We start from the raw sequence: 72,089 nt of genomic DNA on the forward strand, positions 1-72,089 counted from the left end.
TGCTATCTCATATCAGCCATCTGCCCGCAATCATCGGATCTTTTTGCCTGATGTGGATATGTCTATTGAAGCCATATATCCTGAGCCTGCCAAGGAACCTCTGAGTCTTCAGAATGCAGAGCATCAAAGTTTTTCTCAGAACGTTGAAGGCGTTGAAGCAGTAACTCGTGTGTATCCTTTGGCTGGCATTACACGTGCACCGCATCCTGCTCTCACTAAAGCCACTGATAGCACCATTGCTCAACGACCCAAGAAGCGCACACGTGTCCTCAATGATCGAGAGCTTCTGGTGGCCCTTCATCAGAAGCATGATAGGCATCATGACTGGCTAAAGAGTCAAATGCAAAGCCTCTTGGTGGATGTTAATCGCATTCGCAATCTTGCCACCAAGAACGCCTTTGTTGCTCATGAAACATCTCGACGCACATGGAAAGGGCTGACGCTGCTGTGTTTTGAAGATGATCTTCAAGAGGACGGCTTCACTGAGCGCTTCAAGTTTGACTCCACACCTCCTTGAAGGGCTGTGCTGCGACGAACTCCATCACTTGAAGACTCTAAGTTCTCTTCCTCTGCTGCAACCGTGAATGCCAGAGTGATCGAGGATGAAGACGATGCTACTTCTTCGCCGCCTCCTTCAGCACACGTCGACACTGCTCCAAGTTCGTCTGCACCGCCAAACACCATCAACGACCCTGCTGCTTCACCTACTCCTCATAGGAACGAGTAGAGGCTCTATGTCTTCAAACCTTTTTGGTCCTTACTGACAAAAGGGGGAGAAGCATATGAGTTTGATAGTCTTCAAGCGGGTCCATATGGGCAGGTGTTTTATATTTTGCTTCGTGCTTACAACTCTCGTTTTGAAACATTTGGGTCTTTGAGTTGTAACACTTAAACTTGATGGTCGTCTGCTACCTATTTTCTACCTTGTGTTGCGATGATAAATTCCGCATGTGCGACGATAAATTCCGCACTTAGATCATTTTGCAGACATCCATTTTACATTATGCATGTCATTATCTTCACATACTTTCACATGCATAGTGGATTGTCATCATAAGTTGAAGTGGATCTCCACAAGCACAACCTGCCATGTGCATTTGCATTCCAAAAGAAAATTACTTATATGCACATCTTCAGGGGGAGCCCTTGCAACTTCTGAAGACAATTCCTTATCCTTTACAATTTCACATATTATATTCCCCGTTGAAAACTTCAACTAGTTTGTCATCAATCACCAAAAAGGGGGAGATTGTAAGTGCATCTAGTGCCACCCCTAGTTGGTTTTGGAGTATTGACGACAAACCTAGTTGAGGGACTAATGTGTTTGTGAGAATTGCAGGATAACACAGGTAGAAGTCCCTCATTGATTCGGTTTTTCCACCAGAGATGACCCCTAAAAATGTATGAAGACATTGATGTCAAAGGTGGTACATGAAGATATTCACATTGAAGACTATGACAAGAGAAGACACCGCATGAAGCCTATGGAGCTCGAAGACTTAGATCTTTCGTAGTGCTTTTTCTTCTGTGTTGAGTCATAGGAACCACCATACTGTTAAGTGGGGTCCAAGAGAACCAGTCAGAATGACTGAAGTGATGCTTAAACAAAAACCTATGTCTTCGAGTGAAGACTATGAGAGCAAATCTTGTCCAGAGTCGGACAAGTCAGCTTTGCTTGTAGCCCAAGTAAAGTTGCCGTGTGAGTTTGAAATCTGACCGTTGGAACATGTGTCAGTTCCTTAGTGACCTAGGGTCATTTCGGACAAATCAGGTCGGGTTGCTTAGTGGCTATAAATAGCCCACCCCCTACAACCATAAACGGTTGGCTGCTCAGATTCAGAGTACGGCTTTTGTCGTTTGAGAGCAACCCACCTCGAAGCCTTTGAGAGAGAATCCTTGCGAGGATAAAGCCCTAACCACCCAGAGCCAAAAAGAATTAGGCATCACTTAAGTCTTCTTGTCTGAGTGATCTGAAGACTTATTACACTTGAGGACTGTGCATCCTCCAGCCGGTTAGGCGTCGCGTTCTGAGCATCCAAGAGACATTGTGGATTACCGGTGAATGAAGTCTGTGAAGGTTTGGGAGTCTACCTTGAAGACTTACCAGAGTGATTGGGCGAGGTCTGTGTGACCTTAGCTCAAGGGGAATACGGTGAGGACTGGGTGTCCTGAGCTGCGTGTTCAGGACTGGGTGTCCGGGACTGTGTGTCCTTTGGTTTAAATACCTAGCCGCCCTAACCAGACGTACAGTTGTCACAGCAACTGGAACTGGTCAAACAAATCTTTGTCTTCAACGAGTCACTGGTTTCATCCTTCCCTTCTCTTTACTTACTGTTACTCTGTGTGAAGTCATTGTATGTTTGCACTATCTTTTGTCTTCACTGAGTGATTGTGTGATCTGTTTGGCTTCTTAATATCTTCCTGCCTGATCCTTACTACCTAGCTGCTATTAGTCATTGTCCTTTCACTTCATTGAATACATGACTATGGTTTATCTAGTGTAGTCTAACTTCCGCTGCATGGTAATAGGTCTATTTCTATCGTTTGTCTTCGAAACTTTCATGTTTTGAAGACTTTCATAAAAATCGCCTATTCACCCCCCCCTCTAGTCGATATAACGCACTTTCACCGGCACTAAAGTGTGGGCACTAAAGGCCTCCCCCCTTTAGTACCGGTTCAGCATGAACCGGTGCTAAAGGGCAACCACGTGGCATGAGCCAGCTCCGGCGGCAGGGAGCCCTTTAGTACCGGTTGGTGACACCAACCGGTATTAAAAGGTTGGGGGGTTTTGAGTTTATGATTTCTTTTTCATTTAATTTTATGTTTTCCATTTAATTCTTTTTCGTTTGCTGGTATTTTACGATACTACATATTGTACATGCTATGCATATATATAAATAGAATTTCTAATAGAACCGATCATATATATATATATAGAGAGAGAGAGGATGGATTTGCTATCCACCCTAGCTCGGATGGTTGTTATCAGAACCGTTCATTTGCTTTGAGATCCGCACCTTTGACTGGATAAGGTTTCAATTTTACCAATTTAGGAATTTCGCCATTAGACTAGTCACAATGGGGAGTAACTTAGACTAGTAACATCACATTTTACTAGGCTATGTTACTACCTCCACAATGGGTAGTAACATATGTGTGTTGTCATGTTATGGTTCATTTATTAGCCTATAGACTCATATTGTCTTGGTATGTGTGATGTTACAGTAACTAGCTAAGGCTGGTCGTAATGGCAAGTATCATATACTAGTATCATGCATATGATACTAGTGTATGATACTACATCCGTAATGCATAGTATCATATGTTAGTATCATAGATGACTTCATTTATTAGCGTGCATGACACATAGTAGCACAACATTTAATATGATACGGTATCATTATATGATACTCAACCCTCTTTTTTTTCATTTAATTCTATGCCAACTCATCAAATTTGCCTAGTTGGCATGCATGATACTACCTATGATACTCTCATTACAACCAGCCTAAGTTACCACCATCACCTCTCTCATTATTAAATATGTGCCACATAAGCAAAATTATCTTGAAAAGTGTGATGTTACTAGTGATGTTACTCCCACTGTGGCCAGTCTTATAGATGAGGAATGCTAGGCCGGACCTTTTTGGAGTAGTATCCCCGGAATGGCAACCTACTGTCTGAGATTTCAGTCGTCGCCAGAATAAAAAGTTGTTGTACGGCAGGGATGCACAGGAGCTACTTCGGGCAACGTATTGAATTGGCTGATGGTGGTAATTTATTAAAAGTTCTGAGCTGCCGTGTGCTGGACGGGCATGTAAGAGCTGCCTTTTTTGTATAGCCAACTGAACAAAGTTCTGGACTGCGACGTACTAGTCCGGACATGTAAATCCTTCCGTTTTCGTCTAGATAATGAAGACGGTGCTGCACCGTTTGGACTAGTAAATGAATTACAGACGAAAAGCCCCGTGGCATGTATCCGAAAGAGTGTATGTAGTAAATGTCGTTCCGTTGTATCGGCCGCTCAAACAACAGTACGAACGTGCAATTACTACCGCCACCGGCCAGCTTTATTTTGCATATATCAAGTATCGTCCTCACCTTTGGCCTGCACTATACTATCCCCTAGTATCGCCTGATCGAAAAATGGAGGGTTTGGGAGATGGTAGCGCGAGCAACGGAAGCCGGAGTTCCACTGTCAGCAATGCTGGGATTGAAGACGCGTTTGCGGGAGCCATTCTCCCTGCCGGCGAGGAAGTCCACCCCGGCAGTGTTTCAACAATCCACAACAATGGCCGGCAGGTACGTATTAAGTGGTTTCAGCAGCTTTCATTATGAACGGGAGTTTTTTTGCTGAATGTTACTTTTTTTTCCAGTACATTGATCCGCCGAACAACTTATTAGTCCCTCTGATTGTGAAGCAAGTTTCAATGGTAGCTCCATGTGCTTCGTATGGCTGGGCGCTGTCGATACATGGAATGCCTGACAACACGGTATGGAAGAACGAGTATATGGGCGTTTCTGTTTATAGGTGGTTTTCATACTAACAGAATATAAAACAATCATGCGGCCATGTTGTTTGTAGGCGCCGCTGCTTGGTAGAATTTGGAACCGTGAGTGTCGGTGTCAAAACCGGCGGATCTCGGGTAGGGGGTCCCGAACTATGCGTCTAGGCCGGATGGTAACAGGAGGCAAGGGACACGAAGTTTTACCCAGGTTCGGGCCCTCACGATGGAGGTAAAACCCTACGTCCTGCTTGATTAATATTGATGATATGGGTAGTACAAGAGTAGATCTACCACGAGATCGGAGAGGCTAAACCCTAGAAGCTAGCCTATGGTATGATTGTTGATGGGTCTGTTGTCCTACGGACTAAAAACCCTCTGGTTTATATAGACACCGGAGAGGGTTAGGGTTACACAAAGTCGGTTACAATGGTAGGAGATCTGTATATCCGTATCACTAAGCTTGCCTTTCACGCCAAGGAAAGTCCTATCCGGACACGGGACGAAGTCTTCAATCTTGTATCTTCATAGTCCGGGAGTCCGGCCGAAGGTATAGTCCGGCCATCCGGACACCCCCGAATCCAGGACCCCTAAACCAGGCTTCAATGACGACGAGTCCGGTGCGCAGTTTGTCTTCGGCATTGCAAGGCGGGTTCCTCCTCCAATCACTTCATAGAAGATTTTGAACACAAAGATAGTGTCCGGCTCCGCAAAATAAGTTTCCACATAGTGCCATAGAGAGAACAATGTTTACACAAATCTAATTTGCTGACGTATTCCGTAGCGTGACACACCACGGCCAAGCCATTATCCGAGTCATTTTATTACCTCACCTCATCGTGTTACGCGGGGTGGTTTTCATTGGCACGTCTCGTTTAAAGCAGAGATCGTGTCCCCTTATTCCGGGATTCTCATCAATACGGGCGTGGTAACCCAACCGCTTCTGGGACTCCTAGATTATAGGCAAGTCCAAGCGGATACAGAGAGGACGCTTAATATTCACCCTTTTTATAAAGGGACAAGGCTTTCTACTTTCCCCTCCCGTGTTCAATTGAATCCTTCCCCCGCCTCAAGCTCAAACGCCCAAGGTCCAGGTCAGGTGCTCCGAACCTTCAGTCATGTCCGGATCTAGCCTTCAAGGTCGATGGGTGCCTTCCTCCGTCACGGAAGAAGACATCAAAAAGTTGAGGGAGGCCAGATATCTGACCGCTGAGATTTTGCATCGGCTGCCTCCCCGGGGGCAGGCTGTCCCTTCTCCCGAACCCAATGAGAGCGTCGTGTTCGTCTCCCACTTCCTCCGAGGTCTAGGCCTTGCTTTGGATCCTTTCGTCAGGGGCTTGATGTTTTACTACGGGCTAGATTTCCATGATCTAGCTCCGGACTCCTTTCTTCATATCGCGACATTTATCGTCGTGTGCGAGGCCTTCCTCCTGGTTACCCCCCACTTTGGCCTATGGCTCAAGACCTTTGAAGTAAAGTCGAAGATGATCGAGGGGCAACATGCGGCGTGTGGAGGTGCCTCAATACGCAAGATGAAGGGAGCTCCATGGCCCAAAGGTTCCATCCCAGAGGTATCTGAATTGTGGCAACAGGAGTGGTTCTACATCACGGCTCCTAGAAGCGCCAAGTGGGCGGCCGCCCCCGTTTTCCGCTCGGGCCCTCCACCACAACTGATGTCATGGATTAGCAGAGGACTGGGCTGGGGTCCAGCCAAGGACGTGCCTATGCTGCAAAGCCGCATTCGAGATCTCTTTAACGGAGATCTCAGTTTGATTGCGGTGATACAAGTCATGCTGGTCCGTCAAGTCCAGCCTTGCAAACGCCGGCCCCTTCGCTTGTGGGAGTTCAATCCCGAGGGACCGCGTGTCATTCACAATTTCCTCGGCCTGACGCACGAGGAGATGTACAAGTCGTTCTTTGGACCTCAAGTGGAGTGTGCGTAAATCACCGAGGATGTGGGCCTGAGCAGTATCCGTGCTGCCGAATAGGTAGGGAATCTTCCGGACGGATATACTATCTCTCACTTGTTACGAAGTTATCTCTGAAAGTTCGCTCTTTGACCAGGACTGGCTAACAAGGGCGAAGCTGATCCGGTGTTCGGCCCCCCTTCCTGAGAGTTTGGAAAATCCGGTACTGGAAAAGATGCTCCAGGTCGCACCCGGCCCGGAGCCCTTGAAGGAAGATACCGGGGAGGATAATACGGGCGGACGCGGGCCCCCAACGCCGCCCATTCTAACCGAGGGAGCGAGCGTCTTCATGAAGGAAGACGACCGGGGGAGGAAAAGGACCGCGCCCGGGATTTCAGAAGTCGAAGCCTCCAAACGGGAGAAGAAGTCTCCCACAAAGGGTCTTACCCTGGGGGGCGCTGTTGCCGCACAAAGTCCGCGGGGGGATCAATTCTCCCACAAGTCGTAAGTGACCCGAAATACTTTAATAGTACAGATACGCCACCTTTTTCTTCTGAGAAAGTAACCACCGCATATATCTTTGCAGTTCGGGCCTTAGCCCCTCTCAAATGAGCTCGTCTTCGGGGGATCTCCTTCCAGAGATGATGGAGAGTGAAACGCCTCCTCCAGACTCCTCCGCCCCGGAAGCGGGTGACCCTGAAGTGTCGTCGCGGAGGGCTTCTCCGAGTCCGGTGAGGCCAGAAAATAATCCCGTTGACCCCCGAAGCTCCCAGTGTCCGGTTCCTGAAGAGAGCAGACAAAAAAGTCTGGCGCCGTCTAGTGTGTGATCGGATGTTCTGAGGGAGTTGGTGGGGCGAGCGGCCATCTCAGACGAACACCGTGTGCTGATGAATACGGTGATGGAGAGGATAGCGTCCGCCTAAAGCGGATTGCATGAAGCTTTTATGAGTCTACTGACAGGCTTTGAGGTATGTAAAAGAATGCATGATAGTCCTGCACATGCTAGGTGTACCCTGTGTAGATAGTAGCCCCTGAGACTCTGGTTGTCGTCGGAAATGACGGCGAACAGAGGATCATATTCCCAGGTAATAACCATACTGCCTCTATGTGTAGGTGATGGAAGCGCCGGTGGCTAGCCGGACTAGCGAATTTTCTCATTTAGAACGGCAGTTGGATGCGGCAGACGCCGACATCGAGCTTGTTAACAAAAGGCTTGACGAGGCACAGGGTAAGTGTCATTATTTGGTAAAGGCCACATAGGAAGAGCAGCATGATGCCAGTATCTTTAATATGCTGTGATTGCATATGGAGCTGCCACCGTTGAAGCCTTGCGGGCGAAACTTGCCCGAGCCAAGGAACAAGCGAGGTTGGGTAATGCGGCTGCTTTGAAGGCGGCCGAAGAGTTGCGAGCCGAGAAGGTCACACATGGCGAGAGCCGAGATAAGATGGCCAAAATGGCCATAGAATTAAAGGCCGCCACCGACCGTTGCCGGGTTCTCGAAAAGGAAAACCAAGCGAAGGCATCGGACCTTGAGAAGGCTGCTGCGACGAGGAAGGACCTCCACTCTACGATGAGGGCAAAGAAGGAGGAGCTGCGGGAAGCCGGAGATATTGTAGCCGGGAAATCCTTTATGTTGCGGAGGAAGTTCGGAGATCCACGATATGCCCCTCTGGATCGGCTGTGGAGTTCGGAGGATGTATACATGGATTTGGCGGCGAGCGTTGCCGATGCGGCCAAGTATTTCCAGGGCCAGATAGACCGTGAGGTAGACCGGTTGTTTTGGAGACAATTCCATTCTCCCGAGCGTCCACTTTCATTGAGTGACCAATTGGCCGAATGGGCCGAACTAAATAGGTTGTCCGGACTCTCCATGAGGTATGTTGTGGATTAGCTATGGCCGGAAAGGTCAAAACCGGACTCTTATTTCGTCTTGGTGTAGCAGTTCCTTGACGTGGTGCCACGCATTGATGCGATGAAGAGGTCGGCGTGCATAGAGGGCGCGCGGATGGCCTTTGCCCGTGTTAAAGCATACTGGGCGGAGATGGATGCTACCACCGTTGCAGCGCGGGATTCGGCCATAGGTTGAAGGGCTGCTGAGCACTACTTTGAAGAAGTTCTTGAGGGTGCTCGTTTGATAGAGACCCAGTGCTCAAAAAATATTATGTTTGAGTGATATGTAATCTCATTGTAAGAAAAATGCTTTTATAAATTTTTGTAAGGCTATTTTTATACTTTTGCCTGAAAGTAATGTAATGCCTCCTGGGCGGCCGTTTATGTATACATGTGTATAACCTGAAAGATTGCAGTCGTCGGCTTCAACCCTTACGCATATAATGCGGAGGTGCTCGCACAAACACGCGTTCACACTTAACCCAACATCTTGGTCCTATTAAGGAGGTGATAGCGGAGCGAGCGAGGCAACCGGACTATAATGCTTTAGCACTTTCACTTAGCCATATGAGTTTGACAGTGGGGCTACTAGATAGCCCCTGGTGGCTCCGCACTCTCCCGATCCCGGGGTGCGTACATGCCTGGCCGGAAAACGACCCTTCGTTAAGGCGGGGGAATTCTAACATTCCGACAGGTCATCGAGTGGTTGACCAGTCTCACGCTATATCATGACAGTCAGTTTTCGACTTTTTCTACTGAGGTGCTCGTCCGGATGAACAAGGGCACAATCGCAGTAGTTCTCCTGGTGCTACCTTAGCCGGTAAAGCGGAACGTAAGGCACCAAAACACAGGAGCCGGGCAAACCCAACATTTGACCGAAGACAATGATTCGGAGCTGATGCATATAAGGCCAAACTCGCGAGGCCGGACACTCCCTAAGGTATTCGGTCTTAGTGGTATAAACCGGGCCTAAATAGTGGCCTTTGTAAGAAGCCCCTTCTGTCCAGGTACAGGCATTGTTCTGGCGTGGCCACATGCCAAGATGTCAGCATCCTTTGGTGGATATGTATCAACAAGAGACAATAAAAAAGGTTTACGCAAGGTCTTAATCTAAAAAGAATCCTTGGAACGGGTCCCTGCTGCACGTCTGCGCCTGTGTCTCCGTTGTGCCGTTTCCTGGACGGGTGTAGCACGATGATCGTCTGTAAAAGAGAGGAATTTAGGTGAAAAAGTTGTCGTGCAGAAAGATAGTTTTTTAAAGAAACCATGCAGAAATCAAGATGAAAAGAAATTGCCACTTGTCTGCGCGCGTTGAGCCCCTTGTATTGACAAATGGAGGTGTGACTGTTTATTCGGTATAAATAGCTGCACCGGACTCGACTAGTTGTGTCTGAGGTCTTGGAGACCTATTGGGTGCTTTCGCTGGTCCGGGCGCCTTTAGTGTGCGGCTGCCAAGGCAGCCTCACTCTCTTCGGCGCGCAGAGATCGCTTGATATTTCCGTGCACTGCAATGATGCCACGTGGACCGGGCATCTTGAGTGTGAGGGAGGCGTAGTGTGGTATTGCATTAAAGCGAGCGAACGCTTCGCGTCCGAGCAGTGCTTGATAGCCACTTTGAAACGGAGCGATGTGGAAAGTTAGATGCTCGCGACGGAAGTTATCGGGGGAGCTGAATATAACTTGTAGTAGGAGGGAGCCCGTACAACGAGCCCCTGGGCCTGGCGTTACTCCTTTAAAGGTTGTATTGCTATGGCGAATTTGTGTTGGGTCTAACCCCATCCCGCGGATTGTATCCTGATATATTAGGTTTAGGCTACTGCCGCCATCCATCAAGACTCGTGTGAAGTGATGTCCGCCAATTACTGGGTCTAATACCAGGGCAGCCCATCCTGCGTGCCGGACACTTGATGAGTAATCGCGATGGTCGAAAGTGATCGGTTGAGACAACCAGTGGCAGGACTTCGCGGTTACAGGCATTTTGGTATATTTTTCCAGGGGTGCCACATTGTTTTTTCCCTTGATCACGTGTAACACGTTTACTGTTTTGACTTCTGGTGGAAATTTCTTTTGTTCCCCCGTGTCTTGCTTGGGATGTTCGTCCTCGCCTTCAGTTGACGTATCCTCCTTGTGTACGGCGTTGAGCTTGCCGGACTGCTTGAAGATCCAACATTCTCTGTGAGTATGATTAGCGGGTTTACCAGGGGTACTATGGATCTGACATATGTGGTCTAGAATTTTGTTGAGGCTGGACAGTTCATCCCTGGTGCCTTTAGGGGGGCGGGTTTTGACCTGACCGAGAGGTTTTGAATCCGGCATTTACTGTCGTGCCCTTCGTGCGGTCTTCTTTATTCCGGTGTTTGTTATTACTGTTGCGCCGTGATTTCCCGTTTCCATCTCTAACTTCGGATGTACTGGGGTGGCTGGTGCTGCATCTGGCTAGCCAGCTGTCCTCACCCACGCAAAAGCGGGTCATGAGGTTTGTTAATGCGGCCATCGTTCTCGGCTTATTTTGGCCGAGGTGTTTGGCGAGCCATTCGTCACGGACGCTATGCTTGAAAGCCGCTAAGGCTTCGGTGTCCGGACAGTCGCCAATCTGGTTCTTTTTAGTAAGAAACCTATTCCAAAGCTTTCGGGCTGACTCTCCGGGCTGTTGAGTTATATGACTCAGATCGTCCGCATCCGGAGGTCGGACATAAGTCCCTTGAAAATTTGCCCGAAAGGCGTCTTCGAGCTCTTCCCAACTTCCAATGGAGCTTTCGGGGAGGCCCTTCACTACAAGAAATATGTCAACTTATGACCACCACTATTGGTCACTGAATGGTCACAAATTTCAATTTATGACCTTTTGTGACCAAAAACACGAGGTCAAAAGCTGGGCGTCGTAAACTGACTATAGCGACCTTTCTTATGGAATGGTCGTAAACGTTTATGACCAAAAAAAAGGTCGTAGATTTAACGACCAACTGTTTTGGTCACTAGCAATCCGACCACACCACGTCAGATCCACCGTGGCAAGCTGACGTGGCAGACTTACGACCAAATGAAAAGGTCGTAAAATAGAATCAGCCCGGTCCATTTCAGCCGTCTTGATGGGGCAAGCCCAATAATTCAGCCCATTTAATATTTTTTTCTCTTTATTTTGCTTATCTGCATGGGCCTGGCCCAATAATTTGGCCTTTTATTTTCTGGGAATAGAGCCTTTTTCTGATGATTTTTTTATATTCCACTATTGTTTTGGGCCACAGCCTTTTTAGTCTAGTTCGAATTTGGGCCTTGGCCTTTTTATTTTCTGTTATACCAATACAGAAAACTGACACAATACTTCAAGTAACAGCAAGAAGCAATCTGCTATATCATATAACATACGTACAATGTGATCATCATCAAGTTTACAATTGGATAACAGCTCTACAAGTGTACAGTTTACCACATGATTATCACATGAGCCCTACAAGTGTGGGGTCTACCACATGAGTCTACCACATGAGTCTACAAGTGTAGAGTCCACATCATATAACACACATACAAATAGGATCAGCCTAAAGGGCTTCATTACTCCCAGAACTAGCTCCAATGAGCTAGAACTATGCTTCTTCCAACTTTGTCCTGATGCTCGTGAAGAAACATGAAAGGCCAGCATCTGCACGTTATAGAACAAAATGATTAGGAACAAAATAAAAGTAAATCTGACAGCATATTTACTTTGCAAGGAACCACAACATATTTCTACAGGAAAAGAACATGTATGCAAACCAAGCACCAAACAAATAACGAGCTGGTTCATCTTATACTAGAATAAAAAGAACACCGACAAGGAATAGAAGCATTCCTTGGTTTTCAAGCACACCAATTCATAGACATGATTTACTCATAGCATTACTCTTGCTCATAGCATTTTACTCATACAAGAGAAGTCTAACAAAGACTACAGCAGTACCTAACTAATGTTGCAAATTATATTAGCTAACTAATACAACAGTACCTAACTAATTATATTAGCTAACTCTTGCAAAAATGGAGCTGGTTCTCTCTAGGATTACTAGTCAGCTCACACTTTAAACATAACGTTTGTTCATCTAATATAACAAAAGAACTTAGAAATGTCGATCTACTGCTCCAGAAATGCAATATGTAAAGTTGTAAACCCAGCTGGAATTGATAACTACAAGCTACAGCTGCTCAAAGTGGCAGTAGCTAAAACACAAGCATTGTTCAAAGACAAACAACAAGAATCCTAGTAATGGATTGAACTCAATGCTCTATCCTCATATTAGCTAACTGAACATTTGCAAGAAAGAACATGCTTCCACCATGTTTCAACAGAACTTTATATGCGATAGGGCAGGTAATTTATGCATGCCTGACTCGAAAGGTTAAAAGCATGCCTTCACAAAACAAATGATCATGCATATGAACTAGATAGAAGAACAATCTTCATCCTAAGCAATTGTTTGCAGCGAACAGAAGGTTCAGAAAACTTATCCAGAAAGTGACAGGTGAATAACTGAATATGAGGTTACAAATGTCAAATAGAGTCGATGCAACATTCTTGGGATATATGTGATAGGGCAGTCGGAACTCCAGTATGTCAAATATGCAGTTGGGGTGGAAAATTAAATCCACAATCAAGTTATTAGCTAGGGAATCATCGGTATCACTAAAATGTTGGACGAGTCATGGCTGGCTCGCTAACAAGGAGACCATAGTCTTCATGGCCATCACTCTTCTTGTGCTTCCATACACCTGCATGACAGATTTATATCAAAACTTGATACAAGAAGTGTTGTGCAAAAACTATTGGTGGAACAACAAATTTTGACAGGAAATGGAGTCAGACAGATAACTAGCTACCTGGGAAACAATGGAGATAAACAAAGAACAACAGGCCTAGGTTTAACACAGAAATCCTACCATCAGTACAGAAATAACAGGGCGCAAACATCAATGAAAAATATGGCAAATGTTAGAAATTACATGATTTTACAGTTGCAATTTATAAGGTAGTAGCTACTAGGTAGCAACTAGCAGCAAGCACAAGCAGCATTAGCTAGCAGTAGCAGCTAGCAGCAAGCAGCAACACCAAGCAAACGACAGCACCTAGCAAAACCAGTAAGCCGGGAACCAAAGCAAGCAGCTAAAGCAGCAGCTAGCAACCAAACCACCACCAGCACCAGCCAGCAAGCAAACTAAGTAATACTAGTCTACTTCACTTACAGTCAACTACTCAAGCAGGTACAGAGCAGAGCAGCAGAGCATGCCCAACTTTGAGCATGCCAGAGAAGAAGAGAAGAAGAGGACGGGGCTCACCTGCCTGAAGAGAAGAAGAGCTCGGGGCGGACGAGGTCGTAGAACAACAGCCAGCGGTGCGGCGGAGAGCCCGAGAGGAAGATCCGGCGGCACGGGGAGGAGGAGAGGAAGATCCGGCGGCGCGGGGAGGGGGGCGTGCGGCTGCCGGCGGCATGAGATCCAGACCTGGGCGTGAGATCTGCGCTGTTCCCCGGCTTACCTGGGCGAGAAAAGCACCAAATCAGCGTCAGATCTGGCGAAAGAGGAAAACAAACTGGATCCGGAACTAGGAGAGCGGGCGAGAGCATCCTTACCATTGACGCATGCCGCCATATAGATCCGACGGGTTGCGGCACAGGTTGAGGTACGATGGGAAGGGAGGTGGCTTGGGGTGGCGATGCTGCTTGTGGTGGGGAAGGGAGGGGTCTGAGTGGCGATGTGGTGAGGGAAGGGAGGGGTCTGGGTGGCGATGCGGTGAGGAAGGGCGCAGGGAGGCCATGGATGCGGTGAGGAAGGACTCGTCGGTGGAGCTGATGGGAGGGAGGGAGTTCCTGCCGGATCTGGCCACGACATGAGTAGCCCGAGTGGATCTAGGAGGAGAGGGGAGGGGCTGCCGGCGATGAGGTTGGATGACGACGGCCTGGAGCGGAGCTGAGCGGAGGTCGGGGCGGTGGGTGAGGAGGAAGGGTGCGGTGGGCAGGGAGAGGAGTCGATCGAGAGGGGGGGCGGCGGCGGCGAGGAGATGGGGGGAAGAGTGCGATCTGAGCTAGGGTTTGGGCTGCGGGTGGGGGGTATCTCTTTTTCTTTTCTTTTGTTCTTTTTTCTGTATATAGATGGATGGATGGATGTGGGATGTAGAGATGGATGGATTGATGGATGGATGCCATGTCATCGATCCGTGGGAAGAGTTCTCATTGGTTCAGAAAATCAGTGATTTAAAATAGTTTTGAAGTACTAAAAATAGAGAGATTTTGTGAAGTAGCTATCAATTTTTTTTTTGCAAAAGGGCACCACACAAATTTCTACTAGAGTTATACTAAATTTTATGGATAAGGACCAATTTGTATGCATTTCTGATCTTTCTACCAATTTTTAATCATTTTCAGAGTGCCCAAAATGAGTTTTTTTGTGAAGGACCTAACAAATAATTGTTGTATGATTGTACCAAATCAATTTTCTAAAATACTAGGACATATTTAATGCATAATTGACCAAATGGTTGGGTGTAACAAGTTTTTATGCACCTCTGGTGAAAAAGACAAATTTCGGTCGATTCAGTTGGAAGCGGGTCAAATTTAAACTGCAGCTGCCTCATAGTTTGCTCTTTATTTTTTCCAAAAATCATTTCTAGGTACATAAGTATCTATTTAATCATAGAAACACACAAAGTTTTCCAAGATTCAACCACTAGCTAGGAGCGGTCATGCCCGCCGTTTTGACCACATTTTTAAACGGGCATAAAAAATTAAAAAAAATTGAAAAATTGAAAAACCTTCGCATTGTGTCATTATATATGACCAAGTTAGCAGCAAAAATTATAAACTTGTAATACGGTGATTATTTTGAAAACGTGTTCTCACAACGAGCTATCAAGTGTGAAGATGCATGGCTTTCAACCCAAATGTTCAATCTTATGGCCACATTCATGGCATAGTTTCTTCAAATGATCTCATATTGTGCACAAGGGTGCATATTGGAATGACAAACAATCTTGCCTAAGCGAGTTTTCATTTTCTTTACACGGAAAATTCATTTTCCATTTTCTGAGTGCCCGAAATGAGTTTTTTTTGTGAAGGACCTACCACATATTTGTTGCAAAATTGGACCTAATGAATTTTCTAAAATACTAGTCCATATTTAATGCACAATTAACAAAATTATTGGGTGTAAAATGTTTTGATCCACCTCTGGTGAAAAAGACAAATTTCTGCCGATTCAACTGGAAGCGGGTCAAATTTGAACTGCAGCTGCCTTATAGTTTGCTCTTTATTTTTTCCAAAAATCATTTCTAGGTACATAAGTATCTATTTAATCAGAGAAATATCAAAAAATTTCTGAGATTCAACCACTAGCTAGGAACGTCAAGCCCGCCGTTTTGACCGCATTTTGAAACGGCATAAAAAATTCAAAAAAAATCAAAAAATTGGAAAACCTCCGCATTGTGTCATTATATGTGACCAAGTTACCAGGAAAAATAATAAACTTGTAATACGGCAATTATTTTAAAAAAATGTTCTCAGAAATGAGCTATCATGCGTGAAGATTCATGGCTTTCAAGCCAAATGATCAATCTTATGGCCACATTCATGGCATAGTTTGTTCAAATGATCTCATATTGTGCACAAGGGTGCATATTGGAATGGCAAACAATGTTTCCTAAGGAAGTTTTCATTTTCGTTGGACGAAAAAACCATTTTCCATTTTTCGAGTGCCCGAAAGGAGGTTTTTTTGTGAAGGAACTACCAAATAATTGTTGCAAAATTGGACCAAATCATTTTTATAAAATACTAGGCCATATTTAATGCACAATTGACAAAATGGTTGGGTGTAAAAAAATTTTATCCACCTCTGGTGAAAAAGACAAATTCCCGCCGATTCAGTAGGAAGCGGGTAAAATTTGAACTGCAGCTGCCTCATAGTTTGCTCTTTATTTTTTCCAAAAATCATTTCTAGGTACATAATTATCTATTTAATCAGAGAAATACCAAAAGTTCTCCAAGATTCAACCACTAGCTAGGAACGGTCATTCCCGCCGTTTTGACCGCATTTTGAAACGGGCATAAAAAATTCAAAAAAAACCAAAAAAATGGGAAACCTTCGCATTGTGTCATCATATGTGACCAAGTTTCCAGGAAAAATAACAAACTTGTAATACGGCAATTATTTTAAAAAAGTGTTCTCAGAAACGAACTATCATGTGTGGAGATCAATGGCTTTCAAGCCAAATGATCAATCTTATGGCCACATTCATGGTATAATTTGTTCAAATGATCTCATATTGTGCACAAGGGTGCATATTGGAATGGCAAACAATGTTTCCTAAGGAACTTTTCATTTTCGTTGGACGAAAAAACCATTTTCCATTTTTCGAGTGCCCGAAAGGAGGTTTTTTGTGAAGGAACTACCAAATAATTGTTGCAAAATTGGACCAAATCATTTTTATAAAATACTAGGCCATATTTAATGCACAATTGACAAAATGGTTGGGTGTAAAAATTTTTGATCCACCTCCCGTGAAAAAGACAAATTTCCGCCGATTCAGTTGGAAGCGTGTCAAATTTGAACTGCAGCTGCCTCATAGTTTGCTATTTATTTTTTCCAAAAATCATTTCTAGTTACATAAGGACCTATTTAATCATAAATACATGGTTTGGTGGCGATACGTCGAGGTTTGGACGGTGGCCGAGGGCCCCAACTCTAGAGCGCGTAAACTCGCATGCCCGTCGCGTGGTCACCGCGTGACCGTAATGTTGCCATGTGTTCTGGGCGGCCTAGGCATGTCTAGTGGGTTGGGCACTCCCCAGGTTGGTGCTAGGAAGAAAATTACAACATAAGATTCTCACGAGGAGACCGATCGATGCTCAAACATGAATTAGCAGCCAAGTGTTTGATTAGCGATACGGGAAATGCACATGGCCAATGGGCGTGAGTTTTGGCTGAGGATGATCATCTACTAAGGAGAATGTCTTCACAAATTTTTAGCTCAAAAGGAGGATCCTAGGTGGTACTTGCTTTGCAAAGTACCACGCTGGACAAAAATATGAATGTTGAAGCTGGGCTCAAAATAATGAATGGAGTGAGCTGAAATTTTGTGAAGGATGGTTATTTGGGCATAGGAAAGCATTGTAGAAAATTGATACCATTTGGACATGCCAAAGTAGTACTTCCTTCACAATGCTCTTCTATGGACAGAAACTTGGGAAAACTAGTGAGAGAGATTGGATGAATGAAATGAGCTCAAAATTGGTGTAGGTAAGTTACTTAGGTATGGTCATGCGCTGGTAAATTTTCAGATCATTTGGGTAAGCCTAGCTAGTACTTACTTCACAAAGCTTCTCTCAAGGTAGAAACTTTGGAAATTTCCCGAGAAAGATTTACTAGGAAAATTGAGCTGAATATTATCATGTGGCAATGATTTGGGTATGGAAGAGTGCCCGAAAAGTTTGAGGGTAATAGGAGGGGTCTATATAACACTTGCTTTGCAACGTGCCAATTTGGCCATAAAATATAAATTAAACCTGGGCTCACATAGATGATTTGACTGAGCTGCAATTTGGAGGAGGGTGATAATTTGGGCATATGAAGGAACTGTATAAATTTCATGTCATTTAGAGATATAAAAAAGGTACTTCCTTCACAATGCTTCTAGGTGGACAAAAACTTTGGAAATTTGCCGAGGAAGATTTGCTAGGCAAATGGAGCTGAATTTTGTCATGCGGTAATGATTTGGATAGGAAAGAGTGCCCTAAATTCCGAGGGCAATCAAGAATATATAAATAGCACTTCCTTCATAAAGTGTTATTGTGAACAGAATAGGAAAATGAATATTCTTGAATTAGTTTTGAACTAGGCAAGGCAGGATTTTTACATATTTGATGAATATATGCCCCAAAGAATTTATGAGATTTTTTTGGGAATTTTGGGAATGATAGAAATATAGGTTGCTTCACAACCTAGGGAAAAAACTGCCACATGGACATGACACATAGGCAAAACTGATGAGATGGCGCCTAGTCATCACAACCCACCACAATCTACAAGGCTATGACCATCTATATTGGTCATTAACAACTAGAAATAAGGCAGCGGACTAGCACTGTTTGCTTTGTGACCATTTCGTGTAAGGAAATTATGACCTTTCTGACCAAAATGGTCGCAATGGTTTAGGGTTTGGAGCCCCCTGAACAGCTTTTGACCAATTGGTCTAAAATGGTCATAAATTTATGACCAATTCTTCGAGGGTCACTAACAGAAGGTCATAAGTTGACATATTTCTTGTAGTGCTTGAGCCAGCGACGAGCTGGCCCTTTGAGCTTGAGGGGTAAGTACTTGATGGCGTGGAGATCATCTCCTCGAGCCATATGGATATGAAGGATGTAGTACTCGATCCAGACCCCAGGGTCTGTTGTTCCGTCGTATGCCTCTATGTTTACGGGCTTGAATCCCTCTAGAAATTCATGGTCCAGCACCTCATCGGTGAAACATAGGGGGAGTGCGGCACCCCTGTAGCTGGGTGTGCCGCGTTGTTTGGATGTTTATTGTGTTGCATTGTATGCTGGGGCGCGCTTGCGTGGTCCATAGATGGATCTTGTTGCATCGTCCTTTGGGTGCGAGCCCTCGCATGGATCGCGTGTTGTATTGTGAGCGCCGTTGAATGCCGTTCTGTGTTGGTAGAGGGGTCGTCTATCCGACCAGGTGGCTGCTTTGATATTTGGTTGTGGGGGGTCTGAGGCCTCCTCATCGAATTCGGGTAGCAGTTTCCTCTTTGGGTAGCTCTTGGAGGGGCGACTGTCGTCGTACCTTGTTGTAGTGTTGAGTATTTTGCTCCATCTGAATTGGAGTGTATTTTGCGCGGCCTTGAGCCTTCGCTTCTGCTTTTTAAGGCTCCTGGCGGTGGCAGCGAGCCTTTTACGGGCATTCTGCTGCTCCAGGTGCCTGTCCGGCGTTATGTCGTCCGGACCGTTATCCTTGATAGGATTTGTTTGTTCGGTTTGATTATCCGGATTACCGTTGTCCGGCAGCGGTTCGCCCTGCTCCAGCGCTGGGTCTGTGTGCTCGCTATTTCTGTCGAGGCGGGATTTTGGGCGGTGCTTACGTCGCCGCTTTGACTGCTTTTCGAGGGAACAATCCTTCGGTGCGTCCTTCTGCTCCTCGTCGTCATCTTTTGGTGCGTCCACCATGTATACGTCGTATGACGAGGTGGCGTTCCAGGGCTCAATAGGCACTGGTTCTTCATTGTCTCCTTCATCGGTGTCCATACCGTCAATGTCGTCGGAGTCAAAGTCGAGCATGTCGGTTAAATCGTCGACAGTGGCTACCAAGTGGGTGGTGGGTGGGCTTTGAATTTCTTCATCGCCCGAATCCCAACCTTGCTGACCGTAGTCCGGCCAGGGCTCTCCTGATAAAGAGAGAGACTTCAGTGTCTTTAGAATATCGCCGAAAGGCGAGTGCTGAAAGATGTCCGCGGCAGTAAACTCCATGATCGGCGCCCAATCGGATTCGATCGGCAGGGGCGCGGAGGGTTCGGAGTCCGGAGAGGGGTCCGGCTCCTCGGAGTCACGAGTCTCGCAGAGTGCGGGGCTGGTATTCGGCTCAACCACCGTTGGGATTGCAGCCCCGAGGCGGCGTCCAACCGCTCATCCTCGATCGGCGCAGTTGGCTCCGAATTAAGGATCGAAGCCAATGCGGGTGTGGCCTCCAGGGAACTGTTCGGCGGCAGAGCTAGATCATGCTCGTCGTGACAGTGCGGCGCGCTCGGCAGTGGCTCCAGTCCGTCGAAGATCAAGTCCCCGCGAACGTCAGCCGTATAGTTTAAACTTCCAAATCTGACCTGACGGCCAGGGGTGTAGCTTTCGATCTGCTCCAGATAGCTAAGTGAATTGGCCCGCAGTGCGAAGCCGCCGAAGACGAAGATCTGTCCAGGGAGGAAGGTCTCACCCTGGATTGCATCGCTATTGATGATCGTAGGAGCCATCGAGCCTAACGGCGACGACACAGAGGAACTCTCAATGAAAGCACCAATGTCGGTGTCAAAACCGGCGGATCTCGGGTAGGGGGTCCCGAACTGTGCGTCTAGGCCGGATGGTAACAGGAGTCAAGGGACACGAAGTTTTACCCAGGTTCGGGCCCTCACGATGGAGGTAAAACCCTATTTCCTGCTTGATTAATATTGATGATGTGGATAGTACAAGAGTAGATCTACCACGAGATCGGAGAGGCTAAACCCTAGAAGCTAGCCTATGGTATGATTGTTGATGGGTCTGTTGTCCTACGGACTAAAAACCCTCCGGTTTATATAGACACCAGAGAGGGTTAGGGTTACACAAAGTCGGTTACAATGGTAGGAGATTTGTATATCCGTATCGCCAAGCTTGCCTTCCACGCCAAGGAAAGTCCTATCCGGACACGGGACGAAGTCTTCAATCTTGTATCTTCATAGTCCGGGAGTCCGGCCGAAGGTATAGTCCGGCCATCCGGACACCCCCGAATCCAGGACTCCCTCAGTGAGCATCTGACAGACGAGATTAACTTGATTCACCAGAACGGCATTGGCGCAATTGAGGCCAGAATATGGTTTTTTTAACACCGCCCATCGCAGAAAATGTTTTTCCTTAACAAGGCAAAAGATTTGCCATTTCATTGATTAAGGAAGAAGGTTTAGACAATGCCACAAAGTGGCAAGAAAATAAAGGCCTACTCTCGCGCCATTACAATACTCAAGTGCTTGGCGCCCGCCGAAGCCCAAAGAGACAACTCCTCTTTAATCTTGCTAACGAGGACCACTGAAGGAGCGGCCATGTTGCGGAAAATTCTAACATTGCACTCCGACCAAATCTCCCAGGAGATGAGCATCATCAGTGAAGCAAGCGCCTTGGGGGATTCAGTGCGGATATGAATGTTTCCTGTCCACCATTCCCTCACAGAGACCCTCGTCGTCCAAGCAGCGGTATTGATGTGTTGCAAGCCGAGCCACTGGAGAATATCATTCCACACACGAACGGTGAAACAACATTGGAACAGTAGGTGGGCCGCCGATTCCTGACTTTGCTTGCAAAAGGGGGCAAAGACCGCAGTTGGGCCATCCACGACGAATAAGGTGATCTGATGTCCGAATCCTGTTTTGAAGGGCAAGCCAAGCAAAAAATTTGCACCGCGGAGGAGCCCACACCTTCCACACCGAGTGAACCATGTCTGACGTAGTAAGGCCCTCAAATTGTGCCTTATAAGCCGATGAGACAGAGTACAAACCGTCCTTGGTGAACTTCCAAATAATGGAATCCTCCATATCCTCAGCAAGTGTGACCTGAGCAACCTTTTCCCAAAGGTTGGCAAACTGTTGAACATGGTCGATGGTTAGGCCATTGGAGATGTCGATGTGAGAGATCCAAGTGTTGTTTGTTAAAGCTTGTTGGACCGAGCAATTTTTCTTTTTGGATAGCTCAAAGATGTGAGGTGCAATATCACGCGGGTGCAGCCCATTCAGCTAAGAGGAGTTCCAGAATCTGGCTGTACGCCCATTGCCAACCATGACTGTAGTGGCAGCCGCAAACAAATCTTTGTAGAAAATGTAAGTATAATGCCTTCCAAATACTGTGTGCATTTGGCCAGCTAGTCATGCATTTATAAAACAAATGAAGCAATGGTGACTACATATAATAGTAATGGCTCTACAAGGAGGCGGTATTCCCTCATGCACGTACGGGTCTACTCCTGAAGCTGCGTGACAGACAAAGATGTTTGTGCATTTGCTCAGATTTTGGGTGATTGTTGTGTGTCTAACTCTGAATACACCATGTCTTGATTTTCAGTGTTGTGATATACTACAGTGACATCACTCACCACTTCCTCCATTGCATATATGTTTACTTGGACCTTCAGAAAAAGGGAAGGTTCGACCCCCTTTGACGCGTTCTTGTAAGTAACCATGCGCCGTATTTGTATTTGTTAACCCAGCTACTCTTTTATACTACAACTAGTCGAATGCCCGTGCGTTGCCACGGGATAAAAAAATGTTTGTAGAAAAAATGCTTTAACAAGAAAAAAAATAATGTTAACCCATCCCTATTTACAAGAAGATACTTATTCTCCTATATCTTTACAAGAAGGCATAGTTTCACACATGCCATTGTAGATGGCATGATTCTTGTAAGTTAAAAACTCCCAGAAAAAATCCCGCGAGAAAAGAAACAAGTTAAAATGTCCTTTTACAGTTCAATTCCCTTCATAATCTCACAATCAATGCGAGAACATATGTGCAAGTCCTTAATGTTCTTTTACCGGTTAGAGATCCATAATTTTGATCGGAGCCCTTGCTCTTTTCTTTTTGAGTTGGGGCCCTTGCTTTTAGTAGCCAAGCCTCATGGCTGAGATTGCTTGGGGTAAAGACATATAGCTTACTTTGCATTTCTGAATGTTGGGGCAATTAATCATTGTTTATTATTTGAGATTAACAAGTCATCTATTAAGAGTTTTGCAATCGTGAATGATGGGCATTGTTACCACCTAGCATATTCTTCCACCTAAATTGTTGTCCTCCAGAAATTATTATGAACAAATCATAAAAGAATATATCTGCAGACAGACAGTAATGCAAGTACCATCAAAATGGAACAATTAAGGATATGAACAAATGCCTTGTGTTAACTATTCAAAAATCGCAAAGGATTATATACAATTCGCAAATAGTAGTTATTCTGAAAATTAAGTCGACTGAATTTTATTTCTCTATAGGAAAGACATTTAAACATATACAGATGAAAATGCCGCCGAAGACTGCCATCACCTCACAAGCTATATGGATTTGAATCATCCACCGGGTCAAAGAAACCGCCATCGGCAAATACAAAAATTCACAGAACTACCTACTTGATAACAATACAAAAATAATATTGGAACACTTTAACACAAAGCCACACAGATCATAAGTGCATTCACATCAGTAATAAAAATTACTTAAAGCATGATCATAGTTACACCATGAACAAGAAATGTTGTCGTATCAATTAGAAGAAGAGTCGTTACACGACCAAGAGCCATGTGTGTAACACTTCAAATAAATATAGTACATGTATATGAAATCCAATCCATATTACAATACATCATAGCATCTATACACAAGCAAGGAAGTGAAAGAGAAGTCCATACTTGTCAGGAACAGAGAAGCGACGAACGGTAAAGGCAGAGATGCAGAGGTTATGAGGGTTTATGTGACGCCAAGGTGCATGAGAGGAATACCATGATATTTTCTTTAACTTGCAGATCTCCCATCCACTTTTGTGTACGACAGCCAAGGCATCAAGAACGAAAAACATGCATTCCCGGCGTCTCACATCTGGTCGCTGCACTGTCGTTCACCTTGCTCCAGTAAATCTCTCCTCCCATGGCTCACATTTTCTTCAGCCCGTCCTCAATCTATGTAGTACCAGATCAATGGCTTCCCAAAGAGTATACAACAAAACCATCAGTTAACTACTTTACATTGGTAAAGAAATATAACCATTGGAAACTCAATGTATTGGCGGCGTACCTTCATGAGGTAGGCACATGAGAGGCCTGATATGACGAAGAACCTGTGCCATTGACACCTTTGACACAACCATCTCCGTCCAAAAGGGGGCAAGATCGACATGGAAATCCGTGAAGTAGCATTAAGAAGCTAGCATTCTTCGCTCCGGCCTTTTGTCAAACATTTAAATTATGAACAATGACAATTTCATCTCATAGTCAATATCTGCAGTTTTAAAATGTGGAAAAGAAAGAAAAAGAGAGAGAATCACTTACATAACATCATGCAAACATGGGTAAATAATAATTAGCTAGAAAATTTTGATCATTGACAAAACTGTGAAGCTTCCTTTAACACTTTCTCTCTAGCCTTTCAGAGAAAAAGAAGGATAATGAAAAGCCAATATGAGCCTTGAAATCACACATCAATTTCTAACTAAGACATGAAATGCTAAGCATTTAAATCCTCTGGTATATGTAACTAATTATTTATTATTAAGTAACATCACACTGTAAAGATGGTTCTAGGGTTATTCTTGCAGTTCTGCATTATAGAAACTTATCTCACAAATACAGAACTTCCCTTGTACAGCAGTCAGTTTATATGTTGGGTAGATATCCAAACCCAAAAATTGAAGCCAAACACAAGGATTTACTCCAACTTCCTCCCGTAATCCTGAAGCAGTCACTGAACAATGCAACATGAGCATCCCACGAAGGACAATCAAATTCTAATTTTTTTCAAAAATTAAAACATGGTAAAACCACACAAAATATTAGTTCTAGTTATGTTCCACCAGCAAGAAAAGTACATATAGAAGTAAGTCATATCTGTGGATCAAGAACATATGGAAGCATTACACTGAACCCAAATATTCAATGATGCATCAAATTCTAAATTTTTTTCAACAATTAAAACATGGTAAAACCACACAAAATATTAGTTCTAGTTATGTTCCACCAGCAAGAAAAGTACATATAGAAGTAAGTCATATCTGGGGATCAAGAACATATGGAAGCATTGTGACTGAACCCAAATATGCAATGATGTCTTTTTTCTTCCTATTCTACTTCAACCTCAGTGACTCCATTGGAGTAAAGACCTGGCAAAAAAATGGTGCGGTCGCTAATTTGACACCAACACAACTACCAAATCAAATAAGTCCAAGTTCTTCCGAAGCAAAGAATGTGCATGACGGTGGATGACCTGTTCAACAAGTAGACTCTGCTCATCAGCCACCACAGTCATTGACCCGGAGCTCCTCGCCGGCCGAGTGCGTCACCTCCACAACATCTGGCGTGACCCTCCTTTGATAGGTGATGGCCACCGACATCCATACAACAATTAGTACACAAGGTCAATTCTATATTTCTTCTGCCCATACAAGAATATGCAAACAAGTCAAGTTCATTCCAAAATCGGCAGCTCACTTCTGTTATTACAACAACAGCAGGTCACTTCATTCAGACAACAATAGCAACATAGATCAATATTGTGACAAGGATGTAAAAATAAAATAAGAGAGTTAAAGAGAGAGGGGGGTGACAACCTTGCTGACGCCGGCGTTCGTCTTTCCCTTTGTCTAAGAAAAGTGAGGAGTGTGGTGTCGGCACCAACACAGAGAGCGGCAGTAGGAGGGTGCCGACCAAAGACTCATATGAGCTAGCGATGAGCTTGCACTGTTGTTGTCCGACACGGCGTCCGCACCAATGACATACTCGCCCGAGATGAGTCGGATGACCGAGATCGAGTAACTGACCACCTAGAGACGGGCGGGGCCGCTGACGCCGGCGAGGGCGAGGGCCAGGTTTGGCTCGGCAGACCGCTCGACCAAAATGAGGTGACTTACGCATTGTCTTCACGTGGGTGGCCTCGGCTCTTGCAGCAGCGCGGGATGGTTCGGGCTAGAAGGCGGAGGGAAGAGCGGCGGGGCCGCCGGTGATGGCGGTGAGGGCGAGCGCGAGGATTGGCGCAAGGGACCCCTCGACCTCGATAAGACGATAACATGGCTTATGCCATTGCCTTCACGTGGGCGGCCTGGGCTCCTGCACCGGCGCTACGGTTTGGGCTAAACGGCGGAGGGAAGAGGGGCGGGGTCGACGGCGATGGCGAGGGCGAGGATTGGATCGAGGGACTCCTCGGTGTGGGCTCCTTCACCGGCGCGGCAGTTCGGGCTGGACGGCCGAGGGATTTTTCTCGGTAGACAGATGGGATCGGGAGATGGGGTGAGGGACGTGGGTGCCTGATCGTGGTTGTTTTTTGTACGTGGTTTTTTTTCTTTTAATCGTGGGGGAAGTGGGAATCGTTTTATCGTGCCGGGTAAGTGAGAATTGTACGAGGGATGTGGAAGGTCGAACCATCACGACGTTCGATTCTTTTTTAATAGTAGAGATACAAAAAGGAAGGCAACAACCCCTCCTGCAGGGAAACCAATTCCCTCTTGATCTTCCGAATTCGTATGATAGGTCGTCAATCCGTCAGGGCGCTCGGGCTCGAAGGCGGGATTCTGTACGCATCCATTCTGCGACGATGGCAAGGGAAAGATGGTCAGTTTTTTCGACGTCTGACACTCAGCATTGAAGGGATCATGATGCGTTTCGAACACTTCTTTTGGAGGTGTATTGGGCGAAAACAATATTTTTAAGATTTGGATTTCAACGTATGAAAAACGCACAAAACGATTGGTGAGCACGAGAAAGCGGATGCACATAGTAGCGATGGAGAACTGAGGGACAATGATATCGATAAAGACGACACTGCAGAGATCGATCGCTCCCGTAGTGCGGTGTACAAAACTCATCGTGTCTTCAAATCGCATTAGATGGGGGACGGGGATACCTTAGATTGCCGTGTGCCGCCGCCCTATGAACAAACGCAGTTCCTCAATCTTCAGCTGCGCGCTTCAACCTCTGGTGTTTGGGGAGCGGACACCGAATACTCTTCTAGGCTTTCACAGGAGCAGAACTGTAGAAGCACCCGGCTATAACCGCCGCGTGAGTGCGATCACGGGCCGCACTTGACTGTCTGTGCAATAACTTTCAAAAGGAGCGGACAAAAAAGATGACAGACAAACTCTGAACCCGGGATTCCATGAGCCACCGGCCGGGCGTTTTGTTTCGAGGGTGAGCATTGACTTTTGTTCCAGTAAAATAGTAAATCCTCCTCGTGACTATGCGAGAATTTCTTTCTTGTACTTTCGGTCATGAAGGACGCCTCTCGAATATGGAGCCCATAGTTTAGCTAAACATCCCTTGCACTTAGGAGAGGGCCGCCGTTTGTGGCTGTTACAACCCTTTGATATTTCTCGTATTCTTGTATTTCGTCACATAGATCAATAAAGTGAAGCATGTTTTCTTTAGAAAAAAACTAAATCCCATGTCTTGGGACAACTCCAACGCGCCGACGCAAACCGACACAGATTTCGTCCGCCATTTCGTTTGGCTCTGCCAGTGAAACACGGTCGATGCATTATCCGCGTGCTTATTAAGAAAACTAAAATACCCATAAAATTTGAAGCATGTAAATAAGTTAAACATAATTAAACAATAAAACAGGCGGTCAAACGCCGGCCTCCACTTAAGCATAATTACACATATTTTTTTCTTGAAAGACGCAAAGATTGTGTATGATTTCATTGATAGAAAAAGACAGAATGAATACATGAGGTGGTACAACACATGACACGAACGCAAGGGGCGTGAACAAGGGGACCGGAGCAGCAGGGACACCCGCGTGCCCAAGGAGTCGAAAGGGGACGCAGCTCCCGAAGCGTGCCGGAGGCGAAGATGCGCCAGGATGGACGCCAACCAAGGTACTGGCATGTAGTGGTGAAGCGGAGATGCCGAGGAGCCAGCGAGCCAAGGGAGCCGGAAACCGCAGCTCCCAGGGCACGCTGGGTCTGAAGCCGCGCCGGCGGCCAGGAGCACTTGAGGAGGCGCAGGTCCATGGCCACAGGGCTGAAGCCGCTACTGCCGGCTGGAAGATGAGGAGGACTTGTGCACAACCAAAATCCGGACAAAGCGCAACAAAAAGCCGCCACCGCCGGCGTAGCCAGATGCCTCCAAGACCGCCTCCCAAGGAGGGCTGCCCCGAGCTCGAAGGGCGTGTCCGAACATCACGGGCACGGCCGAAGAACACCACATCCAGCCGGAGTGAACCCCCAGATTGCATCCGGGGCCGGACGGGGCTGTCGCAGGAAGTCCCAGACGTGGGGGCACCACGCCGCCAGTGAGCCAGAGTCGCCCGGGAGAACGCATGCACCGCCAGTGGAGGCCACCACTACCGCAAGCACCAGATCTTGGGGGAGGGGCGGAGGAGAGGGTTGGTGTTGAGGAAAGGCCTCGCCGCCGCCATCCAGGGACTGGCGACGGCGACGCGGGGATGCGATGGCTAGGGTTTCCCCCGAGACGTCGCCCAGCACGGTGACCCGGGGGTGGGGGGTAGGTCGGACCTCGTATCAGAGTTGATGTGGTCAACGAAGTCTGGCGGTAGTGCAACCCACAAGAAGGCCTGCTGCCACACTGCCCGCACCGCCTCCTCCGTTGATGATTCTGGTGGGCGGCTCGCACGCTCCTCCTGCCGCCGCTTCCGGCGCTCATCCTCTTCCACCCGTGATCGGCGGGCACGCCGCTCCTCCTCCTCGTGATCGACCTGCATTTGCCGCTCCTCTACCAGAACGCGATGCTTCCTGTGCTCAAGCTACGCCGCCCCTGCTCCAGCGTTGCGCCCATCGAGATGGGTGGCACGCTCACCCACCCGCGTAGGACGATAATCCACGCTTATGTCTCTATGAGACCGAGTGGTTCCAGTGCAGTCATGGGTGATCTCGACCATGTAACAATGGTGGTCCCCTCGCGAGTTGCCCCTTTGTAGGGTTACAATTGGGTGCAACGTCTACCCTATGGGCAAACCTGTTGCGCGCCAAAACAAAGATGTTGTTAGTTAGGGTATGCATGGTTCTGGTAATGTGAGATGAATATTTGGTTCTTACCATGTAAAACAGAGATTATGTGTAATTTGATGATGCAATGACAAGTTGTTAATGGGTTATGCAACCAATTAGGAAACTAATATAAAAAGTGAACCATTCAATTTAGCGTGTGCACACATACGGTTGTGCAAGGTTCGGGCAATGTGAAATAAAGGTTCCTGTGTCAGCACATTGATAGAAGGATAGCCGACCACATGGATGGTATACCTTGCATGCATTGACAATTGTCAGTCCATAATTGTTGTTTCCTCTTTTTTTGAGAGAGAGAAATTGTTGTTTCCTCTTATGCCAACTCGGTAGACATATATTTCGAGTGAGCTCCACCATGTCTCTTGTTGACACCTAGATTAATCTCAATCCACTAGAACAACACACACACATAAGAGAGAGAGAGAGAGGGAGTGAGAAAGAGAGAGAGAGGGGGAGAAGAGAGGGGGTAAGGAGAAAGAAAGATGCGAGGTCCTGACTATATGGATGGCTGAGGGCGGTAGTGGATCATCTGAGTAGTTGTCTAAGGAGGCTAGTGGGCAAAGGAGGGAACAAGCATGATATAAGAAGTGCACCGTCCAATTTAAAGAGTGCCACATACAGTTGTGCAAGGTTCGGGAAATGTAAAATAAAGGTTCCCGTATAGTATGTCAATACTAGGATACTAGACCACCGTGGGGGTATAACTTTCATGCACTGATAATTTTCATTCCATAATTGTTGTTTCTCTTATGCCACCTCTATAGACATATATTTCGAGTGGGCTTGACCACATCTCTTGTTGCCACCTAGATTAAATCCCCACTTGAGGAACCACGCACAGAGACGTAAGAGATAGAGAGAGAGAAAGGAGAGAGAAAGGTGTGATAGAGATGTGGAAAGAGAGCGAGGTCACGACTTTATGGATGGCCGAGGGCGGTAATGGACCGTGTGAGGCAGTTGTCTGACGAGGCTGGTGGGCAAAGGGTGGAATGGGCATGATATAAAAAGTTCATCGTCCAATTTAAACAGTGCACACATACAGTTGTGCAAGGTTCGGGCAATGTAAAATAAAGGTTCTTGTGTCAGTATGTCGATACTAGGATAGTAGACCACCGTGGGGGTATAACTTGCATGCACCCACAAATTGTCATTCCATAATTGTTGTTTTCTCTTATGCCACATCTATAGACATATTTTTCAAATCAGCCTAACCACATCTCTTGTTGCCACTCCTATTAAATCCCAAATCCACTTGAGGAACACACACACACACAAACACACACACACACAAAAAGATAAAATATAGGGAGATAGATAGGTGGTAGACATGTGGAAAGAGAGCAAGGTCACGACTATATGGATGGCCGAGGGCGGCAGTGGATCATCTGAGGGAGTTGCTCGACCAGGCATGTGCATAGTCCAATTTAAAGAGTGCACACATACAGTTGTGCAAGGTTCAGGCAATGTAAAATAAAGGTTCTTGTTTCAGCACATTGATACAAGTATAGACCACTGTGAGGGGTATACCTTGCATGCACTGACAATTGTGAGTCTATAATTGTTGTTCCTCTTATGCCAACTCGATAGACATATATTTTGAGTGAGCTTCGCCACATCTCTTTTTGGCACCTAGATGAAATCCCAATCCACTAGAAACACACACACACACACGAGAGAGAGAGAGAGGGGATATGTGATAGATATGTGGAAAGAGAGCGAGGTCACAACTATATGGATGGTCGAGGGTGGCATTGGATCATCTGAGGGAGCTGCTCGACCAGGCTAGTAGACCGAGGGTGCAAAAGACATGATATAAAAAGTGCACGGTCTAGTTTAGAGGGTGCACACATACGGTTGTAAAAGGTTCGGCCAATGTAAACTAAAGGTTCTTGTGTCAGCACATCAACACACGGATTCCATCGACTAGTAAGCACCCTCCGCAAGGTGCAGTTGGTTGCTTTGATGATGGGCTTCTTCGACTGTGAGCTGGCTAAGTGGTGATGGCAGGTGGGTGTCGTTGTGAGATAATGTGTGGTTGAGGTGGTGTCGGATGCTTAGGTGAAAACCGTTGTCTTGGTTGTGGCCACGACCCGCGATGGCGGCGGGTGTGGCCGTCGCTTACCTTCTTGAAGGCATCGTTGTATTGATTCCATACCCTCCTCACGCAGATCGTTATAGTTCCGAGAGAAACCATTGATCTTGTTTGATTGAATGATGGCAACTCCTTGGTGGCGTATTCCCTCCCGGGGCCTTCGTCTTTGGAGCTAGGTATTGGCGAGCAGGGCTAGTGCAATATGGCGGTCTTTGGAGTTAGAGCATCTCCATGCACCACCTGTCGGTGTCAAAACCGGCGGATCTCGGGTAGGGGGTCCCGAATTGTGCGTCTAGGCGGATGGTAATAGGAGACAAGGGACACGATGTTTTTACCCAGGTTCGGGCCCTCTCGATGGAGGTAAAACCCTACGTCCTGCTTGATTAATATTGATGATATGGGTAGTACAAGAGTAGATCTACCACGAGATCAAGGAGGCTAAACCCTAGAAGCTAGCCTATAGTATGATTGTTGTTACTACGGACTAAAACCCTCTTGTTTATATAGACACCGGAGAGGGCTAGGGTTACACAGAGTCGGTTACAATGGTAGGAGATCTACATATCCGTATCGCCAAGCTTGCCTTCCATGCCAAGGAAAGTCTCTTCCGGACACGGGACGAAGTATTCAATCTCGTATCTTCATAGTCCAGGAGTCCGGCCAAAGGTATAGTCCGGCTATCCGGACACCCCCCGAACCAGGCTTCAATGACGACGAGTCCGGCGCGCAGATTGTCTTCGGCATTGCAAGGCGGGTTATCCTCCAAATTCCGTGTACCTGTTGAATAATGTCCGGTTTCTTGTAAATGTAGCACTACTTGGCTTCTACGCCCAATAATGGTCGTCTTCCATGTGTCAAACGAACACGAAAAGTTAGGGTGTTTTTACATTTACACCCCTAACTGCGTGAATGAGCCGCCTATTTAAGGGAACGAGGATTTAAATCCAAACCACACCTTCTCCCCTCCGCAAGTATTCATCGAGCATATCCGACAGAGATCCATTCTATCATGGCCGGCCGCCGCAGCTCCTCCTCTCGCCCTTCCAGCCCTCAGCCTGGAGATTGGGAGAGATGCTCCATCCCGCACAACGAGCTAGTGACGCTCCAGACCAAGGGATTTCTCCCCCGGCCTATATGGTCCCGGTTCAAGCCGGACTTGCCACCTATAATGGCGGAGAGCAAGCGGAGAGCGCCCCCAATCCCCCCAAAGGAGAGCGGGTATGCCTTGTCCCTTACTTAGTAAGAGGGCTCGGATTTCCAATTCATCCGTTTCTCCGGGGGCTCCTGGAGTTCTATGGCCTCCAACTGCACAACCTCACGCCTGCCTCCATATTGCATATCGCGGGCTTCGTAGCCCTTTGCGAGCTGTTTTTGGGCTGCGAGGCTCATTTCGCGCTGTGGAAAAGGCTATTCTGCCTTGTGCCCCATTCTCAGAAGGGGTCAATATATCAAGTGGGCGGAGCCGAAGTGTGGCGCATTGCCGGGACCAGATATCTATCCGGAACCCCAAAGAAGGCGTCCGAGGAATGGCCTTCGGAATGGTTTTATATAAAGGACGTCCCGCTGCCGGATCCTGTCCGGATCGGCCTCCCTGAGTTCGACAGTGCTACCCTAAAGAAGCGTCTAAGCTGGCGTCCACGGAGCCCTCAGAGGGAAAGAGACAAGGACGTTCTTTACCTGATGGGCCGGATAAGATTGTTAGCTCATTCCGGACTGACCATGATCGGGGTCATGGCCGCATGCATCATGCGAGGGGTGCGGCCGCTCCAGTATAGAGGCCACCCCATGTGGGACTTCAACGGGGAGGACGACGCCACCCGCCACGGCCGTAAGGGGCCGGATTCGGCTGCCGCTCTAATAAAGATCTTGTCTGCTTTGTACAAGGGAGAAGAGGAGGAATTTCTCCGCGTCAACCCACAGGGTGGATTTTCTATGTATAATTCCCCCAGTTGGGTAAGTGGACACTTTTACTTGCCCATCCGTTTTATATTCCCATCCTTAAATATTCAGTCTAATGACTTCAACGCAGGAACTGCGCCAGGCTGTTAAAGAAATAAACAGCCCTCCTCCACAACCCGAGGATCCGGGATGGTCCCTCGACCCGGCCTCTCAAGAGGATCCGGACTTATCTGTGGAGCTGATTGATGGGGTGTTTCATCAATTGAGCAAGGAAAACGCCTTGGTGGCCATTACGGCCGATTACCCAGGGCTATTCCCAGCCTCACAGGTAACTGAGACCGAAGTCCCAGCACTTTGAAAAGGGATCTATCCTCGCGTGTTTTTGATTGCCGTATGACAACCGTGTTTTGCAGGGGAGATCCTTGAGATGGGAGGCCGAGCCTGCGGCAACTAGACAACGAGGGGCGGCAAGGCCCCGTGGGCTAAAAAGAAGTGCGGTCTGGACTGAGACGCCGGCGCAAAGGTAGAGCGCGCCATCTTATTCCCAGGTGTTATTCCTTCAAGGCATATTAACGCTCGTGCTCTCTTCAGGACGAAGAGACCTCGCCGGACTATATCCGAAGAGGTTGCCAATCGTGCCTCCACCAGCCAGGCTCCAAAGCCTGGTCCGGAAGCGGAGGCGAACACAAGGCGCGCACCGGACGCTCCTCCGACAAAGGATGCCGACAAGCTGTCTGCCACCAATTCCGAGGTGGAGAGTGCCATGAACCACAGGCGTCGCCGGACAGTTCTTCGCGACGCTTGTTTCTCCCAAGAGGCATTGGATGCCTTCAATTCGGGAGATGCGTACCTCCGTGCCGCTTATAATGGTCTAGCCAGAGCCACGGAGCAATATGTAAAAGACATACGGGTAAGAAAATTTTGGTAATTATATATATACCAGTAGCCCCCGAGACTTGAAATAGTTAGAATAGCTGATTTAAGGATCATTTGTTATGCAGGTTCTTACAGAAAAGAATACCCTACTGTCCTAGGAGCTGCAAGAGTGCAAATCCCAACTTGAGGCCGCACTAGCCGCGGCAGGGGAGCCCAAGGAGACCCCCTCTGGTAATATACGCTTCGAAAGATAAGTATTTTGCGAAGTGCGGCGTGGGTGCAAATCTGACAAATGAAATTGCAGATGGCGCCGGATTAAATCCGAAAAAGCAACAACTCCTACGCCAGCTGAAGGCTGGTGAGAGTATGCTGACAAAGGTGAGGCGGGAGAAGAACGATCTCCAAGATGCCAACACCAAGCTGGGCGTTGAACTGAAGGATGTTCGTGCCCAGCTGTTGGACTCCGTTAAGGAGAATCAGCGGACGGCATATTTAGTAAGTGCTTAAACGAACTTTGAAAAAAGAGTTCGGCGAGGAAGTCGACTAACAGAGTAATGTCTGTAGGTATGCTGACAGGCCGTTCTGCAGAGGAAATGCCCGGTTCTACGGGTGACCTTCTTCCCGAGCTCTCACAACTGCACGAGCGAGCTCGGCAGGTGATGCAAGGCGTCGCCCAGGCCTTGTGGCCATGCGTCTCCATGCCCGAAGGCCTTGGAGAGCTTGTAGAGAAGCTGAAGGGAGCGCGGCGGCGCTTCCGATTATGGAAGATGTCGGCCTGCCGTCAAGGCGCCAGGGAGGCCTGGGCCATGGTGAAGACGCGGTACACGAAGGCTGACCCAAACCACATGGCCGAGGTCGGACCCGTGGGGCCCGATGGGAAGGAGATCCCTGTGAGCTTAGTATACGGCCAAGTAGAATTGGCCGCAAAGTATTCCCAACAGGACTGTAAGCTAGACAGCCTGATAGATGGTATTGAAGAGGAATACAATCAGTCAGATTGATTATGTAATTTTAATTGACATGTGTAATGCCTTCTAGCCGGATTGTAGATCGTTTGTCATGGCCGACCTTTTCGCTTCAACCTCGGGACCTGACGGTCCGGAGTGTGTCCGAATACCCTCGCGGTTATATAAGAACCGGGGTATGCATGAAGACCAGGCGTAGGGGTCATTAGTGCTTGAACAGACAAGTGCCCAACTAGTTATGTTATATTACATGGTTAGTAAGAAACATCTTCCAGAGAGAATAGTTCCGTTAGGGGTTCCTTTCCCTGGGAGGCATGCCCTAAAGTGCATGTCCATTCTGCAAAAAGAGACGCAGGGAAAACATCTGGGGGCGTATAGATAAATAAGTGAAAAAGAAGATCATCTTTAGTTCATCGACCGAATATTCCCTTAAGAACGCTAGCTTTCGGCTTCACCCAGTCTGAGGTACACATCCGGCTGACCCGGCAGTAACAATCGCAGATGTGCTCCCTTTACCACCTAGCCGAACAATCGGGAACGTAGGGGTAAGCACAGGAGCCAGGCAACCCAGCTTGGCCAAAACTTAAGTCATATCGATGCATATAATGGTGAATAAAAGGTACATGCGGAAGTGTGACACATGTGTTGGGCATGAAGCCCGTATAAATAAGCTTCTGTTTAAAGAAGCCCCCAGGTTTAATGAGCGCGGATAGCGCGTCACTTTATGAGCCTTTAAAGGCTACAAGAGAGAGAGAGAGGAGAAGGAGAGAAATGTAAGACAAAAAGTATATAGAAAATGGACAGAGGAAGGAGACGAACACAGAGTCCGGCACTAGGCATAGAATCTTCGGAGACGGGCTGCATTCCATGGGTTCAGCTCGAGTCGGTTATCCGATGCATCTCGCAGGCGGTACGCTCCACCAGTCAGGACTTGGTCAATTATGAAGGGACCTTCCCACTTGGGCTTGAGTTTGTTCTTTTTCTTATCCGGCAGGCGTAGAACTAATTCGCCAATGTTGTAATTTTTGGCCCGTACTTCTCTGCTTTGGTATCTTCGAGCCTGCTGTTGATAGAATGCGGAACGGGCTTTTGCCACATCACGCTCTTCCTCCAAGGCATCCAAATTGTCCTACCGATCGAGCTCGGCTTCTCTTTCTTCGTACATGCGCACTCGAGGTGAGTCATGAATTATGTCGCAGGGCAAAACTGCCTCTGCGCCGTACACCATGAAGAATGGTGTGTATCCGGTGGTGCGATTCGGCATGGTCCGCAGCCCCCAGAGTACAGAGTCGAGCTCCTCTACCCAGTGCGTACTAGATTCCTTAAGGGACCGCACTAATCTGGGTTTGATGCCGCTCATGATAAGACCATTTGCACGTTCGACCTGGCGTTAGTTTCTGGGTGATAGACGGAAGCATAATCGAGATTGATGCCCATGTTTTTGCACCAGAGTTTTACCTCGTCGGCCGTAAAGTTCGTGCCATTATCAGTGATGATGCTACGGGGGACGCCATAACGGTGTACAACCCCGGATATAAAGTCTATCACCGGTCTGGATTCGGCCGTCTTAACAGGCTTGGCTTCTATCCATTTGGTGAACTTATCCACCATGACCAGTAAGTATTTTTTCTTGTGGGTTCCGCCTTTAAGGGGTCGAACCATGTCAAGCCCCCAGACCGCGAAGGGCCAAGTAATGGGGATAGTTTGGAGGGCGTGGGTGGCATAAGGCTTTGGTTTGCAAAAAGCTGGCAACCGACGCATCGTTGGACTAAGTCTTGGGCGACTGCCCGGGCCGTCGGCCAATAAAAGCCTGTACGGAAGGCCTTGCTTACAAGGGACCAAGTTGCATCGTGATGACCGCCGAGTCCGGCATGAATTTCAGCTAGGAGGTTTCGCCCTTCCTCTTTGGAGATGCATCTTTGAAGGACTCCGGTAGTGCTTTTCTTATAAAGCTCTCCCTCATGGACTTTATAGGCTTTAGATCGCCGCACTACGCAGCGTGCCTCATTTTGGTTCTCGGGGAGTTCCTGCCTAGTAAGGTAGGCGAGGAATGGTTGTATCCACGGGGCGATGCCGGCCATTATTACGTGGGCTAAAGGTGTTATTTCATTGGCAGAGCCTCCGATTGTGTCAGAGTGTTCGGTGTCGGGCAGTGCGGTTGGGTCCGGGCTGTTATTGCCGGGTTCCCCTTCCCATACTACGGATGGCTTGAACAGCCTTTCCAAGAAGATGTTGGGGGGGACTACATCGCGTTTTGCGCCGATGCGTGCCAGGACATCTGCCGCCTGATTATTTTCCCGGGCTATATGGTGAAATTCGAGCCCTTCGAACCGAGCTGACATTTTTAGGACGGCGTTGCGATAAGCTGCCATTTTTGGATCCTTGGCATCAAAGTCTCCATTTATTTGGGATATTGCGAGGTTCGAGTCCCCGCGCACCTCTAGGCGTTGAATGCCCATGGATACTGCCATCCGGAGACCATGTAAAAGGGCCTCATATTCGGCTGCATTGTTGGAGTCTGTGTACATTATCTGAAGTACGTATTGAACTATGCCTCCTATGGGGGACGTCAAAACAACGCTAGCCCCTAGACCGGCCAACATTTTGGAGCCGTCGAAGTGCATGACCCAGTTTGAATATGTGCCGTACTCTTTAGGGAGTTCGGCCTCCGTCCATTCTGCGACGAAGTCAGCCAAAACTTGCGACTTGATAGCTCGCCATGGCTTGTAAGTTATGTCGAACGGGAGGAGCTCAATGGCCCATTTTGCAATCCGACCCGTCGCATCGCGGTTGTTTATAATATCGTTAAGTGGCACTTCCGAGGCTACTGTTATTGAACACTCTTGAAAGTAGTGTCGCAGCTTCCGGGATGCCATAAATACTGCGTACGCAATCTTTTGATAATGCGGGTACCGTGACTTGCACGGAGTAAGGACAGTGGACACATAGTAGACCAGCTTTTGAAGGGGGGATTTGTGTCCGTCTGTTTCTCGTTCGACGACGAGAACTGCGCTTACGACCTGATGGGTTGCTGCAATGTATAATAGCATTGGTTCGCCAATGTTTGGCGCGGCCAGGACTGGGTTTGTTGCCAAGATGGCTTTTATTTTGTCGAGTCCGGCCGTGGCTGCATCCATCCACTCGAAGTGTTCGGTGCGCCGAAGGAGGCGGTAAAGGGGTAGGGCCTTTTCTCCCAAGCGGGAGATAAAGCGGCTTAGAGCCGCCACGCATCCGGTTAATTTTTGTATTTGTTTGAGGTCCTTCGGGATATCCCATTGTGACAGAGCTCAGATCTTGGCTGGATTTGCTTCAATTCCTCTACCGGATACAATGAAGCCCAAGAGCTTTCCGGCTGGAACGCCGAAAATGCATTTTTCTGGGTTGAGCTTGATGTCGTATGTTCGGAGGTTATCGAATGTTAGCCTCAAGTCGTCTACTAGAGATTCGACATGTCTTGTTTTAACGACCACATCATCTACGTATGCCTCCACTATTTTGCCGATCTGGTTTGCCAGACATGTCTGAATGATGCGCTGATATGTTGCGCCGGTGTTTTTGAGCCCGAAGGGCATTGTGTTGAAGCAGAATGGGCCGTATGGTGTGATGAATGCCGTTGCGGCTTGGCCTGACTCTGCCATCTTTATTTGATGGTAGCCATAGTATGCGTCGAGGAAACACAACGAATCGTGTCCTGCGGTAGCGTCGATAATTTGATCGATGCGGAGGAGAGGGAAGGGATCCTTTGGGCAAGCCTTGTAAGGTCTTTAAAATCAACGCACAGGCGCCAGGATTTGTCCTTCTTTGGTACCATCACCAAGTTTGCTAGCCAGTCCGGGTGTTTTATATCTTTGATGAATCCGGCCTCCAATAGCTTGGCTAGTTCCTCTCCCATGGCCTGTCTCTTAGGTTCGGAAAAACGCTGAAGAGCCTGTTTGACTGGCTTGAATCCTTTTAGGATATTTAAGCTGTGTTCGGCCAGCCTGTGTGGGATTCCTGGAATGTCTGAAGGGTGCCAGGAGAAAATGTCCCAGTTCTCTCGTAGGAACTCTCGCAGTGCGGCGTCTACATCAGGGTTTAACTATGCCCCGATGGAAGCTATTTTATTGGGGTCCGTTGGATGGACCTGGAATTTGACTACTTCGTCCGCCGGTTTAAAAGAGGTGGACTTGGATCTTTTGTCGAGTATCACATCGTCCCTATTCACCGTGGAGCGCAGCGCAGTCAGTTCCTCAGCCGCTAGGGCTTCGGATAGCGCCTCGAGGGCCAGTGCGGCTGTCTTGTTTTCGGCGCGGAGTGCTATGTCCGGATCACTAGCGAGAGTGATGATTCTTTTAGGCCCGGACATATTGAGCTTCATGTACCCGTAATGGGGTATTGCTTGGAAGATTGTAAAAGCTTCCCGCCCTAGCAGAGCGTGGTATCCGCTACTGAACGGGGCCACTTGGAACGTGACCTCTTCGGACCTGTAATTATCCGGCGTGCCGAACACCACATCTAGTGTGATTTTTCCTGTACAGCACGCTTCCCGACTGGGGATTATTCCTCTAAAGGTTGTGCTGCTTCGCTCAATGCGGTTCCAGTCTATTTCCATTTTTTAAAGGGTTTCCTCATAAATGAGGTTCAATCCGCTGCCGCCATCCATGAGTACCTTGGTAAGACGAAAGCCGTCCACTATTGGACTGAGAACCAATGCGGCTGGTGCTCGGGATGTTCGGAATTTAGGTTTATCACTGGCGTTAAAAGTAATAGCCATGTCACTCCATGGGTTTATTGTTGCTACTTGGTAGACTTCGGCAAGGCTGCGGAGTGTTCTTTTTCGCATATTATTTGATGCGAAAGTCTTGAAGACTGTTAATACTGTACTGGTGTCTCTGGGGTGGCTTTCTGTGACTTCTGGAATTAGAAGATCGTCGCCAATTTTTGCCACCTGCCGGAGTATCCAACATGCTCTAAGGCTGTGAGTTGGTGTGGCGCCCTCTGCACTGTGAATTTTATAGGGTCCATTAAGCCATCCTTCCAGTACGGTTCCGTGCCCTGTAGAGGGCTTTTGCTTTTTGGTATTGAACCCGGGTGTCTGGCGATGATGCACCCTTTTATTTCGGACTGGGTTTGTATTCAGGGCCGGATTGTCCCAAAATTTTATTTCAGTTTTCCAGGCGCTTTCCATTGCACAGTACTTTCGTACTATGGACGCCAAGTCAGTGAAGCGTGTAATATCACGGCGACTTATGGCGTTGAGGATTCCCTTGTCCGTGCAATTATTGCAGAAGAATAAAATTGCGTCTTCCTCGCAGCAGTCCTTTATCCTGTTCATAACCAGGAGGAATCTGGGCCAGTAATGATGTACTGTTTCTTTGGGCTCTTGCCCAATTTGGGATAGATCGCTTATGTATGGGTGGGTGGGTGGAATCAAATCTGAAACCTCACCCAATCTGAGACCTAGGGGCCGAGGAGTTTCCGAACTCGGAAGTTTGGATTCTTGGATGCTGTCCAATGAATCTAGCCCGTCGCCTGACTTTAAGTTCAGGTCTTGAGTGATGTCCTCCCCTCCGCGGGTATCCGGCTTGGAGGGATCGGGAATCCGGACATAGCTAGTCCTTAAGATAGATGAAGGGTCGCCGCACTGTCCCTCTACCACGGCAACGTGATGGGTGACCTGGGGAGAGTTAATCTCTCTCAGATCGGGTTCAGGCCCAATCTGGTCATAATCCGTAGCGACTCCCAGGGCGACGATGCGATCCAAGAGCTCGTTTAGGGAAGAGAGCTCCATTGGATCTAGCTGCTCAATGAATTCCGAGCTGACGTGAAGATTGCTTTCGATGACCAGAGAGGTCATCGTCGGCGCAGCAGCCGAACAGGCGGTCATAAGGAAACCACCTAGCCGGAGAGTTTGGCCGATAGCCAAAGCTCCTTTAGCAACGGTGCCGTCTTTAAAGATGGGATGAGGCATCCTTCCTGATGGCGACGGCACAGAGGAACTCTCAATGAAAGCACCAGTGTTGGTGTCAAAACCGGCGGATCTCGGGTAGGGGGTCCCGAACTGTGCGTCTAGGCGGATGGTAACAGGAGACAAGGGACACGATGTTTTTACCCAGGTTCGGGCCCTCTCGATGGAGGTAAAACCCTACGTCATGCTTGATTAATATTGATGATATGGGTAGTACAAAAGTAGATCTACCACGAGATCAAGGAGGCTAAACCCTAGAAGCTAGCCTATGGTATGATTGTTGTTGCTACGGACTAAAACCCTCCGGTTTATATAGACACCGGAGAGGGCTAGGGTTACACAGAGTCGGTTACAATGGTAGGAGATCTACATATCCGTATCGCCAAGCTTGCCTTCCACGCCAAGGAAAGTCCCTTCCGGACACGGGACGAAGTCTTCAATCTCGTATCTTCATAGTCCAGGAGTCCGGCCGAAGGTATAGTCCGGCTATCCGGACACCCCCTAATCCAGGACTCCCTCACCACCCCCCCCAGACAGAGCCGGGACTCGTCGCCGTGAAGAGCGAGCACGACGACATGGCCATCGCCGACAAGGCTGCCATCAAGTGGGCGCGCGAGGACTACGTCCGGCTGGAGACGGAACGCCAGTGCTGCGCCAAGCCCGAACGTCGCTGGCGACGGCGGGCCCTCTTGTCTCCTCACGCGGGGGGTGTTGCGTGGGCCAGATCTCATGTGCTTGGATGCGGCGCTCAATGCCGGGCACGGCGGCGCTTCGGAGTGGGCCGGCGCCGATGGCGTGGCATCGGGCGATGGGCGGCATGGCGGTGGTGTAGGCCGGCTGGTGACAACAGCTGCTTCGCGGCAGCGCCTCGGAGCTGCTTCTGGCGTTGTGGGTCGCGTGCGACTAGGTCGCAGTCGGCCTCTCTCACCGTGGATCTTTGGTGGGGGCGACAGTGGTGGCATGGCGTCGGGCGATGGGCGGCATGGTGGTGGTGCAGGCCGGCTGGTGACGACGGCTGCTTCGCGGCAGCGCCTCGGAGCCACTTCTAGCGTTGTGGGTCGCGTGCGACTAGGTCACAGTCGGCCTCTGTAGCTATGGATCTCTGGTGGTGGCGGCAGCGGTGCAGGTGGTCGGCCCCGTCCAGTTGGGCCTTTGAGGTTGGACAATGGCGCTCGGCGCGGGAGGGCCTCCCTGGTGGCCCCTCATGGGTGCGGCTACGGTGGTTCAGCCGTCCCTCCTCTTTGGCATCGAGTGGCGGCCATTGCTTTCCTGCTGGTCCGGGCCTTCAGCTTCGGGGGCAAAACATGGTGAAGTCCCATCATCTTGCATGACTATGTACCCATGCAGCACAGCAACACGACTACCGCCTATGAAATCTGGGGGGAGGGGGGCAACCCTAGTGATCGAACACCATCTGCCGTGTTGCGGTTCTGGAGGGCTCCCGCGCGAGAGATCGTCACGCAAGGAGGCATCATCGCCATCGTTGGACGTATAGGCTATGTCCGCCAACGTCCTCCTACTAGACCGAAGAAGGAGAGGAGAGAAGGTGGTGGGGCAGCGCTGGCGGCGACTGTATCTGTCCCGAGCCACCCCTGGGAGGACGATGTGAGCTATGGGCTTGGCAGAATCTCTGCTCATAATTTTAGAATAATAACAACAATAAAAAGACTAGGTGCATGAGATTCATCGAGTCTAATTTTGTTACTCTATTGAAATCACATATGCACCGCATTGTAATATTCTTTATTTTTTTCCTAATTCAGTTCGAAGTGAAACTATTGCACATTCAGCACGAACCATGTAGAACTATAGTAGTAGAAGTGAGTTTGTAAACCTGTGTGTACATATCATCAAATTGGTTTGTTAGATCCCCGCAAAAATGGTTTGCTAGAATAAAGAGATCAATTGACCCCAAAAAATGCAGTTCGGCCAAACTTACTGAAGCAAAATTTTAAGAATAATTGTGTGCCAGAGTGAAAGGAGACGAGGTGTGCATTGCACGCCAACACGAGCACTCTGACCCACATCCAGGTTTTCATGGAATGCCAGGCGCTTCTAAATGGCTGAAATCTATATGCATATCTATGACGTGTGAGTGTCGTTATCTTATTGAAGACATCGTCATAGCATGTCACGTCGCTCCTTTCAGCCCGCTCCAAGGAAAACCCTCAATCTGTTACCGGACCGGACGATGGCGACGTCTCGCGCCGCGCTCCTTGCTGGAGGCATCATTGTGGAGATGGTCCTGACTCGAGTGCACAGTTGATGGAGCGGCGTGGTTTCTAACGCATCATCGACGACGGGTCTCGACGGTATGGCGCAGTGGAGTTTCGGCGAAGGGTGCATGTGGATGGGCGCGTCCCCAAGCTTAATTCCTTCTCGTCCTCGAGTAGGTAAATGATAAAAAGAGAATTTTTGATGCGGAGTGCTACTTGGCATAATTTCAATGCAAATCTTCTTAATTGTGATATGAATATTCAGATTCAAAAGATTCAAGACAAAAGTTTATATTGACATAAAAATAATAATACTTCAAGCATACTAACAAAGCAATTATGTCTTCTCAAAATAACATGGCTAAAGAAAGTTATCCCTACAAAATCATATAGTCTGCTATGCTCTATCTTCACCACACAAAGTATTTAAATCATGCACAACCCCGATGACAAGCCAAGCAATTGTTTCATATTCTAACTTTTTCAAAACTTTTTCAATCTTCACGCAATACATGAGCGTGAGCCATGGATATAGCACTATAGGTGGAATAGAATGGTGGTTGTGGAGAAGACAAAAAGGAGAAGATAGTCTCACATCAACTAGGCGTATCAACGGGCTATGGAGATGCCCATCAATAGATATCAATGTGAGTGAGTAGGGATTGCCATGCAACGGATGCACTAGAGCTATAAGTATATGAAAGCTCAAAAAGAAACTAAGTGGGTGTGCATCCAACTTGCTTGCTCATGAAGACCTAGGGTAATTTGAGGAAGCCCATCATTGGAATATACAAGCCAAGTTCTATAATGTAAAATTCCCACTAGTACATGAAAGTGATAACATGAGAGACTCTCTACTATGAAGATCATGGTGCTACTTTGAAGCACAAGTGTGGTAAAAGGATAGTAACATTGTCCCTTCTCTCTTTTTCTCTCATTTTTTCATTTGGGCCTTTTCTCTTTTTTTATGGCCTCTTTTTATTTGGGCTTCTTTGGCCTCTTTTTTATTTATTTTTCGTCCGGAGTCTCATCCCGACTTATGGGGGAATCATAGTCTCCATCATCCTTTCCTCACTAGGACAATGCTCTAATAATGGTGTTCATCACACTTTTATTTTTCTTATAACTCAACAATTACAACATGATACTTAGTATGGCTCTATATGAATGCATCCGGCGGTGTACCGGGATATGCGATATGACAATGATGGAGTGTGTCATAATAAACGGAACGGTGGAAAGTTGCATGGCAATATATCTCGGAATGGCTATGGAAATATCATAATAGGTAGGTATGGTGGCTGGTTTGAGGAAGGTATATGGTAGGTGTATGATACCGGCAAAAAGTGCGTGGTGTTAGAGAGGCTAGCAAAGGTGGAAGGGTGAGAGTGTGTATAATCCATGGACTCAACATTTGTCATAAAGAACTCATATACTTATTGCAAAAATCTAGAAGTTATCAAAGCAAAGTATTACGCGCATGCTCCTAGGGGGATAGATTGGTAGGAAAAGACCATCGCTCGTCCCCGACCGCCAGTCATAAGGAAGACAATCAATAAATAAATCTTGCTCCGACTTCATCACATAACGGTTCACCATACGTGCATGCTACGGGAATCACAAACTTTAACACAAGTATTCTTTAAATTCACAACTACTCAACTAGCATGACTTTAATATTATCACCTCCATATCTCAAAACAATTATCATGCTTCAATCTTTTCTTAGTATTCAACACACTCAAAAGAAAGTTTCACAAATCTTGAATACCAAGCATATTATTATTAAGCAAATTACCATGCTATTAAGTGACTCTCAAAATAATTTAAGTGAAGCATGAGAGATCAATAGTTTCTTTAAAACAAATCCACCACCATGCTCTAAAAGATCTAAGTGAAGCACATAGAGAAAAATTATAACGCTCAAAAGATATAAGTGAAGCACATAGAGAAAAATTACATAGCTCAAAAGATATAAGTGAAGCACATAGAGCAAAACTACTTAGCTCAAAAAGATATAAGTGAAGCACATAGAGTATTCTATAAAATTTTAATTCATGTATGGCTCTCTAAAAAGGTGTGTACATCAAGGATGATTGTGGCATACTAAGACACAAAGACACAAGTAATACAAGACGCTCCAAGCAAAACACATATCATGTTGGTGAATAAAAATATAGCTCCAAGTAAATTACCGATGGAAGTGGACGAAAGAGGGAATGCCTTCCGGGGCATTCCCAAGATTTGACTTCTTGGTGTCCTTGAATTATCTTGGGGGTGCCATGGGCATCCCCAAGCTTAGGCTCTTGCCACTCATTGTTCCATCATCCATCAAATGAATTCACCCAAAACTTGAAAACTTCACAACACAAAACTTAAAGTAGAAAACTCGTGAGCTCGGTTAGCGAAAGAAAACAAAAGACCACTTCAAGGTACTGTAATGAACTTATTCTTTATTTATATTGGTGTTTAACCTACTGTATTCCAAATTCTCTATGGATTATAAACTATTTTACTAACCATAGATTCATCAAAATAAGCAAACAACACACGAAAAACAGAATTTGTCAAAAACAGAACAGTCTGTAGTAATCTGTAGCTAGCGCAAGATCTGGAGCCCCAAAAATTCTAAAATAAATTTCTGGACGTGAGGAATTTATCTATTAATCATCTGCAAAAAGAATTAACTAAATAGAACTCTCCAAATAAAAATGACAGCAGTTCTCGTGAGCGCTAAAGTTTCTGTGTTTACAGCAAGTTCAACAAGATTTTCCCCAAGTCTTCCCAACGGTTCTACTTGGCACAAACACTAATTAAACACAAAAACACAACCAAAACAGAGGCTAAATAATTTATATTACTAATCAGGAGCTAAAAGCAAGGAATAAAAATAAAATTGGGTTGCTGATGACCCATAAGTATAGGGGATCTATCATAGTCCTTTCGATAAGTAAGAGTGTCGAACCCAACGAGGAGCAGAAGGAAATGATAAGCGGTTTTCAGCAAGGTATTCTCTGCAAGTACTGAAATAAGTGGTTACAGATAGTTTTGTGATAAGATAAATTGTAACGAGCAACAAGTAACAAAAGTAAATAAAGTGCAGCAAGGTGGCCCAATCCTTTTTGTAGCAAAGGACAAGCCGGAACAAACTCTTATAATAGGAAAAGCGCTCCCGAGGACACATGGGAATATCGTCAAGCTAGTTTTCATCACGTTCATATGATTCGCGTTCGATACTTTGATAATTTGATATGTGGGTGGACCGGTGCTTGGGTGATGTTCTTACTTGAACAAGCATCATGATTAACCTCTATTGCAAGCATCCGCAACTACAACAAAAGTATTAAGGTAAACCTAACCATAGCATGAAACATATGGATCCAAATCAGCCCCTTAGAAAGCAACGCATAAACTAGGGTTTAAGCTTCTGTCACTCTAGCAACCCATCATCTACTTATTACTTCCCAATGCCTTCCTCTAGGCCCAAATAAGGGTGAAGTGTTATGTAGTCGACGTTTACATAACACCACTAGAGGCTAGACAACATACAGCTTATCAAAATATCAAACGAATACCAAATTCACATGACTACTAATAGCAAGACTTCTCCCTTGTCCTCAGGAACAAACGTAATTACTCACAAAGCATATTCATGTTCATAATCAGAGGGGTAATAATATGCATATAGGATCTGAACATATGATCTTCCACCAAATAAACCAACTAGCATCAACTACAAGGAGTAATCAACACTACTAGCAACCTACTAGCACCAATCCCGGACTTTGAGACAAGAATTGGATACAAGAGATGAACTAGGGTTTGGAGATGAGATGGTGCTGGTGAAGATGTTGATGGAGATTGCCCTCTCCCGATGAGAGGAGCGTTGGTGATGATGATGGTGATGATTTCCCCCTCCGGGAGGGAAGTTTCCCCGGCAGAACAGCTCTGCCGGAGCTCTAGATTGGTTCCGCCTCGTGGCGGCGGAGTCTCATCCCGAAAAGTTCCTTCTTATTTTTTCTCAACGAAAGACCTCATATAGGAGAAGATGGGCGTCAGAGAGCCACCAGGGGGCCCACGAGGTAGGGGGCGCGCCCTAGGGGGGGCGCCCCCCACCCTCGTGAGCAGGGTGTGGGCCCCCTGGCCTTCATCTTTGGCGAGGATTTTTCTTTATTTATTTTAAGACGTTTCGTGGAGTTTCAGGACTTTTGGAGTTGCGTAGAATAGGTCTCTAATATTTGCTCCTTTTCCAGCCCAGAATTCCAGCTGCCGGCATTCTCCCTCCTTATGTAAACCTTGTAAAATAAGAGAGAATAGCCATAAGTATTGTGACATAAAGTGAAATAACAGCCCATAATGCAATAAATATCGATATAAAAGCATGATGCAGAATGGACGTATCAACTCCCCCAAGCTTAGACCTTGCTTGTCCCCAAGCGAAAAGCCGATAACAATAAATATGTCCTGATGTTTAGAGGTAGAGATGTTGATAAAAAATACGGACATGAAGGCATCATGATTATTCTCATAACAGCAACATATATTGATTTTGTCATATGATTACTTATGTTCAAGTGATGATCTATTCACAATGCAAAAGTATAAATCATAAACCTTATTGGGCTCTGACAAACTATAATCTCAGTCATTGATGCAATTGCAATTTATCATAACATCGGAAAGAGTCTATGTCAGAGCTAAAAAGCAAGTCCACATACTCAACTATCATTTAGTCCTCCATAATTGCTAACACTCATGCGATACTTGTGGTTACGGAGTTTTAATCAGACACAGAGAAAGATAGGGGCTTATAGTTTTGCCCCACAACCTTTTACCTCAAGGGTAATGTCAACAATAATGGTTCATGCTCCCCTACATCCAATTAGATATATATATATATATATCATGTTCTTTCCAACATGCTGAGCTTGCCAAAAAATGAAAAAGAAAAGGTGAAGATCACCATGACTCTTGCATAAGGTAGAAGATAATAATAAAGGATAGGCCCTTCGCAGAGGGAAGCAGAGGTTGCCATGCGCTTTTATGGTTGGATATATAAAATCTCAATGCGAAAGAACTTCACTTTATATTGCCCCTTGTGATATGAACCTTTATTATGCAGTCCGTCGCTTTTATTACTTCCACATCACACGATCGTATAAAGCTTATTTCTCCCACACCAATCAATCATACATATTTAGAGCAATTTTTATTGCTTTGCACCGATGACAACTTACTTGAAGGATCTTACTCAATCCATAGGTAGATATGGTGGACTCTCATGGCAAAACTGGTTTAAGGGTATTTGGAAGCACAAGTAGTATTTCTACTTGGTGCTGAGAATTTGGCTAGCATGAGGGGGAAAGGCAAGCTCAACAAGTTAGAGTATCCATGGCAACATACTTTATCTCAGATATAAGAAATACATAACTCTTCCTTGTCCAACATCAACTTTTTAGCATGTCATATTTTAATGAGTGCTCCCAATCATAAAAGATGGCAATGATAATATATCTATATGTGAAAACCTCTCTTTCCTTATTACTTCCTATTAATTGCAACAATGACCAAAACTATGTCTGCCAACTCCCAACAACTTTTAATCATCACACTCTTTCTATGTGAAGTCATTACTCTCAATAAGATCAATATGAACTTTTTGTTTCTTTTTATTCTTTTCTTCTTTTCTTTTATTCACCCAAGATCATGGCAAAATAATCAAGCCCTTGACTCAACACTAATCTTTATTATATATAGCTCACGGACTCGATTACATAGAGAGATCATAAAGCAAAACTCAAAACTAGATCATGCCATAAACTTTATTCTACTAGATCAAGATACTACTAATAGGATCGACCTAAGAAAAACGGTAAAGATAGGAGTTGTGATTGTGATACTATACCGGGGCACCTCCCCCAAGCTTGGCAGTTGCCAAGGGGAGTGCCCATACCCATGTGATTATGTCTCCTTCTTTGTTGTCGGTGTAATATTCTTGACGATGATTCCCCTCAGGATGCGGTTCTCCTCCTCGAGCTTATTGACTTGATGTTTGAGGTCCATTATTTCCTTACGAAGCTTTCCTGTGACAGCTAAAGCTCCTTGCACCCAAGGGTGTTGCATAGCTGCGGGAGAACAAGTGACACTCCTCTTCATATTTTCATAGGTAAGAAATCTAACATTAGAAGGGATAACCGAGTTTGGAATAGCTGAGCTATGTAGTTCCCCCATCGTGAACCCAGCTCGGAGGCGAGAGGTGACTTCTTGATCCTCCATAGCATCTACTCTCATCAAGTCAGCCTCCATCTCCTCCTCCGTTGCTGGCCCAAAGTGGTCAGTGTCGCTGTTTGCCCTTGGTTCCAGTGCCGAATTAGATACCCTGCTCTCCCCGATTGACTCTTGAGAAGACATCTTGCTCTAATCTGCAGCAGCAACAGCTTGAAAACAAAAACAGAGGAAATTTGCGTGATACGGGAGTCAAAACCTTCGAGAGATTATATAATGTTTTTTTACTGACCAAAATACGTATCGTGCAAGAAAACGGAGTCCGGAGGGCACACGAGGTGCTCACGAGGTAGGGGGGCGCGCCCACCACCCTCGTGGAGCCCTCGTGTCCTTCCCGGACTGCTTCTTAATTTTCTATTTTTCTAAATATTCCAAAACGGAGAAATATTGCCTTAAAATTGTTTTGGAGTCAGTTTACTTACCGTACCACATACCTATTCCTTTTCGGAGTCTGAAACGTTCCGGAAAGTGTCTCTTATGTATTTCTCCGGGGTTACGGTTTCAATAATATTGGTTTCAACATTTATGGGATTACCTGAGATATAATGTTTGATTCTTTGACCGTTTACCACCGTTGGATTTCTGCCTTCGAAGTTGTTGATCTTTATGGAACCGGAACGATAGACCTCCTCGATAACATAGGGGCCTTCCCATTTAGAGAGAAGTTTTACTGCAAAAAATCTTAAACGAGAGTTGTATAGCAATACATAATCACCTACATTAAACTCACGCTTTTGTATCCTTTTGTCATGCCATCTTTTAACTTTTTCTTTAAACAACTTGGCATTTTCATAAGCTTGGGTTCTCCATTCATCAAGTGAGCTAATATCAAATAATCTCTTCTCACTGGCAAGTTTAAAACCATAGTTGAGCTCCTTAATAGCCCAATATGCCTTATGTTCTAGTTCGAGCGGTAAGTGACATGCTTTTCCATAAACCATTTTATACGGAGACATACCCATAGGATTTTTGTACGCAGTTCTATAAGCCCATAATGCATCATCAAGTTTCTTGGACCAATTCTTTCTAGACCTATTAACAGTCTTTTGCAAAATTAATTTGAGCTCTCTATTGCTCAACTCTACTTGACCACTAGACTATGGGTGATAAGGAGATGCAATTCTATGATTAACATCATATTTAGCAAGCATTTTACGGAAAGCACCATGAATAAAGTGTGAACCACCATCAGTCATTAAATATCTAGGGACTCCAAACCTTGGAAAAATAACTTCTTTAAGCATTTTATAGAAGTGTTATGATCAGCACTACTAGTTAGAATAGCTTGCTACGTCTTGAGCTTGCGTTGGTTTTCCCCGAAGAGGAAGGGATGATGCAGCAGAGTAGCGTAAGTATTTCCCTCGGTTTTTGAGAACAAAGGTATCAATCCAGTAGGAGCCCACGCTCAAGTCCCTCGTACCTGCACAAAGCGATAGCTACTCGCAACCAACGCGATTAGGGGTTGTCAAGCCCTTCACGGTCACTTACGAGAGTGAGATCTGATAGATATAATATTTTTGGTATTTTTGGTATAAAGATGCAAAGTAAAAAGTAAAGGCAAAATAAAAAAGCAAAGCAAGATTAAAGTAATGGAGATTGATATGATGAGAATAGACCCGGGGGCCATAGGGATCACGTTCGGTGAGAAAATCACGTTCCCGAAGATTTTATTCCGTTTGGACTCCGTTTAATATTCCATTTATCTGAAACACTGAAATAGGCAAAAAAACAATAATTCTGGGTTGGGCCTCCAGTTAATAGGTTAGTCCCAAAAATAATATAAAAGTGGAAAATAAAGCCCAATATAGTCCAAAACAGTAGATAATATAGCATGGAGCAATCAAAAATTATAGATACGTTGGAGACGTATCAGGCATCCCCAAGCTTAATTCCTGCTCGTCCTCAAGTAGGTAAATGATAAAAAGAGAATTTTTGATGCGGAGTGCTACTTGGCATAATTTCAATGTAAATCTTCTTAATTGTGGTATGAATATTCAGATTAGAAAGATTCAAGACAAAAGTTTATATTGACATAAAAATAATAATACTTCAAGCATACTAACAAAGGAATTATGTCTTCTCAAAATAACAAGGCCAAAGAAAGTTATCTCTACAAAATCATATAGTCTGGCTATGCTCCATCTTCACCACACAAAGTATTTAAATCATGCACAACCCCGATGACAAGCCAATCAATTGTTTCATATTCTAACTTTTTCAATCTTCATGCAATACATGAGCGCGAGCCATGGATATAGCACTATAGGTGGAATTGAATGGTGGTTGTGGAGAAGACAAAAAGGAGAAGATGGTCACACATCAACTAGGCGTATCAACGGGCTATGGAGATGCCCATCAATAGATAAGAATGTGAGTGAGTAGGGATTGCCATGCAACGGATGCACTAGAGCTATAAGTATATGAAAGCTCAAAAAGAAACTAAGTGGGTGTGCATCCAACTTGCTTGCTCATGAAGACCTAGGGCAATTTTTAGGAAGCCCATTATTGGAATATACAAGCCAAGTTCTATAATGTAAAATTCCCACTAGTATATGAAAGTGATAACATAAGAGACTCTCTACTATGAAGATCATGGTGCTACTTTGAAGCACAAGTGTGGTAAAAGGATAGTAACATTGTCCATTCTCTCTTTTTCTCTAATATTTTTTTATTTGGGCCTTTTATTTTTTTATGGCCTCTTTTTATTTGGGCTTCTTTGGCCTCTTTTTATTATTATTATTTTATTTTTCATCCGGAGTCTCATCCCGACTTATGGGGGAATCATAGTCTCCATCATTCTTTCCTCACTGGGACAATGCTCTAATAATGATGATCATCACACTTTTATTTTTCTTATAACTCAACAATTACAACTCGATACTTAGAACAAAATATGACTCTATGTGAATGCATCCGGCGGTGTACCGGGATATGCAATATGACAATGATGAATGTGTCATGAACGGAACGGTGGAAAGTTACATGGCAATATATCTCGGAATGGCTATGGAAATGCCATAATAGGTAGGTATGGTGGCTGTTTTGAGGAAGGTATATGGTAGGTGTATGATATCGGTGAAAGGTGCACGGTATTAGGGAGGCTAGCAAAGGTGGAAGGGTGAGAGTGCGTATAATCCATGGACTCAACATTTGTCATAAAGAACTCATATACTTATTGCAAAAATCTAGAAGTTATCAAAGCAAAGTATTACGCGCATGCTCCTAGGGGGATAGATTGGTAGGAAAAGACCATCGCTCGTCCCCGACCGCCACTCATAAGGAAGACAATCAATAAATAAATCATGCTCCGACTTGATAACATAACGGTTCACCATACGTGCATGCTACGGGAATCACAAACTTTAACACAAGTATTCTTTAAATTCACAACTACTCAACTAGCATGAATTTAATATTATCACCTCCATATCTCAAAACAATTATCATGCTTCAATATTTTCTTAGTATTCAACACACTCAAAAGAAAGTTTCACAAATCTTGAATACCAAGCATATTATTATTAAGAAAATTACCATGCTATTAAGAGACTCTCAAAATAGTTTAAGTGAAGCATGAGAGATCAATAGTTTCTTTAAAACAAATCCACCACCGTGATCTAAAAGATCTAAGTGAAGCACATAGAGCAAAATTATAACGCTCAAAAGATATAAGTGAAGCACATAGAGCAAAATTATCTAGCTCAAAAGATATAAGTGAAGAACATAGAGTATTCTATCAAATTTTAATTCATGTATGGCTCTCTCAAAAAGGTGTGTACAGAAAGGATTATTGTGGCATACTAAGACACAAAGACACAAATAATACAAGACGCTCCAAGCAAAACACATATCATGTTGGTGAATAAAAATATAGCTCCAAGTAAATTACCGATGGAAGTGGACGAAAGAGGGGATGCCTTCCGGGGCATCCCCAAGCTTTGACTTCTTGGTGTCCTTGGATTATCTTGGGGGTGCCATGGGCATCCCCAATCTTAGGCTCTTGCCAATACTTGTTCCATGATCCATCAAAAGAATTTACCCAAAACTTGAAAACTTCACAACACAAAACTCAAAATAGAAAACTCGTGAGCTCCGTTAGCGAAAGAAAACAAAAGACCACTTCAAGGTACTGTAATGAACTCATTTTTTATTTATATTGGTGTTAAAACTACTTTATTCCAACTTCTCTATGGATTATAAACTATTTTACTAGCCATAGATTCATCAAAATAAGCAAACAACACACGAAAAACAGAATCTGTCAAAAACAGAACAGTCTGCAGTAATCTGTAGCTAGCGCAAGATCTTGAACCCCAAAAATTCTAAAATAAATTTCTGGACGTGAGGAATTTATCTATTAATCATCTGCAAAAATAATTAACTAAATATCACTCTTCAAATAAAAATGAAAGCAGTTCTCGTGAGCGCTAAAGTTTCTGTTTTTTACAGCAAGTTCAACAAGACTTTCCCCAAGTCTTCCCAACGGTTCTACTTGGCACAAACACTAACTAAAAACAAAAAAACACAAAAAAAACAGAGGCTAAATAATTTATTTATTACTAAGCAGGAGCAAAAATCAAGGAATAAAAATAAAATTTGGTTGCCTCCCAACAAGCGCTATCGTTTATCGCCCCTAGCTAGGCATAAAAGCGAGGATAGATCTAGGTATTGCCATCTTTTGTAGGCAATCTATAAGTGGCTCTCATGATAGTTTCATATGGTAATTTTATTTTATTTCTAGGAAAGTGTTCCATGCCCTTTTTAATGGAAATTGAAATCTAATATTCCCTTCCTTCATATCAATAATCGCACCAACCGTTCTAATTAAGGAAAGGTCTACCAAGAATAATAGGGCAAGAAGGATTGCAATCTATATCAAGAACAATGAAATATATGGGAACATAATTCCTATTTGCAACAATAAGAATATCATTAATCCTTCCCATAGGTTTCTTAATAGTGGAATCCGCATGATGCAAGTTTAGAGAGCAATCATCAAAATTACGGAAATCTAGTAAATCACACAAAGTCTTGGGAATAGTAGAGACACTAGCACCCAAATCACACAAAGCATAAAACTCATGATATTTAATTTTAATTTTAATAGTTGGTTCACACTCATCATAGAGTTTTCTAGGGATAGAAACTTTCAACTCAAGTTTTTCTTCATAAGATTGCATCAAGGCATCAACAATATGTTCGGTGAAGGCTTTATTTTGACTATAAGCAAGTGGAGAATTTAGCACGGATTGCAACAAGGAAATACAATCAATTAAAGAGAAACTTTCATAATTAAATTCCTTGAAATCCAATATAGTGGGCTTAGCAACATCTAGGTTTTTATTTCTTTCAATCCCACTTTCATCAATTTCATCATTAAGATCTAAATACTTCGAATTTTTAGAACGCCTTCTAGGTAAAGGAAGATCATATTCAGTTTCATCAAGATTCATATTGCAAAACAAAGATTTAGTAGGAGACACATCAATAACTTTTAGATCTTCATCTTGATTTTCATAGGTATTGGAAGAACACGCTTTAATAAAGGCATCTTTGGAAGCACGCATCCTAGCGGTTCTTTCGTTGCACTCATCAATGGAAATTCTCATGGCTTTGAGAGACTCATTGATATCATGCTTAGGAGGAATACATTAAAGAATCAACCTCAAGATAAATTCTATCAACGTTTCTAGCCAAATCATCAACTTTAAGCAATTTCTCCTCAAGCAAAGCATTAAAATTCTTTTGTGAATTCATAAACTCTTTAACACTAGTCTCAAATTCCGAAGGCATCTTATTATAATTTCCATAAGAGTTGTTGTAGGAATTCCCATAATTATTAGAAGGATTACTAGGATATGGCCTAGGATTAAAATTCCCTCTATAAGCGTTGTTACCAAAATTATTCCTACCAACAACATTCACATCCACATATTCATTGTTATTCTCAATCAAAGTATACAAAGGCATATCATTAGGATCAGAAGAAACACTCTTAGTAGCAAATAATTTCATAAGTTCATCCATCTTTCCACTCAACACATTAATTTCTTCTATCGCATGCACTTTTTTATTAGAAGATCTTTCAGTATGCCATTGAGAATAATTAACCATAATATTATCTAGGAGTTTAGTAGCATCTCCTAAAGTGATTTCCATAAAAGTGCCTCCCGCGGCCGAATCTAAAAGATTTCTGGAAGCAAAATTCAATCCGGCATAAAAATTTTGTATGATCATCCATAAATTCAAACCATGAGTAGGGCAATTACGTATCATTAATTTCATTCTCTCCCAAGCTTGTGCAACATGTTCATGATCAAGTTGTTTAAAGTTCATAATATCATTTCTAAGAGAGATGATCTTAGCGGGAGGAAAATACTTAGAGATAAAAGCATCTTTGCACTTGTTCCACGAATCAATATTATTCTTAGGCAAAGACGAAAACCAAGCTTTAGCACGATCTCTAAGCGAAAAACGAAATAGCTTCAATTTAACGACATCATTATTGACATCTTTTTTCTTTTGCATATCACATAAATCAACGAAGCTATTCAGATGAGTAGCAGCGTCTTCACTAGGAAGGCCGGCGAATTGATCTTTCATAACAAGATTCAACAAAGCAGTATTAAGTTCACAAGATTCAGCATCGGTAAGAGGAGCAATCGGAGTGCTAAGGAAATCATTATTATTGGTATTGGTGAAGTCACACAATTTAGTAGTATCTTGAGCCATCACGACAAACAAGCAATCTAACACACGGGCAAACAAAAAGCAAACGGGTAAAAAGAGGCAAATAGAGAGGGGGGGATAGAGAGAGAGAGGGCGAATAAAACGGCAAGGGTGAATTGGGGGGAGAGGAAAACGAGAGGCAAATGGCAAATAATGTAATGCGAGAGATAGGGATTGTGATGGGTACTTGGTATGTTGACTTTTTGCGTAGACTCCCCGGCAACGGCGCCAGAAATCCTTCTTCCTACGTCTTGACCTTGCGTTGGTTTTCCCCGAAGAGGAAGGGATGATGCAGCAGAGTAGCGTAAGTATTTCCCTCAGTTTTTGAGAACCAAGGTATCAATCCAGTAGGAGCCCACGCTCAAGTCCCTCGTACATGCACAAAGCGATAGCTACTCGCAACCAACGCGATTAGGGGTTGTCAAGCCCTTCACAGTCACTTACGAGAGTGAGACCTGATAGATATAATATTTTTGGTATTTTTGGTATAAAGATGCAAAGTAAAAAGTAAAGGCAAAGTAAAAAGCAAAGCAAGATTAAAGTAATGGAGATTGATATGATGAGAATAGACCCGGGGGCCATAGGTTTCACTAGTGGCTTCTCTCAAGAGCATAAGTATTCTACGGTGGGTGGACAAATTACTGTTGAGCAATTGACATAATTGAGCATAGCTATGAGAATATCTAGGCATGATCATGTATATAGGCATCACGTCCGTGACAAGTAGATCAAAACGATTCTGCATCTACTACTATTACTCCACTCATCAACCGCTATCCAGCATGCATCTAGAGTATTAAGTTAAAAACAGAGTAACGCCTTAAGCAAGATGACATGATGTAGAGAGATAAATTCATGCAATATGAAATAAACCCCATCTTGTTATCCTCATTGGCAACGATACAATACGTGCCTTTCTGCCCCTTCTGTCACTGGGTAAGGACACCGCAAGATCGAACCCAAAGCTAAGCACTTCTCACATGGAAAGAACTACCAATCTAGTTGGCCAAACCAAACGGATAATTCGAAGAGACTTGCAAAGAGAACCAATCATACATAAAAGAATTCAGAGAAGATTCAAATATTATTCATAGATAGACTTGATCATAAACCCACAATTCATCGGTCTCAACAAACACGCAGCAAAAAGGAGATTACATCGAATAGATCTCCACAAGAGAGGGGGAGAACTTTGTATTGAGATTCAAAGAGAGAGAAGAAGCCATCTAGCTACTAACTATGGACCCAAAGGTCTGAGGTAAACTACTCACACTTCATCGGAGAGGCTATGATGATGTAGAAGCCCTCCGTGATGACATCCCTCTTCCGACGGAGCTCCGGAACAGGCCCCGAGATGGGATCTCGTGGATACAGAAAGTTGCGGCGGTGGAATTAGGTTTTTGGCTCCTGTTCTGATAGTTTGGGGGTACGTGGGTATATATAGGAGGAAGAAGTACGCCGGAGGAGCAACGAGGGGCCCACGAGGCAGGGGCGCGCCCTAGGGGGGCGCCCCCCACCCTCGTGACCGCCTCTTTTGTTCCTTGGAGCAGGGTCCAAATCTCCTAGATCACGTTCGGTGAGAAAATCACGTTCCCGAAGATTTTATTCCGTTTGGACTCCGTTTGATATTCCGCTTATCTGAAACACTGAAATAGGCAAAAAACAGCAATTCTGGGCTGGGCCTCCGGTTAATAGCTTAGTCCCAAAAATAATATAAAAGTGGAAAATAAAGCCCAATATAGTCCAAAACAGTAGATAATATAGCATGGAGCAATCAAAAATTATAGATACATTGGAGATGTATCATAGCTTCTACCCACTTAGTAACGTAATCAACAGCAACTAGAATATGTGTGTATCCATTAGAGGCAGGAAAAGGTCCCATATAATCGAAGCCCCAAACATCAAATGGTTCAATAACAAGGGAATAATTCATAGGCATTTCTTGACGTCTACTAATATTACCAATTCTTTGACATTCATCACAAGACAAGACAAACTTACGGGCATCCTTGAAGAGAGTAGGCCAATAAAAACCAGATTGCAATACCTTATGTGCAGTTCTATCTCCAGCGTGGTGTCCTCCATAAGACTCGGAATGACACTTGCGTAGGATCTGTTCCTGTTCATGCTCAGGTACACAACGTCTAATAACACCATCTACTCTTTCTTTATAAAGATGTGGGTCATCCCAAAAGTAATGTCTCAAATCATAGAAGAACTTTTTCTTTTGTTGGTATGTGAAGCTAGGTGGTATAAATTTAGCAACAATATAATTAGCATAATCAGCATACCATGGAGTACTACGAGAAGTACTTATAACATTTAATTGTTCATCAAGAAAGCTATCATTAATAGGTAGTGGGTCATCAAGAATATTTTCTAACCTAGACAAGTTGTCTGCAACGGGGTTCTCAGCTCCCTTTCTATCAACAATATGCAAATCAAATTCTTGTAGCAAGAGAACCCATCTAATAAGCCTAGGTTTAGCATCTTTCTTTTCCATAAGATATTTAATAGCAGCATGATCAGTTTGAATAGTTACTTTAGAATCAACAATATAAGATCTGAACTTATCACAAGCAAATACAACTGCTAAATGCTCTTTTTTCAGTAGTAGCATAATTCCTTTGAGCATTGTCTAGAGTCTTACTAGCATAATGAATAACATTTAATTTCTTATCAACTCTTTGCCCTAGAACAGCACCTACAGCATAATCACTAGCATCACACATAATTTCAAAGGGTAGGTTCCAATCAGGTGGCTGAACAATAGGTGCAGTGACTAATGCTTTCTTAAGTATTTCAAATGCTTCTACACAATCATCATCAAAGACAAATGGTATATCTTTTTGCAATAAATTAGTCAGAGGCCGAGAAATTTTTGAGAAGTCCTTAATGAACCTCCTGTAAATCTGGCGTGACCAAGGAAACTTCTATACCTTTGATGTCCTTGGGACATGGCATCTTTTCAATAGCATCAACCTTGGCTTTATCAACTTCAATACCTCTTTCAGAAACTTTGTGCCCCAAGACAATGCCTTCATTAACCATAAAGTGGCACTTTTCCCAATTCAAGACAAGATTAGTTTCTTCACATCTCTGCAAAACTCGATCAAGATTGCTCAAGCAATCATCAAAAGAGGAACCATAGACGGAAAAGTTGTCCATGAAAACCTCACAAATCTTTTCACAAAAGTCAGAGAATATAGCCATCATGCATCTTTGAAAGGTAGCAGGTGCATTACATAAACCAAAAGGCATACGTCTATAAGCAAAAGTACCAAAAGGCATGTAAAAGTAGTCTTTGATTGATCTCTAGCCGACACAGGTATTTGAGAGAAACCAGAATAACCATCTAGAAAGCAATAGTATGTATGTTTGCATAATATTTCTAGCATTTGATCAATAAAAGGTAAGGGGTAATGATCTTTCTTAGTAGCTTTATTTAATTTGCGGAAATCAATTACCATCCTATAACCTGTGATAATTCTTTGTGGAATCAATTCATCTTTATCGTTAGGAACAACAGTAATACCTCCCTTCTTAGGGACACAATGTACAGGACTTACCCATTCACTATCAGCAACGGGATAGATTATACCTGCCTCCAGAAGCTTTAGTATTTCTTTTCTTACCACTTCTTTCATTTTAGGATTCAGACGTCGTTGAGGATCACGAATTGGTTTGGCATCTTCTTCCAAATTTATTTTATGTTGACATAGAGTGGGACTAATGCCCTTAAGATCATCAAGAGTATATCCAATAGCAGCACGATGCTTCTTCAAAGTTTTCAATAATCTTTCTTATTCATGCTCTGAAAGGTTAGCACTAATAATAACAGGATATATCTTCTTTTCATCAAGATAAGCATATTTAAGATTATCAGGCAAAGGTTTAAGCTCAAACACGGGATCACCCTTGGGTGGAGGAGGATCCCCTAAGATTTCAACAGGCAAATTGTGTTGCAGAATAGGTTCCTGTTTAAAGAATACTTCATCTATTTCCCTTCTTCCATTCATGAACATATCATTTTCATGGTATAGCAAATAATGTTCTAAAGGATCACTAGGAGGTACGACAATAGAAGCAAGACCAATAATTTCATCCTTACTAGGTAATTCTTCCTCACTCTGTTGTTTACTAAATTTAGAGAAATTAAACTCATGAACCATATCATCCAAGCCAACAGCAACAACATTCTTAGTGCAATCTATGGTAGCATTAACAGTATTTAAGAAGGGTCTACCAAATATAATGGGACAAAAGCTATCTTGTGGGGGACCAAGAACAAGAAAATCAGTAGGATATTTAGTCTTCCCACACAAGACTTCAACATCTCTAACAATTCCAATTGGTGCAATAGTATCTCTATTAGCAAGTTTAATAGTAACATCAATATCTTCTAACTCAACAGGTGCAATTTCATTCTTAATTTCTTCATATAAATCAATAGGTATTACACTAGCACTAGCACCCATATCACATAAGCCATGATAACAATGATCTCCTATTTTAACAGAAATAACATGCACACCTACCACAGGTCTATGTTTATCTTTATCACAAGGTTTAGCAATTCTAGCAGTTTCACCTTCGAACTGAATAACATGCTCATCAATATTATCAGACAAGAGATCTTTAACAATAGCAATATTATGTTCTACTTTAACTTGCTCAGGAGGTGTATAAGTTCTAATATTGCTTTTACGAACAACAGTTGAAGCTTTAGCATGATCCTTTATTCTAACAGGGAAAGGTGGTTTCTCAACATAAGAAGTAGGAACAATAGGATCATTATAAGTGACAGTCTTTTCTTCAACTTTAATGGGTGCAGCTACTTTTATTTCTATGGGAGGATGATATTTAAACCACTTCTCCTTAGGGAGATCAACATAAGTAGCAAAAGATTCACAGAAAGAAGCTACTATCTCAGAGTCAAGTCCATATTTAGTGCTAAACTTACGGAAAATATCGGTGTCCATAAAAGATTTAACACAATCAAACTTAGGTGTCATACCTGACTCCTTACCTTCATTGAGGTCCCAATCTTCAGAGTTGCGTTTAATTCTATCCAATAAATTCCATCTGAATTCAATAGTCTTCATCATAAAAGAGCCAGCACAAGAAGTATCGAGCATGGTGCGACTGTTATCAGAAAGCCGAGCATATAGATTTTGAATAATCATTTCCCTTGAGAGCACATGATTGGGGCATGAATATAACATTGATTTAAGCCTCCCCAAGCTTGAGCGATGCTTTCTCCTTCGCGAGGCCAGAAATTATATATATAATTGCGATCACGATGAACAAGATGCATAGGGTAATACTTTCGATGAAATTCTAGCTTCAATCTTTTATAGTCCCATGATCTCATATCATCACATAGCCTATACCATATCAATGCGTCTCCCTTCAAAGATAAAGGGAAGACCTTCTTCTTACCAACATCATCAGGTATACCTGCAAGCTTAAATAATCCACAAACTTCATCCACATATATTAAGTGCTCATCAGGATGCTTTGTTCCATCTCCTGTAAAAGGGTCGGCTAGCAGTTTTTCCATCATACCCGAAGGAAATTCAAAAGGAGTTTCATCTTCAATAGGTTCAGTAGGTAGAGGAGCAACTCTTTGCTCTACTGGACGGGGTGAAGATACCCCGAACAAGCCCCTTAGAGAATTACTTTCCATAGTAACAAGTGACAGTAAATTTCAGCACACTATATAAATTTTTCCTTACCAAAGGCGCTACACTCCCCGGCAACGGCGCCAGAAAAGAGTCTTGATGACCCACAAGTATAGGGCATCTATCGTAGTCCTTTCGATAAGTAAGAGTGTCGAACCCAACGAGGAGCAGAAGGAAATGATAAGCGGTTTTCAGCAAGGTATTCTCTACAAGTACTGAAATAAGTGGTAACAGATAGTTTTGTGATAAGATAAATTGTAACGAGCAACAAGTAACAAAAGTAAATAAAGTGCAGCAAGGTGGCCCAATCCTTTTTGTTAGCAAAGGACAAGCCGGAACAAACTCTTATAATAGGAAAAGCGCTCCCGAGGACACATGGGAATATCGTCAAGCTAGTTTTCATCACGTTCATATGATTCGCGTTCGATACTTTGATAATTTGATATGTGGGTGGACCGGTGCTTGGGTGCTGTTCTTACTTGAACAAGCGTCCCACTTATGATTAACCTCTATTGCAAGCATCCGCAACTGTTGGGGAACGTAACAGAAATTTAAAAAATTTCTACGCATCACCAAGATCAATCTATGGAGTCATCTAGCAATGAGGGGAAGAGGAGTGCATCTACATACCCTTGTAGATCGCGAGCGGAAGCGTTCAAGAGAACGGGGTTGATGGAGTCGTACTCGTCGTGATCCAAATCACCGATGACCGAGCGCCGAACGGACGGCACCCCTGCGTTCAACACACGTACGGTTGGGAGAGACGTCTCCTCCTTCTTGATCCAGCAAGGGGAGAGGAGAGGTTGATGGAGATCCAGCAGCACGACGGCGTGGTGGTGGAAGCAGCGGGATCTCGGCAGGGCTTCGCCAAGCACCAATGAGAGGGACAGGTATCACGGAGGGAGAGGGAGGCGCCAGGGACTTGGGTGCGGCTGCCCTCCCTCCCCTCCACTATATATAGGGGCCAGGGGGGCGCCGACCCCTCTAGATCCCATCTAGATGGGGGGCGGCGGCCAAGGGGATGGCTTGCCCCCCAAGCCAAGTGGAGGCACCCCCACCCCTAGGGTTTCTAACCCTAGGCGCAGGGGGAGGCCCAAGGGGGGCGCACCAGCCCACCAGGGGCTGGTTCCCTTCCCACTTTAGCCCATGGGGCCCTCCGGGATAGGTGGTCCCACCCGGTGGACCCCCGGGACACTTTCGGTGGTCCCGGTACAATACAAGTGACCCCGAAACTTTCCCGGTGGCCAAAACTGGACTTCCTATATATAAATCTTTACCTCCGGACCATTCCGGAACTCCTCGTGACGTCCGGGATATCATCCGGGACTCCGAACAACTTTCGGGTTACCGCATACTAACATCTCTACAACCCTAGCGTCACTGAACCTTAAGTGTGTAGACCCTACGGGTTCGGGAACTATGCAGACATGACCGAGACAACTCTCCGGCCAATAACCAACAACGGGATCTAGATACCCATGTTGGCTCCCACATATTCCACGATGATCTCATCGGATGAACCACGATGTCGAGGATTCAATCAATGCCGTATTTAATTCCCTTTGTCAATCGGTACGTTACTTGCCCAAGATTCGATCGTTGGTATCCCAATACCTTGTTCAATATCGTTACCGGCAAGTCACTTTACTCGTTTCATAACACATCATCCCGTGACCAACTACTTAGTCACACTGAGCTCATTATGATGATGCATTACCGAGTGGGCCCAGAGATACCTCTCCGTCATACGGAGTGACAAATCCCATTCTCGATTCATGCCAACCCAACACACACTTTCGGAGATACCTGTAGTGTGCCTTTATAGCCACCCAGTTACGTTCTGACGTTTGGTACACCCAAAGCACTCCTACAATATCTGGGAGTTGCACAATCTCATGGTCTAAGGAAATGATACTTGACACTTAGAAAAGCTCTAGCAGACGAACTACACGATCTTGTGCTATGCTTAGGATTGGGTCTTGTCCATCACATCATTCTCCTAATGATGTGATCCCGTTATCAATGACATCCAATGTACATGGTCAGGAAACCGTAACCATCAATTGATCAACGAGCTAGTCAACTAGAGGCTTACTAGGGACATGTTGTGGTCTATATATTCACACATGTATTACGATTTCCGGATAACACAATTATAGCATTAACAATAGACAATTATCATGAACAAGGAAATATAATAATAACCATTTTTATTATTGCCTCTAGGGCATATTTCCAACAGTCTCCCACTTGCACTAGAGTCAATAATCTAGTTACATTGTGATTAATCGAACACCCATAGAGTTCTGGTGTTGATCATGTTTCGCTCGAGGGAGAGGTTTAGTCAACGGATCTGCGACATTCAGGTCCGTATGCACTTTACAAATATCTATGTCTCCATTTTGAACATTTTCATGAATGGAGTTGAAGCGACGCTTGATATGCCTGGTCTTCCTGTGAAACCTGGGCTCCTTGGCAAGGGCAATAGCTCCAGTGTTGTCACAGAAGAGAGTCATCGGGCCTGACGCATTGGGAATAACTCCTAGGTCGGTAATGAACTCCTTCACCCAGATTGCTTCTTGTGCTGCCTCCGAGGCTGCCATGTACTCCGCTTCACATGTAGATCCCGCCACGACGCTTTTCTTGCAACTGCACCAGCTGACTGCCCCTCCATTCAAAATATACACGTATCTGGTTTGTGACTTGGAGTCATCCAGATCTGTGTCGAAGCTAGCATCGACGTAACCCTTTACGACGAGCTCTTCGTCACCTCCATAAACGAGAAACATATCCTTAGTCCTTTTCAGGTACTTCAGGATATTCTTGACCGTTGTCCAGTGTTCCATGCCGGGATTACTTTGGTACCTTCCTACCAAACTTACAGCAAGGTTTACATCAGGTCTGGTACACAGCATGGCATACATGATAGACCCTATGGCCGAGGCATAGGGGACGACACTCATCTTTTCTCTATCTTCTGCTGTGGTCGGGCATTGAGCCGTGCTCAATCTCGTACCTTGCAACACAGGCAAGAACCCCTTCTTTGACTGATCCATATTGAACTTCTTCAATATCTTGTCAAGGTACATACTCTGTGAAAGACCAATGAGGCGTTTCGATCTATCTCTATAGATCTTGATGCCTAATATGTAAGCAGCTTCTCCAAGATCCTTCATTGAGAAACACTTGTTCAAGTAGGCCTTTATGCTTTCCAAGAATTCTATATCATTTCCCATCAATAGTATGTCATCCACATACAATATGAGAAATGCTACAGAGCTCCCACTCACTTTCTTGTAAACGCAGGCTTCTCCATAAGTCTGCGTAAACCCAAACGCTTTGATCATCTCATCAAAACGAATGTTCCAACTCCGAGATGCTTGCACCAGCCCATAGATCGAGCTTTGGAGCTTGCACACCTTGTCAGCATTCTTAGGATCGACAAAACCTTCCGGCTGCATCATATACAATTCTTCCTTAAGGAAACCATTAAGGAATGCCGTTTTGACGTCCATTTGCCATGTCTCATAATCATATAATGCAGCGATTGCTAACATGATTCGGACGGACATCAGCTTCGCTACGGGTGAGAAAGTCTCATCATAGTCAACCCCTTGAACTTGTCGATAACCCTTAGCGACAAGCCGAGCCTTATAGATGGTCACATTACCATCCGCGTATGTCTTCTTCTTAAAGATCCATTTATTTTCTATGGCTCGCCGATCATCGGGCAAGTCAGTCAAAGTCCATACTTCGTTTTCATACATGGATCCTATCTCGGATTTCATGGCTTCCAGTCATTTGTCGGAATCTGGGCCCGCCATCGCTTCTTCATAGTTCGAAGGTTCACCATTGTCTAACAACATGATTTTCAGGACAGGGTTGTCGTATCACTCTGGTGCGGAACGTGTCCTTGTGGACCTACGAAGTTCAGTAGCAACTTGATCTAAAGTTTCATGATCATCATCATTAACTTCCTCTCTAGTCGGTGCAGGCACCTCAGGAACATTTTCTTGAGCTGCGCCACTCTCCGGTTCAAGAGGCAATACTTCATCAAGTTCTACTTTCCTCCCACTTACTTCTTTCGAGAGAAACTCTTTCTCTAGAAAGGATCCATTCTTGGCAACAAAGATCTTGCCTTCGGATCTGAGGCAGAAGGTATATTTAAAGTGAATGCGACAGTCTCTAAAGCATAGCCCCAAAATGACAGCGGTAGATCGGTAAGAGACATCATAGATCACACCATATCCAATAGAGTGCGATTACGATGTTCGGACACACCATTACGTTGAGGTGTTCCAGGCGGCGTGAGTTGTGAAACTATTCCACATTTCCTTAAGTGCGTGCCAAATTCGTGACTCAAATATTCTCCCCCACGATCTGATCGTAAGAACTTGATTTTTCCTGTCACGTTGATTCTCAACCTCACTCTGAAATTCTTTGAACTTTTCAAAGGTCTCAGACTTGTGTTTCATTAAGTAGACATACCCATATCTACCCAAGTCATAAGTGAGGGTGAGAACATAATGATAGCCACCGCGATCCTCAACACTCATTGGACCGCACACATCAGTATGTATGATTTCCAATAAGTTGGTTGCTCGCTCCATTGTTCCAGAGAACGGAGTCTTGGTCATTTTGCCCATGAGGCATGGTTCGCACGTGTCAAATGATTCATAATAAAGAGACTCCAAAAGTCCACCTGCATGGAGTTTCTTCATGCGTTTTACACCAATGTGACCAAGGCGGCAGTGGCACAAGTATGTGGGACTATCGTTATCAACCTTACATCTTTTGGTATTCACACTATGAACATGTGTAACATCACGTTCGAGATTAAATAAGAATAAACCATTGACTAGCGGGGCATGACCATAAAACATATCTCTCATATAAATAGAACAACCATTATTCTCGGATTTAAATGAGTAGCCATCTCGTATTAAACGAGATCCTGATACAATGTTCATGCTCAAAGCTGGCACTAAATAACAATTATTGAGGTTTAAAACTAATCCCGTAGGTAAATGTAGAGGTAGCGTGCCGACGGCGATCACATCGACCTTGGAACCATTCCCGACGCGCATCGTCACCTCGTCCTTCGCCAGTCTCCGCTTATTCCGCAGCTCCTGTTTTGAGTTACAAATATGAGCAACCGCACCGGTATCAAATACCCAGGAGCTACTACGAGTACTGGTAAGGTACACATCAATAACATGTATATCACATATACCTTTGGTGTTGTCGGCCTTCTTGTCCGCTAAGTACTTGGGGCAGTTCCGCTTCCAGTGACCACTTCCCATGCAATAAAAACACTCAGTCTCGGGCTTGGGTCCATTCTTTGGCTTCTTCCCGGCAGCTTGCTTATCGGGCGCGGCAACTCCCTTTCCGTCCTTCTTGAAGTTCTTTTTACCCTTGCCTTTCTTGAACTTAGTGGTTTTATTCACCATCAACACTTGATGTTCCTTTTTGATTTCCACCTCCGCTGATTTCAGCATCGAATATACCTCAGGAATGGTCTTTTCCATCCCCTGCATATTGAAGTTCATCACAAAGCTCTTGTAGCTAGATGGGAGCGACTGAAGGATTCTGACAACGACCGCATCATCCGGGAGATTAACTCCCAGCTGAGACAAGCGGTTGTGCAACCCAGACATTTTGAGTATGTGCTCGCTGACGGAACTATTCTCCTCCATCTTACAATTGTAGAACTTGTCGAAGACTTCATATCTCTCGACCCGGGCATGATCTTGGAAAACCATTTTTAGCTCTTGGAACATCTCATATGCTCCGTGTTGCTCAAAATGCTTCTGGAGCCCTGGTTCTAAGCTGTAAAGCATGCCGCACTGAACCAGGGAGTAATCATCAACACGGGACTGCCAAGCGTTCATAACGTCTTGGTTTGCTGGGGGTGGTGCTTCACCTAGCGGTGCTTCAAGGACATATGCTTTCTTGGCATCTATGAGGATGATCCTCAAGTTCCGGACCCAGTCCGTATAGTTGCTACCATCGTCTTTCAGCTTGGTTTTTTTTAGGAACGCGTTGAAGTTGAGGACAACATTAGCATGAGCCATTTGATCTACAAGACATATTGCAAAGATTTTAGACTATGTCATGATAATTAAGTTCACCTAATCAAATTATTAATGAACTCCCACTCAGATAGACATCCCTCTAGTCATCTAAGTGATACATGATCCGATTCAACTAGGCCGTGTCCGATCATCACGTGAGACGGACTGGTCATCATCGGTGAACATCTTCATGTTGATCGTATCTTCTATACGACTCATGTTCGACCTTTCGGTCTTCCGTGTTCCGAGGCCAGTCTGTACATGCTAGGCTCGTCAAGTCAACCTAAGTGTATTGCGTGTGTAAATCTGGCTTACACCCGTTGTATGCGAACGTTAGAACCTATCACACCCGATCATCATGTGGTGCTTCGGAACAACGGACCTTAGCAATGGTGCACAGTTAGGGGGGACAACTTCTTGAAATTATTGCTAGGGATCATCTTATTTATGCTACCGTCGTTCTAAGCAAATAAGATGTAAAACATGATAAAGATCACATGCAATCAAATAGTGACATGATATGGTCAATATCATTTTGCTCCTTTTGATCTCCATCTTCGGGGCGCCATGATCATCGTCGTCACCGGCATGACACCATGATCTCCATCATCATGATCTCCATTATCGCGTCTTCATGAAGTTGTCTCGTCAACTATTACTTCTACTACTATGGCTAATGGTTAGCGATAAAGTAAATTAATTACATGACGTTTATGTTGACACGCAGGTCATAAATAAATTAAGACAACTCCTATGGCTCCTGCCGGTTGTCATACTCATCGACATGCAAGTCGTGATTCCTATTACAAGAACATGATCAATCTCATACATCACATATATCATTCATCACATCCTTTTGGCCATATCACATCACATGGCACATGCTGCAAAAATAAGTTAGACATCCTCTAATTGTTGTTACAAGTTTTTACGTGGCTGCTATAGGTTTCTAGCAAGAATGTTTCTTACCTACGCCAAAACCACAACGTGATATGCCAATTTCTATTTACCCTTCATAAGGACCCTTTTCATCGAATCCGATCTGACTAAAGTGGGAGAGACAGACACCCGCTAGCCACCTTATGCAACTAGTGCATGTCAGTCGGTGGAACCAGTCTCACGTAAGTGTACGTGTAAGGTTGGTCCGGGCCGCTTCATCCCACGATGTCGCCGAATCAAGATAAGACTAGTAACGGCAAGTAAATTGACAAAATCGACGCCCACAACAACTTGTGTTCTACTCGTGCATAAAAACTACGCATAGACCTAGCTCACGATGTCACTGTTGGGGAACGTAGCAGAAATTTAAAATTTTTCTACGCATCACCAAGATCAATCTATGGAGTCATCTAGCAACAAGGGGAAGAGGAGTGCATCTACATACCCTTGTAGATCGCGAGCGGAAGCGTTCAAGAGAACGGGGTTGATGGAGTCATACTCGTCGTGATCCAAATCACCGATGACCGAGCGCCGAACGGACGGCACCTCCGCATTCAACACATGTACGGTTGGGAGAGACGTCTCCTCCTTCTTGATCTAGCAAGGGGAGAGGACAGGTTGATGGAGATCTAGCAGCACGACGGCGTGGTCGTGGAAGCAGCGGGATCTCGGCAGGGCTTCGCCAAGAACCAACAAGAGGGAGAGGTGTCACGGAGGGAGAGGGAGGCGCCAGGGACTTGGGTGTGGCTGCCCTCCCTCCCCTCCACTATATATAGGGGCCAGGGGGGCGCCGGCCCCTCTAGATCCCATCTAGATGGGGGGGGGCGGCGGCCAAGGGGATGGCTTGCCCCCCCAAGCCAAGTGGAGGCGCCCCCCACCCCTAGGGTTTCTAACCCTAGGCGCAGGGGGAGGCCCAAGGGGGGCGCACCAACCCACCAGGGGCTGGTTCCCTTCCCACTTCATCCCATGGGGCCCTCCAAGATAGGTGGCCCCACCCGATGGACCCCCGGGACCCTTCCGGTGGTCCCGGTACAATATCGGTGACCCCGAAACTTTCCCGGTGGCCAAAACTGGACTTTCTATATATAAATCTTTACCTCCGGACCATTCCGGAACTCCTCGTGACATCCAGGATCTCATCCGGGACTCCGAACAACTTTTGGGTTACCGCATACTAACATCTCTACAACCCTAGCGTCACCGAACCTTAAGTGTGTAGACCCTACGGGTTCGGGAACTATGCAGACATGACCGAGACAACATGCCGGCCAATAACCAACAGCGGGATCTGTATACCCATGTTGGCTCCCACATATTCCACGATGATCTCATCGGATGAACCGCGATGTAGAGGATTCAATCAATCCCGTATTTAATTCCCTTTGTCAATCGGTACGTTACTTGCCCGAGATTCGATCGTCGGTATCCCAATACCTTGTTCAATCTCATTACCGGCAAGTCACTTTACTCGTTCCGTAACACATCATCCCATGACCAACTACTTAGTCACACTGAGCTCATCATGATGATGCATTACCGAGTGGGCCTAGAGATACCTCTCCGTCATACAGAGTGACAAATCCCAGTCTCGATGAAATTCCAGCTTCAATCTTTTATAGTCCCATGATCTCATATCATCACATAGCCTATACCATATCAATGCGTCTCCCTTCAAAGATAAAGGGAAGACCTTCTTCTTAGCAACATCATCGGGTATACCTGCAAGCTTAAATAATCCACAAACTTCGTCCACATATATTAAGTGCTCATCAGGATGCTTTGTTCCATCTCCTGTAAAAGGGTCAGCTAGCAGTTTTCATCATACCCGAAAGAAATTCAAAAGGAGTTTCATCTTCAATAGGTTCAGTAGGTTGAGGAGCAACTCTTTGCTCTACTGGACGGGGTGAAGATACCCCGAACAAGCCCCTCAGAGAATTATTTTCCATAGTAACAAGTGACAGTAAATTTCAGCACACTATATAAATTTTTCCTTACCAAATTCCACCTACCAAAGGCGCTACACTCCCCGGCAATGGCGCCAGAAAAGAGTCTTGATGACCCACAAGTATAGGGGATATATCGTAGTCCTTTCAATAAGTAAGAGTGTTGAACCCAACGAGGAGCAGAAGGAAATGATAAGCGATTTTCAGCAAGGTATTCTCTGCAAGTACTGAATAACAGATAGTTTTGTGATAAGATAAATTGTAACGAGCAACAAATAACAAAAGTAAATAAAGTGCAGCAAGGTGGCCCAATCCTTTTTGTAGCAAAGGACAAGCCGGAACAAACTCTTATAATAGGAAAAGCGCTCCCAAGGACACATGGTGTCGGGGATGTACCCCGCGGTATGACCCGGCCGGACTTGGCGCTTCACCGATGACCCGTCGGAGGACTGGCGACTCACGGGTCTGGCGGCCCACTGGTCAGACGACTCACAGATGACCCCGACGGCGGGTCACATAGAAGACTAGGCCCAAGGCCCAGTAGGCCGGCTCACCATAATATGGTCGGCCGGCTTAAGACAGAAGGCATGAGGAATATTTCCTTTACGAGGAAGCAAGACCCGTACTTGTATCCGACTTGTAATAGAGAATAAGTTAGTTCTAATCCTAACAGGACTCTACATGTAAGCCGCCCCTTCAACTTATATAAGGAGGGACAGGGCTCCCCAAACAGGGACAAGCAACAAGAAACAATATCTAGGGCTAGACATAAGGAGGAGAGCCGGCTTACGGCGACTCCCTCATGATCATAATGAGACCTAGCCACAAACAACACGTAGGGTTATTACCGGATGATGTTTCCCGGGGCCCGAAGCTGTCTAAATCCTCGTCTTGTGTGTTGCGCCTCTCGATTCCGCTCAACCCCTTCAAGCTACCACATAGATGCGTTGGCCTCGCGACTAAGTCCTTACACTAGGACATCTGCCGTGACGATTCCACGACAGTTGGCGCCCACTGTGGGGCCTGCGCACGATGGTGTTAAGTTCTTGAAGGGATCTTTTTTAGGGTTTGAGAAGTTTGCAATTTTCTGGCTCAACAAAAACCGGTGTGGAAAAATTCACATCAACAATGAGTTCATTAGTCAAGATTGACGGAGTGTTCTTGTGGCGGCGGATATGAGATTGAGATTGTTTAGGGGTTACAGATCGTGCGGCCGCCTCATGCGCCGTGGAGATTCCGTCGAGTCTAAGTTAGTCTTGGGCGATTCATCATGATACAGGTTGATGGATAAGGAATTTTTTACTACGACACTGCAATCCAAGGGGCCGTCAATCAAATCTATTGTTTATTCCAACTACTTCCGTCAAGATTAATCAAGAAGTACTACTTGAGTACTACTATTCATCAAGAAGACACGCTGCTGATCGAATCCACGCGCGTACAGTCAAGCACAAAATCGAAGATCAACCACGACTGGGATGGATTGGTCAAACCGGCCGCGACTTGGAGAAGGGACCAGGCGTGAGCACGGACTCGGATGACTCTTGTTGCACGTTGGGTCGCGGTCGCCTGCTCCAAGCTGAGCCGCCCGTGTCTGTTGCGCCGTCTGAACCGGCCGCGTGGAGACTGAGCTAGTCAGCTAGCCCATACCAAATTATCAAGC

General features: G+C 45.2%; 1 long non-coding RNA gene across 4 annotated transcripts; it reads right to left on the reverse strand.

The window, feature by feature from the left end:
• Positions 1–23,291: 23,291 nt before the first annotated feature.
• On the reverse strand, positions 23,292–26,789 carry LOC125556224 (uncharacterized). Of its 4 annotated transcripts, none has more exons than XR_007305038.2 (4): positions 26,653–26,785; positions 25,021–26,335; positions 23,836–24,501; positions 23,292–23,742 (listed from the first exon to the last, which is right to left on the reverse strand). It is a non-coding gene; the product is annotated as an uncharacterized LOC125556224 (long non-coding RNA). The 4 variants fall into 4 exon arrangements; XR_007305041.2 differs by having other exon boundaries at positions 25,021–25,121; positions 26,653–26,782; XR_007305040.2 differs by having other exon boundaries at positions 23,836–25,121; positions 26,653–26,789.
• Positions 26,790–72,089: the final 45,300 nt, after the last annotated feature.

This window comes from Triticum urartu, chromosome 5A, assembly GCF_056163025.1.
Source record: "Triticum urartu cultivar PI428250 chromosome 5A, HENAU_Tu73, whole genome shotgun sequence".
In the NCBI taxonomy this organism is placed as follows: Eukaryota; Viridiplantae; Streptophyta; class Magnoliopsida; order Poales; family Poaceae; genus Triticum; species Triticum urartu.